The sequence below is a fragment of the Cebidichthys violaceus genome, unplaced genomic scaffold (genome assembly GCF_023349555.1).
Source record: "Cebidichthys violaceus isolate CVI_PGR_0920_01 unplaced genomic scaffold, fCebVio1.0.p SCAF_21, whole genome shotgun sequence".
Taxonomy (NCBI): Eukaryota; Metazoa; Chordata; class Actinopteri; order Perciformes; family Stichaeidae; genus Cebidichthys; species Cebidichthys violaceus.
In genome coordinates this window covers 39537-110744 of record NW_027176384.1, presented here as the reverse complement: position 1 = coordinate 110744, position 71208 = coordinate 39537, and the positions used below count along the sequence as shown (strand labels likewise).

Sequence of the window (71208 nt, the reverse complement as noted above, 5' to 3'; positions counted from 1 at the left end):
GAAATTTTTAAATTTTTAGGCAGCCTTCGAACATTTGGCCGGGGACAGCAGATGAAAACTAGCCTCTCTGGCTAACTCTGGCTCACCTACAGTTTCACTGTTGATTGGTGTGCATTGTCCCTGCAAAATAAATAAAAATAAATAAACAAATAAATAAATTCCTCTAACTGAATATTGAAACCGTGCAGAAGGTCTAAACAATTTGGTGTAAATAACATAATCCTATTTGAGTTTCCATCAAAACTCTCTCTCTCTCTCTCTCTCTCTCTCGCTCTCTCTCTCTCTCTCTCTCTCTCTCTCTCTCTCATACACAACCAGTGGAGGGATGCCATTAAAAATAATGAGCTTTCCTTCACCTCCCTGTGCTTTGCAGCCAGTCAACAGATTCTTCCACTCTGGCACAGAGTGCTCACTGTACCCAGGCAGAGGTTTAACAGTTTTTTTTCCCCCTTAACTTTTACAGTGTGAGAAATATTCCCAGTTGTAGCGAGTAACCCATTTATGGCTCATGTGCAAGTAGTTTACCACGATTGGTGTTGTGCTTGAGTATGTTAAAAGTTGGGTTGTTCGTTGGGTCACAAACAGGGTAGGAAATTAGGTTTTTCCACCAGCTGGACACAGTGAGTGGTCCGATCCAAAAGTCAGCAGCCTCTTTTTATATTTTAGCAGCCAGATGTTTTATAGCTTTTTATTTATTTCATTACAGAAAAGTGTTTTGGATCAGTGCTTCATTCAGGGCCAGACATAGAATTTGCCAGCATTTGGTTTCCAGCTATAACATACATTTTTCACCCAGGTTGCAACATCCATTGTGCCACAGTTGCTTGTAAGTCCAAAAAAATTAAGATTCAAAATTTGAGGTATCCTTGAAACGTTAATTGTGCTAAAGTGCATGTTATGTTTCCTTGATCATGACCTTTGCAGGGAATGCTGACTGAGCATGCAATAACCAATTTATATAACTATGTGTCAACATGACATCATGGGAATGTCTCATCCAACATTCCAAATGTATTTTTTTCCAATGGATCCAACTGCTCTACATATACAGGACCCAGTGATGCTCCAAAAGCACTGCAGTATTACTTTTCCCATTAATCAATCTCATTTGACACAGTCATGTTTTTTTTTTCTCCTTTCCGCTTGTCAATAGCTCAGCTGCAGCTATCAGGTCAGTGTATTTTCCACATGCAGGCCTCTCACATGTGGGACACTGACTGGAGTACACTAAATGGTTGACAGAGCAGCCGCTGGGCAGCACAGAGGTCTAGTGGTTATACTATTCAATAACACTGCCCCATGATGAAAAGAGCATGAGCTTTACTTGTGTTCTATTACATACATTCTTCCATGAAAGTAAGGTACGGTATGAGTTACAATTTGGTGCACTGCAACAGCTGGTTTTGACTTTTCCCCTCCTAAAATTGCACCCTTGTTGGCTTCAACAAGCAGCAGAATACAATTCAAGAGCCTTTGTGCACACACACAGAGAACGTCACTTAAGGGCATCAGTTAAATAAATCCTTTAAATAAATGTCTGTAATGTAACTTTGGGAGCTCTAAAGAAAACACTGGAAATCCTAAAGACTAAACAGAGGGTAGAAAGGTAAAGAGGCAGATACTGTAAAAGATAAATTCAAAACAGCGGGGGGGGATTTGTTTTCTTTTACTGAGATTAGTCAAAATGTATTTTGACATTGTAACAGCAGCGTTGTTTATGCCTCCATCCAACCACTCTTGACAGTGCTCAGCCACCTTGTGTACTCAGGCTGTCACGTCTGGATAATACTTCTGCAGGTTGACAGTGGCCCAAAAAAAAACACACACTCGCTTTCTGCTATCTTTCTCTTTCGCAGGCACAGACAAGCTCTAAAACATGCACACAGACAAATACATTTTGAAAATTCCCACACACACGGTCACGTATCAGCGACTGCTCTAGTGAAAACAAGGCAAACCACTTGCTAAAGAACTTGCTGGAGAACAGACAGCTCAGGCAGGTCAAAGGTGGCTGGAATGTTGATATGTCTAATCATCAATAAGGAACTGTGTGTGTGTGTGTGCGTGTGCGTGCATGCGTGTGTGTGTATGAACCTCTTACATTACCATGGGCTCTGAACAATCTGATCAAATCAGAAGATATGGCAGAATTGATGGTCACTCCTGCCTTCATCTTCTTCCTCTTCAAGTGTTTTCAAGACCAACAGCAGTTAGCTATTCCTTACACCGAGATAGCTTTCACACTAAAAGCCCTCGCAAACTTTCAAATCAAACTTTCAAATCTTTCTTTGTAACTTTCAATAATCATGACTACATAAGCATCAATTACGGTTCAAGTTTTGGAAATAACCTTTGACGAAAGGAAAATAGATAAATGTTGTCATCCGGTTAGCTGTGGTTTCATCAGTGATGGCAAAAAAAGCAACTGACTTCAGCTTTTGATGCAGATATTGCTCATCACTTATTCTTATTGGTGCACAGAAGTATGTGACATCAGCTTTTTACTACTAAGCCTCATCTAAACCAGTGAGAAGAGCGCATAGAAAAACGATCTCTCAAATGAAATAACTAAAGAAATGTTCAAACCTTGGCAGAAAGCTTAGTATTCACGTAGGACCTCATGTCTCCTAGTATGAAGCTGATTCAGAAAATATGTTTGAAGGCCTTTGAAAGGGCTGCAAAAAAAAAAATAACTTGGCTAGAGAGAGCTATACTGCTCTGTGTCTTTCATAACCCCCGGCTTCCTCCTCCTCCTCCTCCGTCTCTCTTTGCGAGGAGAAATACATCACTGTACGTCCATGGTAAATGTCTTTCATAACCCTTGACTTTCTTCTCATTCTCAAGCCTTTGCTCTGCCTTTCAACTAAACAAGATGAGTAGTGAAGTTGTCATCTTTGCCTCTGAAGTGGGTCAACATTTATCTACAGCCGGCTGGAACGGGATTCAGCCCGAGGATGGGGAAAAGTCACTCGTACATTTCCTGCTGCGTAGAGGAATCGTAGCAGAGCAAGATAAAGTCCTGTTCTCACTACCTGTAATCAGACCAATTCTGCTTTCAAACTGTAACTGCACTGGGCCTTAGCCAAACAAGCACAGTACAATATATTTTATTCTATGTGCAGAGCACAGAATCACAAAAGTGTGCCAATAATTTGGTGATGGAACATTCGCATTAGGGAGGAGATTAATTTAATAATTAGTTCCTCTACTATTCAAAGAGAGGGATGCTGTCCATGTGTTTTCTGTCTTAATGTTTTATTTGATCTAAAACAGTCATTGATTTTTAGTTCATATTATAGTTTCGAATGTAGCTGCACTTGTTTTAGATGACTATCATCAAAGAAAACTCCTCACATGAAAATGATGTAAGCAGTTGGCCAAATGTTTCACTTGTTAAATGACATATCTTGACTTGACTGACATGGGGAACCACGCAGCACACAACTCCTATGAAGTCTCCTTTAATGTCAACGTGCAAGAACTTTTTTAAAACGGTAAAATCACTATGGCTGTATGAGTGTAAGAAACATGAAGATCTATCAAGATTAAGTGTGACTCCCATGGAAAAAAAACGCTTAATATTCCGTCACGAAGTATTTCAATTATCCACTCTCCTTTCTGGTAGATTGTGTGTCATTTTGTAACAAAACTCCCCAAACAGTGAAGAAACTCATTACTGCTAATGTGTCTCCTTGGCAGACAGTTTAGCTTACAGGCAGGCACTTTATCAAACAGCGCTACGGGTTGATGACAGGCTGCATGTCAGAACCCACCTCCAAATAAAACATCCACATAGTCGCTTTCCACGTTGCTTACAGTAACGATTATTAAAAAAATAGCCCGGAGGTGTATCCAATGTGGGTTAATCATGAGGATTTATATGCTGCTGTCTTTCAACATTCTCATCAAAATTGCATAAATTAGTCACAGGAGGCCAAGCTGGCTCGATTTGCAATACAGATCGGATGTTGCCCCTCAGCACCATAATTACACCAGACTTTTATGCTTCATTATTTTTTTTATTGGTTCTGAAATGCCTCTCCTGCTGGTTCACAGCTTTTTTTTGTATTTTCGTGAGAGTGGATCATATATGGCAGAATGGATTTAGTCCCAGATTTGCAGTGTGATATATTCATTAACATCATTATCCTTTTAGTCATGTGGTGCAGGTGCTGTTTTCTCTCATCTTAGGAAGTCAATATCATGACAACAATTTTTTGGAAAACATTCACACGTTTACAAATGAAAGGGCATAACTTTGAAGACTAAGAGCGCCTATGTTATGTGAGAAACTATGATTGTATGTTGTCTCCATCTAGCGGTGGTTAGTGGAAAGTACAATAACCAAAAATGAGCGCAAATGTGAAGTGTCACAATTCTGTAATAAAAACTACTTCTACTTGTTGGTATGCATCGAGTTAAGTATACTGAAAGCACACACTATGTGCACTACAACTACTACATTATAGCCTTCATAAGGTAGGACTTCATTGCTGCAGGATTGTTGCATCAGACCGACTGCATTCGCTTTCGGTGTATCTCATAAACTGGCAACTGAGTGTAATTCAACTGAATCCTTGAGTGCTGATGGATGGACACTGTTGTCCCACAATGCAATGCATAAAGGAAATGGTCACAGCTGGAGACAAATAAAACTAATAGTGGATTGTAGTCAACCACTTTCAGAAAGTTACAATGCCAAAAGGACTGCATTTAATATATTTTTTTTTTTTTTTAAATTCTCTCAATAACAGAAGGATATAGGATTGTAATTATGTTTACTTATTTAGCACATAAATATATTGTGTTATCCTGGAAGACATGACCAATTATCAAAAATAACCGTGAAAAATAAAGTTTTAGCTGTGAGGAATTGCAGATTAATCCAAATGTGAAGGGGATGCAAGGAAAGATTATTTTGAGATGGAAAGCTTGACATTTGAAAATAAAAGTGCAGAATTTGTAATTATTTCTAAAAGTTTTATTCATGGCACAAAACATTAACACTGTTTACACGGGTTAACATTTAGATTTGTTCATTTCTTTTATCAATTGCACATCATGCATTTTTCCAATTTATAAACACAGTCGTATGCTCAATACATCAACAACAAATGAAAAGGCTACTAATAATGTATCACAATGATGGGTTACAAAACTGAAAACAAGAAAAATCATTCTTTCCTGCCAGACATGTAGAAATACAACAGGAACAATGTCCCTTGACCTAGGGGTCACACTTCATGATCTCTCTGAGGCAGATGGTAGCATAGCAGGAGGAGTCCAGGTCGAAATTTAAGGTGAGAGTGAGCGAGTCCTGCTTCCCTTCTGCTGTACTGCCATTCAGCTGCCTGTCACTATTTCTGCTGCTGTTTCCTGTCACCTCTCCTCCTCCCTCCCCACAGCCTGCTCTCTGCAGCTGGTAACTGAGATTGCTTGGCAAGGCCAGCAGGGGGCGGTAGCAGCCAGGCAGATTTAGTTTGAGGCTGCCGACTCTGAAGCGACAGTCTTCCAGTCCATCTCTGGCCAGTCTCTCCTGGAACCAAGTCCCCATGGCGTTCTCTGGATACTTCACAGTGTTTCCCGGCATCGGTAGTAACACCTGACAGGATAGTCAAAACACAGTAGCAACAGTGGTGAGAAAAGTAGGAAGAAATAGTAGCATTTAAAGTGGAAGCAGTTCCCCTAAACTACATACATGTCCCATTGTGTAGACTCCTTCGTGTTCCTCTTGGTCCGTCACCACATGGATCTGGAAAATCAAAGAAGGACCGATCAGTAACCTCGATGTGGTTTTTGCACAATGTGACAAGATGTCCTAACATTTAGACGGTGTCCTACGTTCAAGAGGCCACAGTCACAATCCTCAAAAAAATAATGTGTCCTTTAATAACCCTGTTTACTGCTGGAATAACTTTTTAGCTATTCCACTGGGCGACAAGTTCGAAAGTTAGAGTTCACCAGAACGGTCAAAACTCAACCTATTTATCCCTCTGGAGGGTGCGGGTCAGGGTGAGGAGACTAAACTATATTAGCACCTAGTTTGCATCAGGGCGTGTCGTCGCATACTATCCCAAAAATACAAATCCCCCTCTCTTACCTGAGCCGAGCTGGTTTCTCCAGTGTCTTCCTGAATCCACACCAGGTCTCCTCGTCTGGCACTGTGGCCCAGAGTAGTCAGCCTGTGGGCCACTGCCTCGTTCCACACTCTGACAACCACAAACACATCAGCATGATTATAAAAAGAAGGCAGAATCAGTGAATGAACTAAAGAGATTAAAGCAGGCGAGAGCGGGTTTCTGAAAATTAGATGCTAGCTTTTGACTCAATTGTAACAACACCACATGAGAGGCACAGGTTAGGTTGTCGCTGTCAAAGTGCAAATGTCTTCATCTCCCAATTTCTGCAATGGAGCTGCTCAATAGTCTGCAGTGAATGTGTGTTTGAAGAAAAAAAGCTGACCTGCTACAGTAGGCGTGTGGGTAGAAGACTCTCATGCTGTGGGGCAGGCTGAGCCAGGCCTGGGTACAACCATCCGGACCTGTACCGTAGCGGTTCAGGGCCCGAAGCATCAGCCGCTCTCTGGCTTTCGACAACGGCATCAGCGCCAAAGACTCCTTAGCGTTATCTGGTTATGGAGAAGAAGAAGAGGAGGAAGCATGTTGAATTCCCAGGTGCCAAAAAGGATTCACAGTAAGGTAAACTACAATGTGTTAATAAAGCAAAACTCAATTCATGGTACCTGCCAGAATTTTGCTTCATTAGTTACTCTCAACACAAATATGACAATTGGTTTTCAACAAAATATGATGGAAATACATTTAAATAGAGGAACTGCGTAGCTGCTGTAATACAACCAAAAATTTAACCAAAGTGGTCAGTGTTGTCCCAGCTGTCACCTGTTTGGATGAAGTGTCTCTTAGCGTGGTTTTGAGGATCATTGCCATCTTCTGGGGTGAAGAAGAGACGCACAGCACTCACCTGACACACACACACACACACACACACACACACACACACACACACACACACACACAGGGCATAATTGTGAATTATTTGACACCTCTTTCTAGCAATGTTTCAGGCTTTTAATGCAGTCAGTGAGGAACCAGTGAGTGTCTGCTCTGTCTCATTTCATGGCATTACATACCTAATAACTGTGTGCAACACCTACCATGTCCTCTTTGAGTAAAGCCAGGCCTACACGGTCAGATTGAATGCTCTGCATGCTCCCAAACCTCTGCGGTCCATAGTAGTTGACAAATCCTCTGGCCTGTGAAGAGCAACAAATCAGGTGAACGTTGCGGTGGCTACTAAAACAGCAGGAGTTATATCGAAACAACAAGCGTCCACTATTTAAGCATCAGGCTGTGTAATGTTCTATATTACTTACTATTAACAACATCCCATAAAAGACTGCCTGTCTTTCCTGCCCTGTCTGTGGCTCCATGGGTTCCTACTAATGACTAAAATCTTTAAAAATATGTCACAAATATAATCTAATTTCTTTAAAAAAAAGCTGCAATCATTTCCTCAAACTGTTGGGTACTGTAGTTTTACAAATAGTGCATTTATTGGGGACTATTTTCCACCACGGATGAATACAGATTTGGTGCTCTAGTAAGGATTCAGCAGCAGGATGTGGGTGTAACACTGGCTGATTGATGTGTTGTTAATATATATATATATATAATAATCACCAGACCTATGCTTTAAAAGGAATGTATTGGATTTTGGTAAATGCAGGTTTACATTTGACATGGATAGCACGTGGAATTTTTGATAATCAAATATTACAAGACATTACTTTAAAACGGATAATTTGTGGTGCTTCACATGTAACAAATTATACTTTGTGTGTATCCAGATTAGGACTAGATTTATTTATTATTATTTATTTAACAGCAACAGCAAGCCTGTGACATTATACACTGTTGTAAGCACACATTGTGCTGATGTTGCGACACTAGATGATGCCAATGTTTGATGTCAGAACAGAAACATGAAATGAATTGGAGAGAATCTGAATATACCTTGACATTCTCCAGTGCTTCATTTACGAGCGCTGCCAGGCGAGTGTGTGTGTCTGCACCAGAGGAGTGTGCGTCACCGGCACCGTGCGGTCTCAGGTCGCGGACCACCAGGTCAAAGTGGTTCCCCTGTAGTCGCCCTAGCCTGAGAGGTTCGCTGACGGAGCGGATCTGGGACAGACGCATCCCTCTCTTCTCGAACTCGGCTGTCTTCTCTTTCAACCTGGTAATCAGTACCATCAAATGAATAAATAAGTTGTTGATTTTTAGCATACATTTTGAGGCTTCATCGGGAACTCTAACAATAGTATAAACCCTTAACATCTTAGGACTGTTGCAGCTTTTTGTCTCGCCAATTTATGAACAGGGAAAAATGTATTCCCAAACCAAAATCCATGAAAGACTCGCAGAACTACCGTTGAGTTGAGACCTTCTTGACCACCATGGACTGGTAGGTGATGGCTCTCTTGTCCTTGATCCCGGCGTAGGTGAAATCTGATGGCAGGACCCCGAGAGCGGCTGCCATGTAGCTGATGGCCTCCAGAGTCTCCAGGTTCTCCTTACGCAGAGTGAAAGCTGAAAGAGAGGACGAACACACACACACACACACACACACACACACACACACACACACACACACACACACACACACACGGTGTTTTCATGATCATTTTAGGTGTTTTTTTCTTTAATCATGCCTCATTTTTATTCATCACATAATCACATATTTTCCATGCTTTTTGGACTATTGAGCTGCTGTAACAATTGAATTTCCCTCCTGTTGGATCAGTAAATGTATTGGTATGATTATCATGTTCCTAGAGTCAAGCCATTTTTTAACAAGCCTAAATTTCAGCTTCTTATATGTGAATATTTGCTGGTTTTCTTAGTGTTATGTGTTAGTATTTTGAATATCTTTGTGTTCTGATGTGACAAAAAAGGCAATTTGAAGATGTCACCTTGGGCTATTTTCTGACTTTTTAAGTGTCAATTGAGAAAATAATTAATATTTAATTTTTTTTAATTCTACACCATACCAGTGTAAACTTCTTCTTCTTTACGTTCCTCTGCCGTTCTTTTCTTAGGCCTCCCTTGCTCTCTCAGCCTGACCGAGATTGCCGTCGTCCCCTGGTCGGTGAAGCTCTTAGTCTCCACAAGTTTGCCAAACCTCCGGCTGAGGAAGTGGTGGACTGTGGTCCTGTGCTCCTTGTCGTCATCGGGCCCAAACGTATAGGATGAGCCTCGCACTTTGGCGTCTATGAACCTGAAGAAGTCCTCTGCTTCGTCCTCTGTAACCAGGTGGGACAGCTCTCTGTAGTCCGGGTCTTCCCTCACCCTGATCTCAGGCTGAATAGTGACAGTCATGAGGAAAGGGAAGCGGTGTCTGACGGCCCGGTGGACGTTAGCTCTGTGGTGTTTGTCAGCGAAGGATCCGAGAGATAGCTCCTGCTTGGTTGGCTTTTCTTTGAGAGTCAACACAAACTGCTCCAGCTCTTCGCTGACCGATTGGCCTAAAATCACACTTAAATCAAAACTGCCTGGACTAGGTATGGTGACATCTAACCCACAATCGGCTGCCACGTCAGTGTCCTGTGAGACCGAGGAATGGTTTTTCCACTTACACTCTGCACTGGTTTCCTCGTATTTATCTGGGGAGGCACAGTCTGGTGTCTGCGTGGCCGCTGCCGTGTTAACACGCTGTCCGCTGACGTCTATCTCAGTCACCACAAAGTCTTTGATAAAGTTTTTGATGCTTCCATGAAAACCTTCATGGTTGGATATGTAGCACACAGGGATGGTCACAGCATCACTGTCCTGCTTCATGGTCACTTCATCCAAACACTGCACAGTTTGCACTTACTCCCGTTTCTGAAAGGGAAAAAAAAGATACAATTTTAACAAAATGTGTAAGCTGATATTGCAGACAAAAACAAGGCATGCGTATTTATTTGGCACAATTCATACACTTGTGTTACATTGTTTTACTTGAGTCTACGAGAAAAAAAAAATACGACACAGAAGATAGATAGAGCTCATGCGATCAATACATTAGACGGCACAGAAAATAATAAGGTTCAAAGCCTGCCTTTTTTCGAGCAGTCAGAGTTGGGGCACACCTTCAAAAATAATGTCAGGAGGTTTAGAAAGACGATAGGCGCTTTATTACTGTTTATCGCCCGGGTTATTCATGCGAAATGGCCCGTCTATTTACAGTAAGATGCGTATCCGACATAAATCCTACCCCCACTTTGCTGACAGAGAGCTGTACGTGCTACAACAAAGGAACTAAAACGCATGCCTGTATTTAGAACGGGAACACACATTCATTGTGAAGGAATAACAAGAAGTTAACCGTTTGTTTACTCAACGAACCTGCACGCGGTATGTAGACGAGGAGCTGTTGATGTAAACACAACAACGCTGAAACGATTCAGTACACTTCCGCGTCACGTGACTTTCATGTGACCCTTCTTAAAGGGACAGTCATGGTCCATTTGTGAAGCGCTGCTATTTTAATAATGCTGTGTGTGCTAATAGAAATATATTTTTGGAGCAATAATAGTTACAATAATAAGAAGAACCCAACTAAAATAATAAAATTGAGTTAGTATTATTGTTAGTATATATTCATATAAATAGCTACATGCAAATGAATGATATCAAATAAATAAAACAATTTCCCTATGAGGAAAATAAAAAAAATTATATATGTGCAATCAATTGTAAAATAGAACCAAATGAATCAGGTGTTTTAAAACGTATCAACAACAAACAAAATCCCATTCTTTATCACTGTAATATGACAACGTTTTACAAAGACTTGGAGTGTGCCATGAGAACAGAAAAGTGGAGGAACTTGATGCAAGAGCTGTCACCCGGTGGGTGGTACTGGCACTGGGTTGTACATATTTTATACACTTTTACCTACTTTTTGGTCCCACACCACTTGTAATAAGAAGTTGTTTTTGTTTCAGAGCACTCATTCTCTGGGAATAACTTGAGCAAAAAGAATTCCAGGAAATGACTCATGTTGTACTTCCAGATATCTGATCATCTTATTTTTGCCACATATCAGATCTTGGCTGCTTGAAAGCACACTTACTGAATAGTACAGAAATTGATGCCAGGAACCAGAACAGAACAAAGACATAGATCGTGCAGCGGAAGTGTGTTTTTACATAAACTTATACTTTAACATTTGCCTATTGTAAGTTAGACTTTGGTGATCACAGACTCTCCAAACATACTGATTTCTTCGAAGTTTTGAACATATGAGTAATGTACTGAAACTTTCTCCAAGGCAAAAAACACACTGAGAATCAGTGGATTAGACTCCGCCTTATGCCCAGCTGTGAGGACTACCTAAGGCAATAGGTCATCTGCAACTCATACAAAAAAATATGGCAGCCAGAGTTGTGACTGTCACAAAAAGAAAGAATATTTCTCCAAAGTGAGGGTCCCTTTCCTGACTATTGTTCAAGGTTATAGATGCAGATAAGTTACATAATTTCCTGCAAACCTTGGGACCGGTGACTTCAAACTGCACAATGATTGTATTTAGACTGGTATGTTGCTAATACTGGTGTTTGATTGCTTTTGACTGTTGAAGAATCCCTCACAGAGATTCAACCTTAACACACCTGGAGTATCAGCAGTGCTCCACAAGAACCAAAGTATTCAAAAAGTCAGTAACGAAACAAAATGCTTATCCCCTTGTTCAGAATATGAAACTTCGTACAGACACACACCCCATAAAATATGAACATGTCAAGGTACTACATCTTGTGCTCATTCTGCTTATAGCTAATAAATAGCCTCTGTTAAAGGTAACTAAATCCACCTACAGGCATATTTAAAGCTCAGTAGTAGTTCTATATTATCTGTTTAATTTGAATCATGGGTGTGAATTAAAAAAAAAGACAAACAAAGTGTGGAAAGTTAAACAATTACAGATTGCATCTCCAATAAATTTACAACTTGTTGACCCTGTGGGTCCTTTCGCCCTCCACATCCTCTGAGACACAGAACATCTCTCTGCATTCATGCCCTACAGATGTTGGAGTGTGCTCCAACACACACACACACACACACACACACACACACACACACACACACACACACACACACACACACGTGTGGATGTGCGCTGGTGAAGTTGACCGGAACATTTGGAAGCTCCAAGAAAGCTTTGAGCATGTGCAGATATGGATGTCTGTTTAAATGTGTGTGTGTTCATCATGCTCTCCAGATGTTGCTATGCTCCATCAGGAAATGCTGCACTCTGGATCTGCTTTAACAATTGAAATTCTTCTTGAGAAACTCCAGGGAACAATAATGTTGCCGCAATAGTGCAGATAGATGGGTGGATGGATGGTGTGTGTGTTCGTATGTGTGTGTGTCTGGGTCTCTGATGGGAGGTCATGTGATGCAGCCTTTCACTATAGTTCCTTTGTTTGTATCCAAGACATCAGCGGACAAAAAGTACTTTATGGGGGACTTAGCTGAAGGCAAGTTCCCTCACAGAAACACACAAATAGAAAAATAAGAATGTGATGCCTCTCCTTCAGATTTTGACTTTCTCTCAGTACTGTTTTCTTCATGCTCTGTCTTCAGATCAGTCTCTTTCTCTCTTTCACTGGTACCATTATCAGGTTTGGTAAACCTGTGATTACTGTTGGGATTCTACCTCTCTCGCTATGGAAGGCCGCAGCTCACACTCTCTACTGTACTTTTCGTCAACAGAGTCGTATCAAATAACCAGCTGGTTCCGATATACAATCAAATCAAAAGATATTTAATAACAAACAGAAGCTATACAATTACAAACTGAATTACACTATTAATAACAAAACAAACATATACATTTCATGAAAGTGAGGCCCCGTCCGGGCCACGAGGCATGTCTGCATCATGGTCAGGAGGAGGTCTGATTCTGAGGCCCTGTCCGGGCCACGAGACAGATACGTATATCTGCATCATGGTCAGGTGAAGGTCTGACTCTCTCCTGGGATTTACAGTTCTTTGTCTCCCAAGAGTCACATTCCTCAGCCCATCGATCTGCTCCACGATTGGCTGAAATCTGATAAGATCCCCCTTGGATCCTGACCCATTGTCCTGGGCAGACACCTCCATCAACTACCTTCTTCCCCCGCAGATTTACACCTTCTGACATTCCTCAAACCCCCCTCACAGACTCAATATACATTCAATGACCACACTCCTTGGTTTAACACTTCCTAAACACACTGTGACACATAATATCCAGCACTAGGAATGCTTTAAAACTTAGAATTCCTCACATTACTCATCTTTTTACTGTACCACCATACGCTGCCAATATTTCTCTTTTCTCTCTCTTTGCCCCCACTCGGAAACACACAATGAAGTCAGCACAGTAAGCTGAGGGGAAAAAACAACACTTGTGTCATTAATAAATTATATAAATGAATCACTCCACGTCTCCAACGCCACACACGCCACACACGCACACACACACACACACACACACACACACACACACACACACACACACACACACACAGCTCCTCCAGATGGGGAGGACCTTTTACCAGCAAATCATGGGGTGCTGCTTCCACCTCTACGCCCATGCAAAAAAAGAGTGCATTGCGCAACAAGAAGGGAACTTTCTTAAAAAAAAAAAAATCAGCGTTGCCCCTCTCTATAGCATTTTTATTTCTACTATTGGAATTTTTTTTAAACCGTGTACATATTTTGACCGGGCGTTTAAGCGCATCAACATGGGGAAAGTGAACGTCTGCTTGAAACGGAGTTACATTATCGTGACAAGTTTGATCGCGGTAAGTGTCCCAGTCAAATAAAACCAGAGACGTGTTTAGCTCTTGAAATTATCCATAAACCAGCTGTTGGATCAGATGCTTGAATCTGCAATTCGATGATGTCAATTGTTTTCAGTGCAATTTGTTAAAGAAATGTGATTTCTTATTTCGCCTTAATTGTTACTTAGGTAATGTTGGAAAGATATTCAAAGATTCGGACTTCCCGGTTTATTGATCCGGGAAGTCCGAATCTTTGAAAATCTTTCCAACTTTACCTAACTTTAATTGTTGGCATTAGCACTACAGCTAAACTCTATTGGAAATGAGAGGGACTGTTTATGAACATGTTTATTTTGAAAAATCTAAACTCTCAGGATTAATCATTTAGGGGAGAAAGGGAACCCCCAGTGGATGAAAGGAAAATGGACACGATGATACTGTAAATAAAGGACATATCTCCAGGACATGATAAGCAATATTGTTATTATTACTAATGCTTCAGCATTTTTGTAATACCTAAACTCCCTTTTGATAACATTGGATCATATGGCGGAACAGGGACTTGGCATATGCGCAGTTAAACAATTACACTGAATTGTAATGTGTGTTCACAGCAAACATGCAACAACATTTTTGTATTATTGATTCATTGTTTGGTCTTCTTTGGTATATTAGTTTTGTTGTATTTGTAGTACAAATCTTAAAGATATTCTTGGGTTATATATCAACAAAAGTAAAAACTAAACTATAGTAAGAAACGCAAACAATCTAAATGGGCACATGGATTTATTAATAACCTATAAGTGTACATGTGTGAGCAACATGCTCTTCTTCATGATTTTGACTGTTTGATGAGTTGTCTGAAGACATCACTTTGGGCTATGGAAGCTTAATTGTAGACATGTTTGGACTGCACCATGAAGTGCACCTGCCCAGTCCAGCTGAAGATGAACGTATTTGATGGCCATCATAACCACAGTAATGGGGTTTCATGCATTCCAACCTGTTCATTTGCCTTTGAGGGGTGGCTTTGTTAACTAACTTTACACTGAAAGTATAAAGAATAATGAAGTGTGTTGTTGCTGCTGTTGCAGATACTGAGTGCCCTGCTGTTGGCAGTCACTCTGTTTCACCATGGACGCCTCCACGACAATGAGGAGGTAACTCATAATCAAAATAGTTCTCCTACAACTAAAGGGGTAATATCAGTGGTTTTTCATAGCCTTCCAGAATGTATTCTCTACATCATAGTAAACCAGTATCAGTCATTTTGCAAACAATGTTACTGTATTTGTACTGTATTTTAATGTGACAAGATGTTCTACTGTACAGAAATGAATGGGAACGAATGGCTCCCTTTTGAAATACATCCAAATCTAAAGCTGTACAGCCTGCATTTTAAAAATGGTAAAAGTAGCTCTTTCTTGTTTTCCTACTGATTTGTATTGCTGCTTTTTCGCGCTGTTTACATGCACGTAACACCAGACTCAGTCACACTTTTTTGTTCCTATTGAAAAAAGAACACCATAAATCGAAATACACACATAAAGCAAAGGGTATAAGTCCAACTTTGGTTTGTATACTATTCCAGCCCATAGAAGAAGTTCTAAAGCCATCTATCTTCCTAGAATATACATACTTTGTGGGTGCCTTTTTAAGCTCCAAGCTGTCTGACTGATATGATTCCATGTTATAGATTAAATCTTTTGCAAAATTTCCTTACCGAATGTGACTTGTATACACATAGAAAACCTGAAAGTGGCGATTGTGCTCGATTCCTAATGTCTTCAAGTAAATAATGTTTGAACTTCATGTAAATACTGAACTCATTGTGTACAGCAATAGTGCTGGGATAATCCTGCTCTGTGTAGATGTTAACTTAAACTCACCTTGACATCTCATCTCTGGAATCTCATGTTCCATTGTTCCCTCACTTGCGAACAAGACCCCAAGGTACTTGAACTCCTTCACTTGGGGTAAGGACTCATTCCCTTCCCAGAGTGGGCAATCCACCGGTTTCCTGCTGAGAACCATGGCCTCAGATTTAGAGGTGCTGGTCCTCATCCCAACCGCTTCACACTCGGCTGCGAACCAATCCAGTGAGTGCTGGAGGTCACAGTCTGATGAAGACATCAGGACCACATCATCTGCAAACAGCAGCGATGCAATCCTTAGCCCACCGAACTGTAAACACTCCTCCCCACGACTACGCCTCGATATCCTGTCCATAAATACCACAAACAGGATTGGTGACAAAGCGCAGCCCTGGCGGAGGCCAACCCTCACCGGAAACGAGTCCGACTTACTGCCGAGGACCCGGACACAGCTCTCGCTTTGGGCGTACAGGGATTGGATGGCCCCCAGAAGTGGCCCCCGCAGCACCTCCCACAGTATCTCCCGGGGGACCTGGTCATACGCCTTCTCCAGGTCCACAAAACACATGTAGACCAGATGGGCGTATTCCCAAGCCCCCTCCAGAATCCTTGCGAGAGTGAAGAGCTGGTCCGTTGTTCCATGGCCAGGACGGAATCCGCATTGTTCCTTTTCAATCAGAGGTTCGACTATCGGCTGAACCCTCCTTTCCAGCACCTTGGAGTAGACTTTACCAGGGAGGCTGAGTAGTGTGATACCGCGGTAATTGGCACACACCCTCTGGTCCCCCTTTTTGAACAGGGGAACCACCACCCTGGTCTGCCACTCCCTAGGCACCGTCCCAGACCGCCACACAATGTTGAAGAGACGTGTCATCCAAGACAGCCCCTCCACACCCAGTGGCTTCAGCATTTCTGGACGGATCTCATCAATCCCTGGGGCTTTGCCACTGTGGAGTTGTTTGACTACCTCAGTGACTTCCACTAGGGAAATTGATGATACTCACCTTGACATCCAGAATATTTTACGTAGTTGCAATTTGTGTAGAAACTGCCAAGATTGACCTCAGGAGTTAAGGGCAACAATTCGGATTCTTCAGCAGCAAGCTTGCATGCAGTCTCAGTTTTTTTTTTCCTGCTCACCGATTCTGCTGTTCTCTCCACAGATCGAGACGATGCTCCCAGGCCTTTATTCAACGTATGGTATTGCCATCATAACTCTGATTCTGACCATCATTGGTGTGTATGGTGCTTGCAAAGAGATGAAGTGGGCACTTATACTGGTGGGTAAAGAAAAAAAAAAAAACATACATTACAATGTTAATAGATGTAGAAGTAATAAACAAGTATAAATCTCAATCTTTTCCCAGAATCTGATTGCTCATGTCTGTATATGTGTGTGTCTTAGTTTGTAGTTGGAATGATCCTTGGCAGTCTGTTTTTGATTACAAGTGATATTCTTGGACTGGCTCGGCGACCACAGGTATTACAAAGTTGATTCTGAAATGTGTTGTCCTTTCGGGACATTTCTTTTAGACCCATAACTATATACGGACTATAAGTAGCAGGCTGCATCTAAACTGCATTCTTGATCCCCGTAAATGCTACACACTGTTCCTTTTAAGTCTCTTGAAGTACTTCAAGGTGCTACCAGACAAGGATCAGTTTACAGTTAGCCCAACGCTACCTCACTTAGTTTGTGTTGCTACGCATGTCAAGCTTTCCATTCTCGCATGGCACATATGCACTTTACAATTGTAATGGTGGCCAATTGACCCCTCTAAATTCATGTGGATTTTGTCGGTTAAAAGGGGGGGAAGAGAACCTTTTATGTTTAGGTTAGAGCCGATAAACACACTGTTTAATCCATTCCTTTCACTTTTGCTTTTGTGTTTTTGGAAAAGCAACAGTATCGCTCTATCGATAGATACCGTTTCGGCAAGTGAGGGAATCTAGAGCTTGACAGGGCAGCCATGCCTAGTTATAGTTGCTTAGCTTTCTGACACAAAATTAGATCTGAAGTAAAACTACTTTTAAGTATTTCTTTTGAAGCTTTTAATGTCATTCACAACAAAAACATGACTGTTTTTTGGTTTAAACAAAATACATTTTGTAAATCACACATTTTGTATGACTTTGTTTTGTTATGCAGGAGGCTGAACAACTGAAGAGGCATTACCTACAATTGCTGCCGCTGAATAATGCTAGTGAGATTACTATTGACAGCTTGAAGAATATACAGATTGAAGTAGGTAACCTTGTTCGGGTGTGTTAGTTAAATTCAAGCATATTTTTGACTCACCTTTTATTTTTTTATCTCATACAGAAGCAGTTCCAAGTGCTTTAGAAGGTTACACAGATTGATATAAAGATTAAGGATTATGTTTTTGTAATACGGAAAGCATGAGATGTCCACCGATAGAATGGATGTGGAGGATCAAACACAAGCATATGCTCACCTGATAAAATGACTCAGAGCAACTTCTACTTGAAAAATGTTTAGCAGTTGAACAGAGAGGCTGAGAAAGGCTGAAAATCTAGTGCATCGCAGTAATCCGCCATCCTTCCGTCTTCTCAGTTGCAGTGCTGTGGACTGGATCAGGGCTACCAGGATTGGGGCTACAACATCCCACAATCCTGTCTGTGCTCACAGGAGGCCACTAATCCATGTGTGAGTGTGAAAGACACTTCATTTCTGCACCAAACTCGTGCGTATCAAGACCCATTGATATACTATTGTAATTACTATTGTAATAGGTAAAACTCAAATAATACTGTATGTGATTGTCGCTCGAATAAAGTTTCACATGGCAAGAACATCAAAAAAGGCCCGTGGACCGCCTGGTTTTCATCCAAGGCCACTATGACGTTGACATTTATGGGTCAGACTGGTATGATTCAAAAACCTTTTAGATGAATTACCATGTCATCTAGTACACACATCAAGCTTTTGATGTTCTTTGTGAAGCGATTTTGAATTGCCTTGTTGCTGAAATATGCGATACAATTAAACGTGTCTTGCCTCAGGATTCATGTCTGTGTCTTCTAGGTGGAAGCTCCCAGGAACAACAGCCTGTCTGAGTACATGATGAATGACCAGTACGTCAAGATTTATAAAGAGGTAATAAAACCAATGACATTTTTCATCTCTACATTTACTGGTTAATGTGCAAACTGTTACCATATTAATAATTAAGACAGTTATAAAAAAAAAAAGAACACTGATTCCTCATAAAGATGTGGATTTTTTTTTGTGTTTGGAGAGAAAGTTTTGAAACAGAGCCAGCCCTCGTATCGCAGCCTGTTTCACCACCAGTCAATGTGTTCATACACTCACACAGAAACTGGATAGTTTTATGACTTTTGGATTTTTTTTATTTTTATATTTGAGGAACAAAACACAAAAACATGTTATCGCTAAAGTATGCTAGCACTCTGATTCAACTGTAACAACTATGCAATAGATACACTTTTTGAATCATCACATTACTATGTCATTATAGTAATGTGATGTCCCTTTATGTGACCTAAAGGGACCTAAAACAGATCAATCTCATGAATTGCAACATTGTTTTTTCTGTATAAGTCAAATAAGAAGGCTTTCTATCAGCTCTAGTGAAGTGCTGTATTGTTGGAGTTTGTTGTATTTGTTAAACCTCCTACTATGATAGTAGGGTAATACTTCTAAAATCCTAATAAATTCTAAGAATTGTGCAAAATATCCGTTTCTCTTGTCTGAAACTGGTTTCCAGCCCTTTTTTTGGCTTATGACCCCTTTTTTAAATGATGCAATGCACTCTTGTAAAGTCACATTGTTTGATGTGCTCTCCTGTTTCAGCCATGCCTTCCATATTTGATTTCTTATGTGATGATGGTCATAGATACTGCAATGGGCATACTCCTGGGAGTCGCATTATTGTGGGTATGTATTGTGGGTCTATGTGCATTTGTCATGATTGTGCCCGTCTACCTGCCTCCATATGTATCTGCTCTCAACTTGACTATCTTCAGCTGTCTCCACATGGTGTGCAGTAATGGTCATCAAAAAAGCAACACCCTGCCCACTAGTATCTCAGAATAATACCATTGTTTAATTGATATAAGTCACTCAATCATACATTGGTGGTACAGAGGTTGCCCTATCTTATTGGTGAAGGTTTTATATCAAAACTTAAAGGAATACCTGCACAAATAAACAAAATTAAATATAGATCTGGGGTAGATCTGCTCATCCGAAAATGTCCGACTGTCCTTCCTTTAGCAAAAACAAAGAACATGTAACCCTCCCACATAAGTAAGAAAAGCACAGGTGTTACCAATAACGTTAATGAGGACTCTGTAGTTAAAAGGAATTCAGCCATCGTTAATTTTATCATCGACACATGTGCATTTCTTACTCATCAGCGTGTCTTAAGGGAAAGAAGGCTGTCTGTCCGTGTGTCTGCTTTGTCTTTTCTGCCCCCCTCAGTCTCTTTCTAAAGCTGCAGCTCTATTCAAAACAATGTATCGTCATAGGACGAAACAACAAAAAAAGATGAATACTGTAGGAATTAAAGGACCATCTCTGTTTCTCTGTCCTTCAGATATTGTCAGTGGTGTTGTGTATTTTCATCTTGTGTCGGCTGAGCAAGAAGGAAGAACTCCCGGTGGTGGTCTACAGTACAGAGGCCAAAGCAGGCAACTATGCGCCTCTGGCAGACACTGCAGAGCTCACCTGATTGGGATTGATACAACGATACAAAGTGCTTTATGCTGTTTCAATATTTACCACGTTGCATGAAAACCATGTAACCTTTATTCACCTTTGTTATCCCTTAAGATGCAGTACATGTTTTCACAATGGGGAAAACTGTGGGCTGTGAAAATGGTCAGAAACAGCACACACTGCGAGAGTATTTTCTTTGTTATATGCACACATATACATAAGCCTGATATTAAGTCTGAGAGTCTACACCCTTCTGCTATACAAGAGAGGTGTGGAATAATCATTGAGCACATTTGTTTGCAAGCACTTCCAAGCGGCATAATGAGTCGTATTGTAAGATATGTAAATAGAGAAAACAATTCAAATGAGATGGAGAAAAAAAAATGTTGTTTTAACAAAAGCACTGATGAAGAAGTTACTGCAGACATATTTACATTATGGATGTCTTAAAGCTTTAACTTTAATAAGTGTCTGTATTTTATGGTTGTGTAGCTTTCTGTACTCTTCTGTATTCTGCCAAAATTTATCTAATCTAATTTGTTTTTGTCAATCACATTTAATAATAATCAAAGAAGCTACTGGAGCACTTTCAAAGTTCAATTGCACAGTTTTATACAATATAATGTAATTGGTACATGTCGGTTTGAAATAAACAAAGACCGATACACATGAGATGTTTTTTTGCCCACAATAAACAAGAGGACTCTTTATCTGTAAGTGACAGTGCTTCGTTTCTTTGGTCCTTGCCGCTACAGTGCACCCGTTATACTGTTCAAGATCTGGAGCAGTGCACGCTGCCACTTTCCATTCCATCTACGTATGGGTATTGCGTGACAGAGCATTTCTAGGATGAGATGCTTTCAGTTCATGGCAGGAGGAGATAGGAAAACAGATGACAGGGAAGGTGCAACTAATAAACTGTATTTGACATATTTTGGGTGCCAAAGAAGCAAATCCAAAGTTTTTAAAAACCTCTTCTTCTTTAGCAAAGCTGTGTCTCCTCTTACTCCCTTATTATCTGCATAAAAAAGAAAGGAGTGTACAGGAGCAGGAGCTAGCAGTGTTCAGGAGCTTATTCTTGTCCCCCTAGTTCCCAATAAGATGTCAACTGTGTAACCTCACATCATTGATGATATCCTGTGATCAATCGTATGGACTACATGGAAATCAACTGTAACTGCAAGCTTGCATCCCTGCTGTCAAGTTATTTTTCTTTTGCATAAACTGAACAATGGTGGAAGAATTAGCATAGTTCAATGTCAAAATACGTCAACATGAAAAATGTGGTGGAGTAAAAAGCACAACATTTCACTCAAAAATGGATTGGAGGTCTAATGTAGCAAAAAATGGAAAAGCTCAAGTACAAGTACCACAACATTTTACAGTACTTAGTTAAATGTAAGTTTTCCAAGTACAAACAAAAAAGGAAGAAGAATCACATTTTATTCCTGCTATTTACAAAATATTACATACGTTCATTCCATAAATAACAAAAAAACTGTAAGACAGAAATAAAAATACCATATTTAGCATGATACTGTATATTAGGCATTAATGGTTAAAGTGCACAGGTAGACATTGGATCTGCTGTTTCAGATGAAATTCATTTTGACAATATATTGGTCAAGGAGACATTTCAACCGCAGGCAGCTCATGCAGCAAGTCATATTAGGAGTGATGTGGCGTAAAGGCTTCTTCGGTGAGAGTGGCTTCAGGTGGGACATTACAGTCTCTGCAAGAATATAGGTGACGTGCTTTCCTACTAGAGTCTCTCACAACCTGTCTGCAGTGGCATTGCCAAAACCGTCTCCAAACCTTGAAATCAAATTTTGGAAGCAAAACGTTTGAGGATTTACTGCATGTCTACTGAATGTGCAACCAAACAGAATCCCTTCTCTTCATAGTGGGTATCATTTACCTACTAAATGTGCTTTAAGAACAACTGAATGGAGTGATGGAGTTTCAAATATACATTGTGCATAACAAGGCATCAAGACATTCTGTTGTCCTAATGAGAGCTGTGGCTCATTCCGTTGTCCAACCTGATTATTTACCCAAGAAAATACATTGCTCAATAATAAATAAATGATTATATTTCAATCAAAGCACTTTGTAAACACTGTTTAAGAAAAGTGCTACATAATGGTTATTAATATTATTATTTGTTCAAAGATTATTGGTTGCTCTAATGCTGAAAATTCAATGAGTGAGCTTAAGACAAGTATGAATATTAAATATATGTGTTTAAAAGAAGTTGGTCCAGTCGACAAATGTTAAATTAAACCCATTAATTGAGTAATTGAGGTACAGTATATGCAATTTGATTAATATCTGTCTTTTTAAAGACAGTCAAGTCAGTGATGTATGCGGGTAGGAAGGAAATGGAGATAAATAATATCTGAATATAATCCAGATAAGACAACACTTACTGTAAATAACAAAATGCCGGGATTGGCTCCAGCTACTCAATGAAAACAGATGGCTGATTAATGCTTGTTAAGATATTCATTTCAAACAAAAGCATCTGAAAATGTGCCGATTATATTGATATTCAGCACATTTTACAAGACAGTCAATTTCATTAAATTGCAATGTTTTTACAGCAGTAAGGCAAAAAAAAAAAAAGTCATTTGAAATTGATCTTTGCATGTAGATTACTTTTCAATATCAGTTACATGCATTAACAGGAAAACAAAAGATACGTTGCTATAGCACAAAATAGCCAGGATTTGGTATACATCATAATGTGTTTACATGTGCAAATACAAATATGGTATGCTTGATATTAATTTGAAGCGTGTATCAAAACATAATAGGTGACTAGAAGGCACCAGGTACATATCTGTTTGATTGGAGAAGAGCGATGAACTCCTGTTTTCTTTTTATCTGGCCCATCAGCTTGATGCTCATAACGAGTAGAACCACCTGGCAAGGGAAGCAAAGGAGTTATGACCATGCTGTGGTGCTCAGTAACGGCTACCGCATGATTTTCTGCTGGCCTGACCACCAGAACTCTTGTGTAATATGTCTACTTCATAGCATAGCAGGAAGTACTTATTTGTATGTATTTGTATAATGAAAATGATTTAGCCTACAATACATCAAGGCAACAATTCAACACTTTTCATTAGTAGCTGTGTGAAGTCCTATAAAACACACGACAAAAGACTCACCCAAAATACTCCACTTCCAAATTGCACAGCCATCGCCAATGAGAATGCAAGCTTCAGTTCAGAAACATAAATTGGTAGGCACGGCTGTGGAAGAAAGTGCAGGTTTATTGTTAAGGCGTGGCAATTGTATGTAAACAAATGACTGATCTGGGTATACTGCTGCTCATTTGGCCATTTAGTCACAAGCTGAACATGTCGGGAACGAGTACTGTAATTTAAAATATATCATGAGAGGAAATAAGATAATTAGTTTTTTACCTCTTGATAAACGTACTGGTTCTTTGGAGCTCCCAGTGTGGCGCTGCCTCGTAGTCGTATCTGGAGTACAAAATCCCATTACATGATATGACAAAAATGAGCTTCACTGGAGAAAGGTGGGTGCAACATCAATAATATATGAGGACAAATTCAAATTTAAAGAAAAATTCAGTTCCTTTTGCGTTTCTATATGTATACGGTTTTGTCCATCAGTGGTGATAACATGTTACTTACCTAATGTTGTTGCTGTTGTTATTTCTTAGATATTGTAGAGGTACTTTCAGGTTCAGCTTTAATCCACTGAACAGTACCAGTATCATTGATATGCATAACAGACTGTCAGTTGAAGTCAGATTTCATTCCAGTCTACTTCTAGATACTGTATGTCACAATATGGCTCGGCTCTATTGCAGTTCTCTGGTCAAACTCATACACAAGACTTAAAATACATTTTACCTCAAGCGTCTTATTTGACTGAAATACAATGTGTAGCTACAGGACCAGAAATCCCAATGAGACATCATCACCGATGATATTTTGCTTAAATAAAGGAAGATACTCACGCATTTTCCTGGATAGTGACAGTTACAGGAGGCAGGGATGGAAGAGCCCCAGTCTTTGTAGCCTTCAATTAGACCACAGCACTCAAACTGGAGGTGACCACACACACACACACACACACACACACACACACACACACACACACACACACACACACACACACACACACACACACACACACACACACACACACAGGCCAAGTAAGAAGAAATTCCACAACAGATAAACCAGAATACTTGTCTGCAGACTAAATATACTGCTGGTGGGATCTCATTCACCTTTGATCGCCACCCAGAGTGCTATGTGTGACTTGTGTGTCCGTGTTGCGGGTTACAGTTTATAGTAAAATCAAACAAATATGTTGCCTGTCCTCTTTAAGCAGCCTCCATAAGTACCCCTATGCTCATGGTAGTCCGCAGACTCGTAGTCATTAACTCAAATCTTGACACACAGACATTATCGCATATTTTTACAAAAAGTGTGACTTGCACTTTAAGAGGACATCATTATTGCCTTTGTCCTTGTGAATACACGTCCATTAATCCACTTTTAAAAAAAGAGGGGAAGGACGCAACAGAACTTGACCGAAAATAATCAAGATTTCAGGTTTTCGTCAGTATCCGAGTAACCCAGGGATGGTTTTCTGTAAATCTATTGGTTCACTGCAAACAGGGGCTGGAAATAGCTAATTCGGCATACTTTTAATGGTGACAATTTCTAAAAATGTGAACAAATTGGCTTAAAAATGGGGCTCAAGTTGTAGGCCACAGCAGGCTAACTAACTCTATGGCAACATTGTACTTCCTGTTTACATGCTCCACGGCATTATGGAAACTCTAATTACAAAACTGGGCGCATACAAATTGAGGACAGACAACATAATAATAAAATACTAATAGTATAAATTATGAGATTTACTGTATAAGCTTTCAATGATTAAAAAATGGGACACACTTTTTAATTGTGTGGTGAACAAAAATACCTTTGGAAGTGGTTTTATTTATTTATTTTCAATCTCCACAATGTATTATCTGGGTTGTACATCTGAAAACTCTGCCCAATAAACATCAAGCTAAACAAAATATTATAATAATAGTTCCTTACTTCTTGTTGAATACTATACAGCAGGGTCCTGTTGGCTTTGCTGGTTCCACTAAGTGGCATCATGGACAACAACTTTGACTCCTCACGGAGCACACGTTTCTGAGGAGGGAGAAATCGAGACATACTGTAGCCTAAAGTTGCTTTTCAATACAATAGGATTACATCAAATGTTGTAAAAATCTGAATTTGTTCATAAAAGCAGGGTATTAAAGTACTATACCTCATAAACATCTTGGTAACTTAGTGCTGTTCTAACAATTATTGTTTGACTGGCTGCTGCCATCCCTGTTGCATACTGCACAAACAGATAAACCAACATTAGTAAGTGAAAAAGAAACATCACTTGCAGAAAACACTCTTGAACATATGCACTCTGTCCTACACAGGTAAAAAGAAAATCTTACAAAAACACACACAGTGGTAGTGCGAACACATGCGTTTACCAGAATCAAACACCATCTCTTTCCTGTACAGGCTCCAACCACACCGAGCACTGAAAGCAGCAGGCAGCCGATCTCTACAACGTACATTATCACGACAGAAACATTGGACACCAGCTGAGGAGAAAAAAAGCATTGGCTTTAAAGGGATACATTGACTGGCATGGCCATGTTGATATTAATATTATTTTTGTCACAGATGTATTTCCAAGCTAGCAAGGCTACAAAAGAGGTCAGAGGTCAGGGCCAGCTACAACATCTGAAGGTAATTCACTGTCTTGCCCAAGGACACTTCAACTGCATGATGCTTGCCAACATGACAGCTTGAACTGAGGTCTTCCAGAGTAATGTATAAAAAAAGCAGCTGTGGTGTGTTCAGGCAATATTGATGGAAGACCATGTAAACCCATGCATTAATAATCCCCAAATAGTCCTTGGATGTCCCAGCAACTCTTGTTTTCCTTGTAAAGCCTGACGAGAGTTATTTCTGCCTCAGATAAATAATATTATCTGCTTAGGAAATTATTTCCATCTGCTCAGAAGAACATCTGAAGTTATTCTTACTTTGCCAGTTTGTATCAGGTCTCTATGCCAAGCGACTGTCATCGTCAACATGAAGAAGCACAGTGCCTTTGGAGAAATGAGCATAAACACGAGTTAAGTTTGCAAGTGAAGAAGACATGGAAAGTGTAGAAGGCTGTACAGAAAAAAGAAGGAAATACATATTGTAGTTCTTTAATGCCAGAGGTGTATTCAACTATATTTTGTCAGCCATTGTTTTAATGTTTTCAAATGTTTTATAGTTCAGTAGGCACGAATGGTAGGAAGTGGCACAGCTATCTAGGATTAGTCTAAGATAATACCTTTACAGGACTGTAATGTCACAGCTAAATCCAGACCCATACTGCACGTGACTGAAAACTCACAGCTGAGAAATCATTGTAAACAGAAGCATTATAAGGACATTACATATATTATTTCTGGGGCTAGGTGGATGTGGGGTTATCCTTTGTCAAAGCAAATTCCAACCACCACTATGGCTTCTTTTTGATAAAGGCTGCCAGTGATATTTATTCTCTTTATCTTCTTTGAATATAACCATAAAACATTTTACATAAAACATAAAACGCACCGCAGGAATTGCCAACATAATAATTGTGACAGAGAGGATTCGCTGCAGCATGTTTAAATGAGAGAGACATACAGCACTAGCCTGGTCTTATTTGGGTTAATTATAGGGCGAATGAGGATTTTGCGTCAAAATAACAGCAAGCAAATCAAATATTTATACACAGGAAAAAAAACTATAAACTGCGATCAAATAGGCCTCTGGGCTTCAATTGCATTCAAGAGCGATGTATTGTAGGCTACCTACCATATGCACAGCGTTTGCAAAAATAAACGGCCTTTTCAGACTCGTTTTATCCGCCACCACGACCACTGCGCTCCGCTGCATGCTGCTGCTTCTCTCCCAGGCTTTAAACGCCCTTCCACATAAAGAAAATATTAAGGCTGTAGACCTATGATTAGAACTGTAAGGGCATCTATCTATCTATCCGCACAGGACGTCACTGTTATGTACTGGGTGAGGGGTCTGTGCCGCCTTCACGTGCAGTCGGAAATATTGGAATCAAGATTATTAGCGCACAGGGATGGTGTTCAGTCATGATTAAAGGAATTAATTCAGGAATGTTAGGTGCAATGGGTGTGAATACTGTGAGCAGTGCCTTAGAAATTACTGAGCTAGTGAAATCAAATTCAAATCTCGACCACAATCCAGAGATATTGTCTCTACAGTCTTCTTTTTCTAATCATTTTGTCACGAAGGGAGCTCTTGAGGAGGACTCGGACGCAGAGTAGAGGTTCAGCTGACAATCCTTTATTTCCAACAGAAATACACAGGGAAACCCCTGGAAACAAAAAACTCCTCCGAAGAGGGAAGAACGGGGAAGTGCTCTGGCTAAACTAATAGAGCTGGGCAATATTAAATATGGAAGCCAACAAAAACCTCTCTTAGCGAGGAAAGAAGAAAACAACAAAGTAGAACTAAAAAATGCTCTGATTTAACTCAAGAGCTGCAAAGTCAAAACGGCAAAAGCCAAACCAAAAATCTCTTCTCGAGGAAGGTATTAAACTACAAGTAAAATGCTCTGATTTAACTCGAAGAGCTGAATAGTCAAAAAGGCAAAATGCAAAAACCAAAATCTCTCTTACCGAGGAAACAAGAAAATAATCAGTCACTAACAAAAGGGCTCTGAAATAATTCTATGGGCTGGGAAGCAATAAACGGCACAAGGCCAACCAAGGACTCTATAACGAGGTTCAGGACAGACAGAACTATGACTTGGACTTGATACTAGCATAGGGTGGGTGTGTAGCTGACGCTGACCGGCGTATACACGTTGCCATGACAACACCGTAAGTTGAGTTACGCGATTTGTATTATTATTTAGTTTATTTCTGCAATTGTAATACATTACGTTTACTGTAATTTCGGGTACCTTGTGTTAAACTCGTAACCGTTTTGTCCTTGTTTTACTCATGATGATAGATGAGCTTTTGTTGTTGTAACGTGACCATTAACCCGGAAGTTAAGCGGAGCTCAGAAAGACAAGAAATGGCAGGTGAGAACAGCGAACTTTTTCTTTCCCGTAATGTTATTCTACTACTGGTCTACCAGGCGAACACGGTAAAGTTTATTAAGTTAACTCATTAAAGTACTGTTATACTTGTTGTAGGTGATGAGAGACAGAGCATTTGTTTCTTTGTTGTTTGTACATGAAGCTGTTTTGTGTCTTCTAGTTTTTACGGTGTTCCATGAGAGGACAATAATAAACGTGAACATCAGTAAGAAGCGTGGACTCTTTTATGACCAGTGTGGATACAGTGAAAACGTGGCCTAATTCCATCCTACCGAGGTGCTTCCATTCCCTGCAGTAAACCAGCGTGCAGTTCTGCTTCATCCCCTGCAGAGGACTACAGCGGACTACAGGTCTCAGTGTGCAGTTCTGCTTCATCTCCTGCAGCGGACTACAGGTCTCAGTGTGCAGTTCTACATCTCCTGTAGCGGACTACAGGTTTCAGAGTGCATCTTCAGGTCAGACTGTGCAATACATAAATTCCGCCTCTGGTAATTGATGGACAGTTCCACTACAAAGTTATTAAGAGATTGATCATTGTAATAAGAATGTACAGGTGCTCAGGACTGTAGAGACAAGAGTGATACAAAACATAACTGTCCTTATATTAACTGTCATTCTTACTCAGGCAATGCTGTTAAGTTGATGATTGTTGCTCCTGTAAAGTTACAAAATGTCAGTTAATAGTAATTTGTTATCTCAATATGGTGAGTTAGTTGAGCAGGTTGATTTCCTGTCAGAAGCGCAAGGAGTCTTAAATTATGAAACTGATGCAGCAGAGAAAGAAAAAAACAAGAGAAACATGCAAAAGTCATTTAACACCCAAAATGCTGGAGCTGAAAGAGCAAGAATCAGCTCAAGGAGATAGAAAGTTCAAGTCAGCATATGAGAAATGGAAAACCCATGTTAGGGAAATCCGTAACAAATTAAAACACAAGTGCTCTGAGAGTGACTTGTATGACATGATGGATGTGGTCGAGAAGCTTGAGTCTGAATTGAAGCATTTATACGACAACACATGACTCCAAACAGTACCAAGCCAAGAAATTCGGAGAAAAATTGATGCATGCTCAGCTGTGTCAGCAGATTTATTGGGACTAATGAAAGTTCGCCTGATTGAAGAAGGAGAAGAATTTGATCCTGAGGTGGAAAAATCAAGGTTACGGATGCTGCTCGACAGTGAACACGCTAGGTCCATATATGGGTCCACAGCTTCCAGAGTCACTGTACTCAGCCACCGTTCCAACCATCTCTCAGAGTCACCAAGTATATCGGCTAAGAGAGCAGATACAGCTGCACAGTTGGCTGCAAAAAGAGCTGAAATTGAAATGGAAGCTGTCATTGAAGCACAACGTCAGCAACTGAAAAGGCTTGAAAATCAAAGAGACATTGAGGTCATTGAAGCAAAGCTTAGAGTGTATACTGAGGAGGAGTCAAAGGAAAAAAGTGAGAAATACAGTCTCGTGGGCAGCCCTGTGTACAATCAAATGAACGATACAAATCCACATGCTCCCTATGCAGGATGTCAGGGAGGGCAACTTACAAAAAATGAAGCATCCTTAGTGCAGACATTACAGGAGTCAATGGCTCTCTCTCGACTTCCAGTTCCAGAACCTTCTGTATTCTCTGGAGATCCACTGAACTTCATAGAATGGAGCACAAGCTTCAAGGCTCTTATAGAGAGACGATGCTCAAATCCTGCCGATAGGTTGTTCTACTTACAAAAGTACATCGGTGGGGAGGCAAGGACAGCTCTTGAAGGCAGTTTCTACAGAAAGGACGATGAGGCCTATCAACAAGCATGGGATAAGCTGAATGCTAGATACGGTCATTCCTTTGTGGTGCAACGGGCCTTCAGAGATAAACTTAACAGGTGGCCAAAGATAAGTGGGAAAGAGTACGTGAAGCTAAGAGAATTCAGTGATTTCCTGCAAACATGTAGCAATGCTATGCCCCATATCAACGGTCTGCAGGTACTGAACGACTGTGAAGAGAATCAGAAGATGTTGCTCAAACTCCCTGATTGGGTAACGTCCAGGTGGAATTGTTATGTCATGGAACAGCTGGATCAAGCCAAGGACTATCCAACCTTTAGAGAGTTTGCTTTGTTCATCTCAAGGGAAGCACACATAGCGTGCAATCCGGTGTCATCGTTGCATGCATTAAAGCCCTCTGAAGAAAAGCCATTTAGAGAAACAAACCGCTCAAAGGCAAACGCCTTTGCCACAAATGTGAAGGACTCGGATGGATCAAGTATCATAATCGAATCCAATAATGTAGAAGAGCTCAAGCTGGAAGATTCCAATAAACCAAATAAATGAAACTCACCGGCTCACAACTCAAACCCAGGCAAGTGTATGTGTTGTGGAGAAAATCACTCCATACACAGATGTCAAATGCTGATGGAAATGTCTGGGGAAGAAAAGAGAAGGTTCATTCAGGATACTAAGCTGTGTTTTGCATGCCTGAGGAAAGGACACCACTCCAAAGACTGTAAGAACAAAGCCATGTATGGAATATGCAAAAGGAACCATCCTACTCCATTGCATGAAGATCATCCTGCAGCAAACAAATCCTTCCCTCAAGGTGTCCTGCAAGCCAAAGAAAATACATCCTCACTATCATGCTGCGTGGATGGAGGTGGAGGTGGGAGCACGTCAATGATCGTTCCAGTATGGATCTCAGCACCTAACACCCCCGATTCAGAAACCCTGGTGTATGCCCTATTGGACACTCAGAGCACTCACACATTTGTTGACCAGGAGGTATGTGAAAGGCTGCAGGCAGTGATGGAACCAGTAAAACTAAAGCTTTCCACTATGATGGGAAAAGATTCAATTGTGAAGAGTCAGAGAGTTAGTGGACTTAAAGTCCGAGGGTTTTCCTCAGATAGCTTGATTGATTTACCTCCTGCCTATACAAGGGATTTCATTCCGCTAGAACGTACGCACATTCCGACCTGCAAAACCGCCAATAAGTGGAAACACCTTGAAGTCATAGCTCAAGAAATGCCCCCGCTAATGGATTGTGGAGTAGGACTTTTGATTGGATATGACTGCTCCAGAGCACTGGCGCCACGAAGGGTTATCACTGGAGGTGACTATGACCCTTACGCCATTAAGACTGATCTAGGTTGGAGCATCGTAGGAAGCGCACCACAACGTCTGAACTCCATGGATGTGACTGGTTTGTGTCATCGTATATCTGTCCGGGAGCTTCCATCTGTGACGCCATCTGCTGTTATTAGAGCGCTCGAGTCCGATTTTGCGGACACCAGACCAGGAGAAAAAAGCATATCTCAAGAAGATATTCAGTTTCTGCAAGTTTTAAAGGGAAGAATCCAGCAGAACGAGTGCGGCCACTTTGAGATGCCCCTTCCCTTCAGAGCACGTCCTCACCTCCCCGACAACAAGAAGCTTGCCCTAGTCCGGCTGAAGCACCTTAAAAAGAAACTTGACAGAGATCCTAAATTCAGGAATGACTATTTGAGATTCATGGAAGGTGTCTTCAAGGATGGTGATGCAGAGAGAGCAGACACGCCAGCAAGGTTAGGAAATGCATGGTACATCCCACACCAAGGGGTTTATCACCCTAAGAAACCTGAGAAGATTAGGGTAGTTTTTGACTGCTCTGCAAAGTATGAAGGCACTGCCTTGAATGACCATCTGCTAACAGGACCGGATCTTACAAATGGAATGACTGGAGTGCTCTGCCGGTTCCGTAAACATCCCATTGCAGTCATTTGTGATGTGGAAAAAATGTTCCACAGGTTCCATGTTAGCAAGGAAGACCGAGATTATCTGCGGTTCCTGTGGTGGAAAAATGGAGATACCAACTCGGAACCTAGAGAGTATCGTATGAAAGTTCACCTCTTCGGAGCATCATCATCGCCAGGCTGCGCCAATTATGGCATGAAGCATCTGGCCAGCCAAAACGAGCAAGAGTTCCCATCAGCAGCTAGCTTCATCAGAAAGCATTTCTATGTAGACGATGGCCTCATAAGCTTGGAAACCGTTGACATGGCAGTCAAACTGGTGAAGGAAACCCAAGTGGTCTGTGCTAAAGGGAAGTTACACCTTCACAAGTTCATTTCCAACAGCCGAGAGGTAATGGAGTCTATCTGTGTCACTGAACGTGCTGTTGAGGTGAAGAATGTGGATCTCAACTACGACGATCTTCCAGTGCAAAGAGTGTTGGGAGTAAGGTGGGACGTAGAAGGTGACGCCTTCTCTTTCAAGGTCTCACTAGATGAGAAATCCGCCACACGTCGTGGTATACTCTCAGTTGTGGCTTCTCTTTATGATCCTTTAGGATTTCTGGCTCCATTCATCCTTCAAGGAAAGAGGATACTACAAGAGATGTGTCAGAAGGGCATCAGTTGGGATGAACCACTGCCCAGTGAATTGAAGCCAAGGTGGGAGAGTTGGGTGAAGGATTTGGGAAACCTTGAAAAGATTCAGATCCCAAGATGCTTTACTCCTGAAAACTTTGGAAAGGTCCTAGGAGTTGAACTGCATCACTTTTCAGATGCTAGCAGTCAAGGCTATGGTCAGTGTTCATATATCAGATTGGTAAGTGAAGATAAGGTGCACTGCGCCTTGATCATGGGCAAAGCAAGAGTCGCACCCACAAAAATAGTCACCATACCAAGACTAGAACTAACTGCAGCAGTGATCTCTGCAGCTGTAAGCAATATGCTAAAGGAAGAGCTAGAGCTCAGTGTTGACAGAGAGTACTTTTGGACAGATTCACAAGTAGTCCTAGGGTATATCAACAATGAAGCTCGAAGGTTCCATGTCTTCGTCGCAAACCGTGTCCAGAGAATTCGGGAAACCACCAACCCAGGACATTGGTACTATGTTGACACAGGGGAGAACCCTGCTGATCATGCCTCAAGAGGCCTCAAGGTAGCAGAGCTGATCAATTCAAACTGGCTAACAGGACCAAAGTTTCTATGGCAAAGGGAAGTAGTTACAAACCACGGAACTACAGAGCTTCTGGTGGGAGACCCTGAAGTCAAGGCAATTCAAGTGCTGAAAACGGAGGCTGCATGGCAAGTTGATTTTCAAGAGCGACTGTCACGGTTCTCAAAATGGACCACAGCGGTAAACGTCATTGCTCGGATTCAACGATTAGCCAAGAGAATTAGGAAGACGGAACCCCTAAGTGTTGAGGAAAGAAGGAGGGTTGCCCTCACTCTCACCAAGCTTGCACAGCAAGATGCCTTCAAAGATGAGTTGCACATACTCAGCCAGAAATCTGGAAAGCTGCCTTGTAACCACCAACTCTACTAGCTTGACCCACTCCTGCAAGATAATATACTGAGAGTGGGAGGACGACTGAGGAGAGCATCTGCACCTCTTGATCTGAGACACCCAATAATCCTTCCCAGAGATGGTGTTGTTACACGCCTCATTCTTGCACACCATCATAGAAAAACACAACACCAAGGCAGAGGACAAACCCTGAATGAACTAAGGACCAATGGCTACTGGATTATTGGTGGTAGCAAGGCAGTAGCCGAGTACATAAGGCAGTGTGTCCACTGTAGGAGAGCCCGCAGGCCACCAGAGGAGCAACGGATGGCAGATCTACCTAGCGACCGTGTTGATCCCTCACCAACGTTCACCTACTGCGGTATGGACTATTTTGGTTCATTCCATACTAAGCAAGGTCGCAAGGAACATAAACGGTATGGTCTCCTTTTCACGTGTCTATGCTCCAGAGCAGTCCACATAGAGATGCTAGAAGACATGACTACTGACGCATTCATAAATGCCCTACGGTGTTTCATGGCCATCCGTGGAGCTGTCAGACACATTCGATCTGATCAAGGATCCAACTTTGTTGGAGCAAAACATGAAATGGAAAGAGCCCTAAAGGAAGTGAACAATGAAAGAGTGGCTGCATATCTGGCAGATAAGCAGTGTGACTTTCGCATGAATGTACCAGATTCAAGTCACGTTGGAGGCATATGGGAGCGACAGATTAGGACAGTGAGAAATGTACTAGGCTCCGTCCTTGCACACAGTGCTGGAAGACTTAACGATGCTTCCTTAAGGACATTTTGCTACGAAGCCATGTCCATCGTGAATAACCGCCCACTTACTGTTGACAGTATCAGTGATCCCACAAGTCTGGAGCCACTAACACCCAACCATCTCCTCACCATGAAATCCTCTGTCCCATTGCCCCCACCGGGTAAATTTGTGAAGGAAGACTTGTATGCTAAAAAGCGGTGGAGACGAGTGCAATATCTGTCCGAACAATTTTGGAACAGATGGAGAAGGGAATATCTTGCCAACATCACTCTAAGGCAACGATGGCATTTTCCAAGACGAAACATGCAGGTTGGCGATATTGTGATTGTCAAGGAAGAGGAGATCTCTCGCAATGAATGGAAACTTGCCAGGGTTCTCGACGTACATAAGGATGATGACGGACTTGTGCGAAAAGCTAAAATACAGATAGGAGAGCGAAAGTTAGGAAAAGGGGGTGAACGCCTTAGCAAACCTTCCATTGTTGAACGACCCATCCAGAAGTTAGTTATTCTTGTGGAAAGCAGCTAAAGGTTAAAAAGAGAAAAATAAATAAAATAAAAATCTGGTTTAGTCAGACAGTGATCAGTTATCTACTCTCAAGCTTAGGAAAGTAAGTTACTATTTACCCTATGTCTGTGGATAACAGTGTTTTTTATTAATAACATTCTACTGTGTTGAGGTATAGAGTTTATAAATTGCTATTCAAGTAAGTTGCTCAATTTCAGATGTTCTTTGAGTGACCTTAACAATGTGTTTGGAAATTACCATTGATTTAATTGATAAAAAGTGTACAATGTCACTGACATATATTTGGATGTTAATTAATCAAAGGTAATTTGGTGGGAGTGTAGCTGACGCTGACCGGCGTATACACGTTGCCATGACAACACCGTAAGTTGAGTTACGCGATTTGTATTATTATTTAGTTTATTTCTGCAATTGTAATACATTACGTTTACTGTAATTTCGGGTACCTTGTGTTAAACTCGTAACCGTTTTGTCCTTGTTTTACTCATGATGATAGATGAGCTTTTGTTGTTGTAACGTGACCATTAACCCGGAAGTTAAGCGGAGCTCAGAAAGACAACAAATGGCAGGTGAAAACAGCGAACTTTTTCTTTCCCGTAATGTTATTCTACTACTGGTCTACCAGGCGAACACGGTAAAGTTTATTAAGTTAACTCATTAAAGTACTGTTATACTTGTTGTAGGTGATGAAAGACAGAGCATTTGTTTCTTTGTTGTTTGTACATGAAGCTGTTTTGTGTCTTCTAGTTTTCACGGTGTTCCATGAGAGGACAATAATAAACGTGAACATCAGTAAGAAGCGTGGACTCTTTTATGACCAGTGTGGATACAGGGTGTGCAAGACGAAAGGACATGACACACTGGCACAGGACAAGGGGAGACGTAGACTATAAGTACACATGAGGGAAGTGGGGGAGCAGGTGGACACAATCAGGAATCAGGGAAGACAATCAGACTGGTGACACATGAGAAAGGGCAAGGAACCTGAAACGAGAGGAGAGTTAATTTCCAAAATAAAACAGGAAGTCACAAAACAAACGTGGAGACAGGACAAAAACCCAGCTTGACATACAGGTGTGACACATTTGGCTTTTTCTATGTATTTATTCAGTTCATTCAAGGGTTGTACTGTTTAAAATGCTGTCCTACAGTATTGTGAGTTATAAAACTTAAATTTAAATTAGTAAAATACTTGGCTTAACTGTAAAATGTAAGTTCCCCTCAGGATTGCAAAACACATTTATACAACATTCATTAAAAAAAACTCTTACTCTGAAGCTATTATTTATGCAGTCTTTTATTTTCTTTTTTTATGTTGCATTTTAAGCAGCTCCTAACACATTTGGAGGCCCATACATTCATCTATTGATCATCATTTTGAAAATAAGTTATGAAGGGGCCATTCAGCATAAAATCTTTCACAATCTCTCTGCAGTATTGTTTTCATATTCAAACCAAACATTTTGCTTATACTGTATGACACAAGTCACAATTCACCCAGTATGTGTCTCCATGAGTCCACAACAGCAGAGAGAGAGAGAGAGAGAGAGAGAGAGGCAAAGTAACTCCTAAATTTGGCTAAGAATTGTTGAAATTGGCAGAGCTTAATTTTTAATTATTGTGAGAGATCTCAAGGTGTTAAAACATCCCACAATATGCTTGCCCTCTTTAGTGTGACTGATGATTTTTTTTACTGGAAAAATGACTACATTTCCCAGGATCCCACAGCCATAATGGGGCTGGGTTACTTCCCTAGAACAGGTAGGGCGGGTTTCTATTGTTTCCACAGGTGCTATGAAGAGGAAGAGAGAGAGAGAGTGAGACGCAGGAGGCTATAAGACAGTAAGAACAGGAATAACCGATGACAGAAAGAGGCAAATTTAAAGGAAGGCAAAGAAGCCGGTGGAGGAAAAAAACTGACATGTGTGTGAAAGAACAGCAGGTGGATTGGACAGGAACCTGGATTAAAGACAAGGATCTTTTTAAAATATATTTTTACTAAGGAAGTTCCTTTTTCCTTTGAAGGACGGCTAACCAGAACCTGTACAGGTGGACAAAAAGGATGGGATGTTTACTCATGCTTTCTTTTGCCAGGGCCAAAAAGTGGGTCAACACCTGAGAAGAAGCTGAAAGGAGCAGCAAAGACTGAGGCGGTTTTGTCCAACTAAAAGGGAGCACCAAAGGGGACAGAAAGGTTGAACTGGCTGGAGACACAAGACAGAGAGAATGCAGAATTATTAAGAAAACAGGCACAGTTGATTTTTCCACATTGCTGCTTAGTCCTACGCAATGTGTAGGCCTACAATCTAAATTGTTCAACATTTAGACTATTTTAAATGTTATTTTGATAATATTGGCAAGGTAAATGGATGTCAGGCACTTTCTAACCTTTTGAATTGCACCATTTTACATCTTGACAAACAAACTTTCTAGACACCAAACTGGTTTTACAGGCTAAATTTAACCTGCTGCTGGAAATCTAGCCTGGTGACCAACTGTAGCTTTGACTGAAAGGAGAAACAGTTGAGTGTGCCTTTATTCAAGCTTAAAGATAACCCGGCATTGATTGGCCTCAAAGTCCAAACATTCCAAGTGATCTACAGGACAAGAGGAGAGCATGTCCCTCCATTTGTGAGACATTCACATCCACAGAAGACACTGCTGTACCTCCATCATGCAGACCCCAGGAGCTGAGCACGATGACTCTTTTGATTTCCTGTTTAAGATCATTCTGATCGGAGAATCTAATGTAGGGAAGACCTGCCTGGTTCAGAATTTCAAGTCAGGGATTTTCTCAGAAAGACAGCAGAACACCATTGGAGTGGATTTCACTGTACGGACCGTGGATATCGATGGGAGGAGAGTTAAGGTACGCACTCTGTGTCTTTTGGAGGGTGTGTGTGTTGAGGTGGTGATCAGAATATGAGGTATAGAGCATCAAATCACCCATATGCAGATCTTTCTGAGCAACCAGCCATAGATTCAGCACACAGTAAATGTTGTCGTTACTGAAGCTTTTAACTGCTGTCAAAGTTGGGCCTGCCAGCATGTGACTGTAAATCAAAGTCAAGGTTTGGCATTAGAAAGGGATAAAGAATGTGAGATGTGCATTTGATCAGCCTAGCTTCAGGCTTTATAAGGTATCAACAAGTTGTAAATGATAAAGGCAGTAATGGTAGAAAAACACTGGTCCAGGTCCCAATTACATCATTAAGAATATTGTTGTACTTCTAGCATTAACAGTAATGTGCAATAGTAATAAATAATTCTTGGCCATATCATCCCTACTGTTTTCTATCATATTTGTATCCTTACATCCTGTATGACTTTGAAGCTAGTATCAAATTACATTCTATGGGGTATTGGAAATTCTTAAATTTAACAAGGCCAACCCTGCAGAAACCCTCATTATGCCCCTGTAATGCCTGCTAAATGCCTCGATCCTTATCATGGGTGTTGTGGAGCCAGCTGGCTCTGACAATGACATGCTGCTTAGCACTGAAACATGCCTTTTGGTAAAATGACAACTGAAAAGTATGGTTTAAATTCTTGTCACAATCTTGTTTGGGGATAAATGACACCACACACAGTGACCGGTGTCCTTTGGTTACAGTTTCAGTTCAATTCAGTCCAAAAACCAGTCAGACCAGCTGCTCACCTGAAGGACCTGTCCTTCAGGTGAGCATGAATGCTTTTGCACGGACAAAAATAAACCTGGAGTGACTTTTCCGTGCCGTCATTAAGATAGAAAGGGAACTAAATGTTGACAGTGATTGTTTCCGCATACTGTTATCTGACTACATCTGGCCTGAAAACCCATCAGTTCATAGTGTTGATCATTGGGTCGACACAGGCGTTACATTCTCTCTTACTATACTACTATGGGTATTGATGCCTGGAATGATCAAATATAGTCAGTGATATATCAAAATTGACCACCATTTTATTATGTTTCTGTTCATGTCACTTGTTTATCTGTAGATTTGTACTAGCCAGGTGGAAGGAACACTCTGTCACGTAATACATACAAACACACCTACACCAATTCTTTTGTTCTGTTGACAAGCCAGTTAGATGACTGCAGAATCAAAAATCATCATCCCTACTCAACAGGTTGGGGCAGTGGTGGCCTAAAGGTTAGAGAAGCAAGCTTGAAGGTGATCGGTTCAATCCCCCTGTACCTGCAGGGTAAATCTGGGTTCATTACCACCACTGAGGTGCCCTTGAGCAAGGCCCTTAACTGCTGCAGTGGAGCAACTTTGTGGCCACCAGATTAGACTGTGGTTGTAGTTGACATCTTCCAGGTGTGTATAAATAACTGTATGAATATGTTCAGGGCATTCCTGAAAATAGAGAAAACTCCCCCACTTTTTCGAATAAAGGTGAAAAACAAAACGAACAAGTCATCAACTGAACTTTAATTCGGGAGGAAAAGACAGCCGAAATGTCTACGTCACAGTTTAAGTGACACGCTATGTTTTTATGAATCAGTTGATTAGAATATAAGGTCACCACAAGGTTGTAAAAATAACAGAATAAAGTCCAACGAATGGCGGTTCCTGTTTATCCGTTTAGTTCTATCAATAAAACTTAAAAAAAGGATGCTTTGATTTTGTTGTTAAGCTTGTCCAGATGCACACGAGTCCCAGCAATACTGGCATTGAAAACAAATTGAGTTGGTGAGTTTAGATTGGTTGCCATGTCAGCCGTTACCACGTTACTCAGATGCTCAGGGAATATTGTGCAGAGGGACACAAGGAATCTGACACACTAGTGTGTGTGTGTGTGTGTGTGTGTGTGTGTGTGTGTGTGTGTGTGTGTGTGTGTGTGTGTGTGTGTGTGTGTGTGTGTGTGTGTGCGCGCATCCGTTCATGTGTATTAAACCCATACAGCTGTTCCAGCTAATTACTTGTTCTTGACTGTGTCTGTGTAACAGATGCAGGTGTGGGACACGGCAGGTCAGGAGCGGTTCCGTACAATCACCCAGAGCTACTACCGTAGCGCTCACGGCGCTATCATCGCCTATGACATCACACGACGCCCGACCTTTGACTCCGTGGCTCACTGGATCAAAGAGGTGGAGCTCTATGGAGCGAGCAATGTGGTGCTGGTTCTCATAGGTGAGTGAGGATCTGGCATGTTAATAACATGTGGAGGTGCCTGGATAAAGTGTCTGTGTTTTGGAAGTGATTTGTGGACAAAAATAAAAGAAACATTTGAAAACATAATGCTATCTGGTGCAATAGCCCTTCAATGGGAGCATGTCAGAGAGGTATGGGTTTAATATGCAATACTTTGTTTGAAGAAAAAGCAATCACAGCTCTTTTTACCTTTGGTATGTATGGTAATAATACTAAGCTACGGTACTTTCTAATTTGTGCACACAACACAAATTTGGTGATGCAGACAACTTTGTTGTTAAGATAGTCTTGAGGTGTTTGCATCTCTCAGCTCCCTGATTGTCTCCATCTAGGTAACAAATGTGACCTGAAGCAGGAACGTCAGGTTCCGTTTGAGGAAGCCTGCAATCTGGCAGAGGACAAAGACATACTAGCTGCGCTAGAAACATCAGCAAAGGTAATGAGAGTGCTTTCGCATGTAAAACACTAAGGAGTTGGCTAAAATCTAAAGTGCTCTATCTTCTTCTCTGTATCAAGGAGAGTCAAAATGTGGAAGAAGCCTTCATCATGATGGCTAGAGAGCTGCTGTCTCGTAACGGCCTTAATGTCCAGCAGGAGGACTCTATAAGCAGCAACACACCTCGACTTCTCCGGTCCAACTCTCGGCCGATCGATGGCTTAGGAGCTGCCTACACACCACCAGAGAAGAAGACATGTTGCTGATTCAAATGTGGACAGAAGAGAGGAGGAGGATGAGGGTGAAGGACACTTTTGATCATGAATGTTGAAGAAGAAAGGACCCTTGAATAACGCTGGCAAGGCCCTCAAGATTCTTTGCATTGAGGACGTTTCTGATTTTTGGAAAGCATTGAAAAATCAATTCAGTATAATTCAGTAAGCTTTTGTAGCTTAACTGACCCCAGAGAATTGTTAGCTGGTGCTACAAGGACGCGGACCGGGCATGTGTTGTAAAGGGGGAGTAAGAGACAGTGTGTGATCAACGCTGGGTGAAGTTACAGTAAACTAATCTCATTTATTTCAACTATACCTGGACATTATTTTCTCTTGCTGTTTGACTGTTACTATTCCTTTTTTTAAGTTTGCACTACCAAAATGAATTGATATCTGAATGTAACATCTGAGGCATCTTGTTATGGTGGTTAGGTACCACAAAACACTCAAGCATTCTCTACACCTGCTGGCCTCAGCCACGTTCTGCAAGTTGTATTTTGTCAAAAAAAAACTAAACCGTCTTAATGCTTCACTCTGCTGGGAGAATCTGAGAAAGACTATTCAATGTTATAATGGCGCATAAGTCTTTTTCACCCAAGTGACCTCTTGCCTGTATGACGAGCTGTGATCCTCTGCTGCTGTGCTCTGGGTGACAACGTCTTGGAGAACCTGCATGCACGCCAGAAGACTGTGAATTATAAATATTTGTTTGACTACAAAATAATGTCTTACGTTGTCATAAATGTATATATTGGGCTTTGAATGTCTTCCTGAAATCCTGCTGTTGACCACCAACTTGTGAACACTAGAGGGCACTCTGCTGTTAAACATGACCTAGAGCTGCAGGTTGGGCGCTCATTGCCTTCGACAATAAATAGAAAGGTGATTTAAAACATCCGTGACTGCACTGCAAAACGATTAATTGAGTGCAACCCAACATACAACCCAGGAAATCACTTTTCAAATCACCATTCAGGCTGAACTTTGCCAAAATCACTTCCTGCCAACTCAACACTCAAGCTAAAGTAACTGACAAGGCTTGCATCCAGGATGTAATCTGCCTTTGTGTCAAATGCCAAATTGGCAGGCTTTATTCAAACACCAATCTGAAGGTCATGTTGCAGGACTTGCACTGATTGCTATTTTCGTACACTGACACAGTTGATCTGCCTGATTGATTTAGTCATGTGAAACAATTGTGGGAACAAAGCGTAGCCTTGTAATTTGCCCCAAATCTGACAAGCAATAAATGGTCAATATATGACTATAAAATCATTTTATTCATCTTCAGTTCATATTACTCAATGGAGATAAATTGTGGTGTGTGTATTATCCCGGTTTTAAATGGCCTTGGGGGCCAAAAGCATGAGATACCCATAACCAGGAATGAGGATCTGCATGATGACAGTTTCAAAAAGAAGGAAGTTGGCTTTTGTTGGTCTACAGCGCACTGAAGACTTGTTTCCTGCCATGCATCCAAATTCCCTTCTTGGGTGCATGTTAAACCTTCTGAATGCTGAAATATAACCTGTGGGGAGTTTCAGGGAATATTGGATTTGGATGCTAAAGGCAGACTGTTTTCATCATCATTATTGTTAAAGTCAGATATCAGGCCACCAGGCACACCTGAGGAAACATATGACCTCCATTAAAAGAGGTTACTGTATGGCGTCATACATCTGCATCTTGTCTTATTTGGTGGCAGTGCGGGACAACAAGTTTGGTACGTCTACCTACACGTTTACCTTCCATCATGTCTGTCTAAACAGATTTCAGAAAAAATAAACACAATTTTATTTCCAGAAAACAGGTAGACAACGTCGTACATCAATAAAAAAGACCAAAAAACTGCTCTTTATGAATAATAAAAAAAAAGAGAATATCTGACCTCAATAATAAAATGACTGTAACAGAAAAAAAGCAACTGCAGGTCATTGTGAATTCAAAGAGACATGTTTGTGGAGGTTATTAGATCTGATACAGACTGGGTTGGGAATGCTCTGCAAAAAGATATAACAAAAGTTCCTAAACCTTTGTTTAAAGGTAAATTTAGCAATATGGCATTGCAATGAATAATCTTTATTAATTAATCAATGACCCAAAATCTGTTTTTCTCTTATCCACACAAGATGGAAAATAATTATTATTAAAATGACAACGTATTTCATCGCAGATTGTACTTTTACTGGTCACATTGTTCATCTAAACATCAAACTGAGTCTACTTGTATTAATCCATTTGTCAGCCTCTCCACAGACCTGCATTTTAATCCAACACTCCTTTGACCTCCATACTAAACCACACCAGTCTGATCCACCACCATTCTAACTCAGCCTGATGATCTCAAACCTTTTGGGCTTCTTCTCTTTCAGAGGCTGAGGCAAAAGTTCAACCTGCACCTCATCCGTCTCCCCCGCCCCCTCCTGTGCATCGTTCTCCGTCCCCCCTTGTCCTCCCTGTCCCGTACCTATCCCTCCAGTTTGTTTATCCATGGGACATTCCCCGTTGTAGGTCTTGACGTAATCCTCGACCCGCCAGCCCCTGAACTCCTGCGGCTCGGAGCAGATCAGGCCAGTGTAGAAAACGCCGGGGTGGTGCTTGAGCCAGTAGATCAGGTAGTGGATGTTGTAGTCACAAATCCAGGGATTGTTCTCCAGCGAGAGCTTCCGTAGGAAGTAGAGGTCCTCCAGTATGCCATACTCAAAGTAATGGAGGCTGTTATTGGACAGGTCGAGCTCTCGGAGGTACAGCAGGCCTGCAAATGCAGCTGGGAGAGGAAAAAAAGTTGAGCAAAATAAGGTGAAATATCTGACTCTTATGCTGCTAAATGCTAAATAAGAGTTCAGCGTAGTGTCCCCCCTCTGCTTCCACCTCAGGAAAACACTGTTAGCTCTGCCCGCACTTTTGTTGTTTCTTGCACTGTTAGCACTGCTAGCCCTGTTAGCTGCGAGCCACCGGCTCAGCCATAGCCATTTTGAGAGCCGTTGAGAGGCAACAGAAATGCTCTCAATCTCGTACATAGCACCATAAATTGTATTTACTGATGAGTGCAGCTTTAAGAATTTGCCATCTGTTATTGTAAGGATAATGCACTTTATTTTACATTTCAACGCAACATGTAACTCCAGAAGTCATACACAACACTGTTGCTGTCCAATGAAAAATGTGGAAAATGTAGGATTCAAACTTTTCAGAAATAAAAAGTAGCTGGGCATAACTTGAGTTAAAAAGGTGACTGTTGACGTCCGCAGAAGATTCCAGACATTGTTATCAGTCTGTGTAAAAATCGGACAGTGGAGACTGTTTCATGCTGTCCACTAGCCTTGGGCCTATAGCTTTGATCTTAACTGAGCGGAAGAGAGGAGGGGAGGAAAATGAGAGGAGGAGGAGGAAAAAAGAGGAGAATGTGTGGAACATATAAAATATAGAGAGTATAAAGTCATCCCTGAGACAGAGAGATGAAAAAAAAATAAAAACAGACGCTGGGGACGATAATCTTCATGAAATCCATTTTCAATCATTGTAAGTTACTGTTACTGCATTCTCGTCATTCAACCATAAAGATGACACAGATAGATGGAACTATAGGAGAGTAAAGAGGAGGGATGAAGCCCTTGTTGAGCCTTACCTGTCTTATCTCTCGACTCATGAGACTCACGACTCTCCCAAATGGGCTACTGTTAATTGCTTTTTAAACCACTATGGCCACAGGAAGCTCAGTGTGGTATACTTTCCTGGTATTTTCCCATGCACTAAAATGTAGAAGCAACATTCTCTGTAAAATATATTCAGTTGCAGTTTGCAGGTATTTTTTCCTCCCTTTCAGTAAGACACCCTTGAGCATCAATAGTAGTGTAAATCCACCATCCATGAGAAAAACTATTCCTTTAATGACCACACTTCCCTTTGCTAGTTGGTATGACATGTCAGTTCCCTCATGATTGTTCTCTCCATCTGTACTTCATTTCAAAGCATCCTTATCTCACCATCCTTTAAAACCAACAGCTCTACATAACACACTAATCTCCAAGTATTTTAATCAGCTCTCCCACACAGATCGCAGAACCATACATCATAACACCCACTGAGGATAAAGCTTTAAAGCCTGTCATCTGTTTTTCCAGCTTCAATGCACAAGCATTAACATTCTTTGCACAAAAACAGGGCCCTCTTCCAGCTTTAGCAGAAGTGATAAATTAGAGATTTACCCCCCAGGTTGGCCCCACTCTGGGCTGACGTGGACAACAACGTTCCATAACAAATAAACACAATTTCAAAGTCTCTGGTCACCATAACTACAGATATCACTGTTGCATAAGTCCCATAATTACATAATTGTCTGCTGCTATGTTGTTGCTTCAATTACAGTAACACAAAGGAGAGGCAAGCAAGCAGGATCTTCTACAAGGGCTTGAAGAGTGTTAAGATTTTTTTTTTTTTTGCAGAGTTTGGAGTTACAGATGGGTGGGGCCCCCACATTACAACAATTTCTAAAATGTCACGTTATTAGTCATAGGAAAGTGCACTAAATTGACCTTCAAATATACGGTACTCTCCTGTGACTGTCTAAATAGTTGTTGTTGTTTTTTTTTTTCGGGGTTAGTCCTACAAGGAAAAACCACAGCAATCTGGCACAAACATCGTCCAAAAACAACAAGGAAAGACGAATGCAAATAATTGTGCATTTCTTTGTAATAACCCCAGTGTAGCAGAGTGTGACCAGAGTGAGAGAGAAACATGAATGAAAAGGCATGGCAAACAACCTCTTAAAATGAATTCAAAATATTTTATTTTACTCCAAATGTGAAAATTATTAGAAGGAGCAACCATGATTGTAACCATATGTCACAACACATAATTTATCTTTCAGTTTCCAATGCAGTCTTGGACACACTGGAGCGAGCTGCAGTAGATTGTTTACATGTGTTGCAGTCTAATGAAGAAAACTACAAGGTTTTGGAAAGGATTTGCCTCCCGGGGAGGAAGACATAAACCCAGACATCATTAGCCTGGAGAGAGTAATGAGTCTGCACTTTTATAAGTTCACTTGTACTGAGGCAGAATTGCTATTCAGAGCATATATTTTACTTCAGAAAAATTGATCTTTTGGACACTAAATTATCTTGTGTTTCCCCGTTGAATTGTCCTCAACCTTTCCTTGATTTCTATTTGATATTGAGAGTCATATATTTGGTTATTCAGTGGTTTTAAATGGGCCATTTTTGTTGTTTGTGCCAGTATTTTCATCATTGTCTTCATCCATGTTTAACAGAGTGGCTCCTAACCTCTTTGTCTATTGAGAAAGAAGAGTCTATCTTGTGAGTCCTCATCACTAGTTGCATATGTCAAAATGTTGGGAGTGGTTCAAGCAAAGAGAGATTTTATACTTTGTTCTATTTTAATCATTTTTAAAAGCATGAAGATGTAAAATTGTCCAGTAATTCTAACAAAATATATGAGAGTAAAAGATTACCAAAATTCTGTGTGTTCTTCTACGTTTTCTGCGTGTCAGATTTATCTTGTGACCCCTTGTTGTGGTGTCGATCACCACGTTGAAGTGCCCAGATGTATGTGCTCAAGTGTGTGTGTGTGTGTGTGTGTGTGTGTGTGTGTGTGTGTGTGTGGCAGTTGTTTTACCTGTGTCTAAATGGTGCAGGCTGTTGCTACTAAGGTTGAGTAGCTTGAGGTCTTTGGACAGCAGGAACTGTTTGGGCCTGAGATGTTTGATGGTGTTTTTAGACAGATCCATCTTCACTATGTCAGATGGCAGTTCAGACGGGATGTTGTTCAAATCTGCAAAGAAAGAAAGACAGAGAAATGTAATTTCTGTAACTGTGAAAGGGGCTGGAACGACAGAGTGCATACTTGCAACAATAAAGATTCCTGTATTCCTGTATTCCTGCTGCTAGGTTTACAGGATTGAGGCCAATGAACTCAGCATACAAAGAATCAGCAGGAGAGCTGGAAATCTGTCTGCATCATTATACATTTTCAAGATGTTGTGTGGGTTGTATGCAACATTTAACCGTTTCAAGATGGATGGAGTCGAGTGTGACAGCATGTATAACAATATTTCACTTCTGTGCCAGGAGGGAGAGTGTTTCCACTCTCTTCCAGTGTTTCCAGCCTCACACGCACATCCCCCCACCATCCCAGCAAAAGTGTTGTTGAGGACTCTAATGTATGAAACAGTGATTCCCACATATTCCCATTTTGATAACAGATCTGTTCTGGAGTTGTAAATCAGACTCTGGAACACATTTCCCTACAATGTTGGGATGGTTAGAGTACATGTTTATCACTATCAACACATTTCGTCCCAAAGCTAGAAACAACAGAGCTGAAGTTGAATCTATAGATTCTTTCTTATCTGCAGACGATGAATAGATCCAGGTTTGTGTCAAGACTCCAATTGCACAAGTTCTGGCAGTTGGGAGAAGCCTATTCAAGTAAAAGAAAACTTTTCACAAACATTTCAATGGATTTTGAATTGCTTCTGATGGTCATTACACTTTTTTCACCTGTAAAAATATGCAAATCATCTTAATTGGAGGTCACGTCTGCTGTGCCAATCATGATGCAATTCTGTTTTAAACTGAATAGGAGGCCCTGGCAAGCTGTATCATCAAAGTGAACATGACTGATTGTTGTTTAAGCAGTTTGCAAACAAAGAGGTTGCAGATGAGAGGAAAAATTATGATGTTTCGGCAGCGAATACTGACTAAGATACAATCAGACAATGTTGATTTTTATGTAAAATCACTGCTCTAAAAAGATTGTGTACGATATGTGTGTGGCTGAGCATTCACGCATACACATGCATTTGGACTAGTTTCCGGCATATATTTATTTACACAGACTGTATGATTGGCTCAGAAGAATGCTCAGTGGCCCTTTTATGCACACGCTTTACCGCCACAGATGTTGTTGTTGTTTATCAATGGAGGCATTGTGCCATAAATCATAACTGACTAAGAAAATATAATCACACGCGCACAAAGGACACACTTCTACAGCATGCACACAGATGTAGCCAATGCACTAAGGAAATGTAATTATTATTGTTCAGTGATGTGATGCAGTGATGGCTGATGAGTGTGCAGAAGGCAGAGACATTTACAAAGGCAAGAACAGACTTTCCACAAGTTATCAGTCCTTGAAGTCTAAAGGGAATCCCACCCTGCCTTAGGTGTGCATGCCTGCAACTCCGTCCAAGCAGCATTTTCAGATTATAAAGTGTTGAGAAAACTCTGGCATTCAGACTCAAATTCCCAGGCTCCCTTGTGAGAAATCAGACTTCAACCTTTGGAGCCAAAACAGATCCTCTCTGTCCCAGAGGGATACGTCTGTGGTCTTCTGTGTTTTACAGAGAATAAGGATAATCTCTCACACGGTGTATTAAGTAGAAACAGTATAGGTTTAGACTAGATACAGTAAGTGGTGTCTGTGACCAGTAGGGCCCATTTTCCTGATGCTGAACCAAAGACGGAAAGATTATCTTTCACCTTATCTTGATTAGCCATGTTGCATGTCTCTTTTTGCATTACTTCCTGGAGCTAAATGTTTTCAGGAAGTTAGATGTTTTATCAGGAGCGTATATGGGTATCTTGTGATTTGTAATGGAGAAACTGTTTCCTACTATAACATCTGTCCCTCTATAGACTGCTGAATGAATAAACATACAAGAGAGGGGGAGAAAGAGAGAGAACACGTCAGGAAACGTGAAAGTCATTCATTCATAAATGGGTTTGGACTGGATTTTTTTTTTTTTTTTTTTGCTGAATCTGCTCAAGTCATTGTTTCAGGGCACATGTGAACATCTGTCCCTCTAGGCTTCGTGCTTTCCTACGACCTGAGAAACTCTCTGCTTGTCTCGTCTGATTGGACAATTGCCTATTATATTATATTTAATTTACATTATGGAGTCTCAAATATAGCGCCTGCTTTATGTTAAAGTGACAGCTTTGAATGACTTTCTGCAGCAATTTAGTCGGTCATTTGCCAAAACATCCTATGGAGGTTCAATTATTAGTTATGTGGGCCGTGCATTAGCAAAACACAGGGATTAAGTATTGCAGTAGATGTACAGCAATATTTACATAGTTTGAACCGATAGAGCTAAACTATTTCCATCATTTAATAAAAGTGCAGAATATTCATCTGGACGTATATCTACATATCCTGCTCTAGAGGGTGTGGGTTGAATGTCTTTTCTTTACCATACATTCTATAAAACTAAATCAAAGTTTTACCAAAGGTTACATTTATAGCTATGTAAAGAATGCAGGACACATTTCCTTTCTGCATTAATAGTGATTCCGTTTGGAGCAGGTGTTACGATATGTTTTCTATTGTTTAGACAGTAGAAAAGGAAGCAGTTAATTTTGTGCTGCGCTGACATAATCATACTCTGGGGTCAACTGTGCATTGTGCTGTAACTTTTTGTGGTTTGGATACACACCTCATGTGTTTTCTTAACAATTTTAGGCCCTAGATTTGTTGCTTTAAGTAGCAGTGAATAAGTTCACATTCAATATTTCACCTGTGAGACATATTAAGAAGTGAGAATGATCTGTTACATAGATTTTGCATGCTGTTATGTTTGCACCCGCTGCATGCTGACATCTCTGTTTATAAGATATCACGATTACAACAACCAGATTAGTGCCTATGTCCTCCCTGAGCGTCATGCTACAATTTTAAAAGATGTGTATTGCCTTAATGCTTCAACTCACAGGGACAAAAGAAAAGAACAGAATAGGCTTCCATATTAGACTTTAAACAATCATGTATTACAGCCACTTTTACTTTTCTTCAGTGTTATATGTGAGGAAACGTAACAGACTCGTTTGGCTGCACAATAAGTTACATACTGTATTTGTTAAAAGAGTTACAAACAAGCAAAACATGTAAGGGCCTACCCTCCTTTCTGCAAATCCGGATAAATAAATCCAAGACCTGTTCTTGCCCAGGACTGATTACATTTAATTGCCTCTTTTTGTCCCATGTCACCATGACAATAGTTACTCAGGAATAACAAAAAAAATCTAAATAAAATCAATCTTTTTTCATCCAACATACATCCATCCCGGAGTTAATTGCCAACTTGCCTTCAGTAATATCATAGCAATTGGTTCCAGTGGGATTTCCATGTTCAGTTTTCACAATATGTCAGTCACCTTTTTACCGCAGGGTGAAACATTTCTCTAGGAAACTCTGAACCCCATATTCAGTTTCATAACGGCTGTGCAGTCCTGAGTGTCGACAGGACATTCAAATTATTGTAGGAAAGTGTCTTGGCGCCTGGCAGAGTCTGCAGCTAAATCCTGCTGTTAGTAGAGAGTGTTGTCTGATACTGTCCTCTTTCTCATTCATGCTTTCTGCCTAATGACAGTCCAATGACACCATGGTAGATTCATTTTTTTCTTCTTCTGCTGACTAACTGTCCACTGTCTGTGATCCAGGTGGTCCAGGGAGAGCCTGACATAATATTGTGCGCCTGGGCGTTTGTGTGACTGGGAAGCAGCCAACTCACCATATATATGAGTCACTTTACTGCTGCCTACTCAAATGGCCTGAAGTTTATATGGAGGATTTATGTTTGTTCTGAAACCAATGATGTTGTGACCTCATGAGGACAGTCTTAAAGACAAAGTCTAGAATTTGGCCAAAACAATCAATACCACCGTGTAGGTTTCTGAGCAACATCATGAGATGTATTCAGAATAAACAACCTGGAATGACTAAAAGCTCTATGAGGATATAAATAACAAAATATGGTTTTGCACTAATGAAACTCATCTGGCACATATCTACTTCCTTACTATTAAAATACCCAAAAAGGTACTTTGTCCAGTAATTTAATACATGGTGTGACTTTTTTCTGCTACTTTTTTCTGCTAATGTTACTTTTTCTGCGGACATTACCTGCACTGTAAGTTCGCTTCAAGCTAGCCAGAGTATGTAGATGGAGTCTGTAGTCAAAGTATCTTTAAGCTTACTCTGGCACAATACATCAAATGAGTACATTTGTGTTTAATATTGTAGACCTAAGCGATCTCTTACAAATAAAAATGTGGTGTATAATAAAAAATACGATATAAAAATGAACTATAATGGCTTCACTTCTACAATTAAGATACTGGGAGTACTCAATGCATCCACTGTATATAAGGGGCTTAAACAGAAGTAATTTGAAGGCATATTTTGATACTACCACAGAGTACTCTGAAGTCCACATTCCACCTATCAACTCTAACCGCTTTGTGGAGCATTGACCTCCAGTGAGAATAATATGGAGCCTGAAATCTGCTGTGGTTCACCTCAGAGAGAAAGCCTTCAAACCAGCGTGGAAACAGGGAGAAAGAGATGGACAAGGGAACATATAGGGTTTGGAGAAAGAGAGCAGAATAAGTTTCCACTCCGCTCTGGGTTTTCTAAATCTTGCTCCCCACTTGCTTTCCAGTCTCATATGAAAGAAAATGATGTTGGTTCCACCTCCACACCACCATGTATATGCTCTTATTTTTTTTTTGACCATTCTGATGATATTTGTCTAATTTCTCATGAAGGTTATAATCTAACACCAGCTAAGTTACTTTAAGAGCAATACAATGAAAAGCTGCAAGGCTGGACAAAACAGGTCAAACTTATCAGCAGATTTTGTGGCCATATCTTGTAGCAAAACGTGGGTACAAAATATATTGTACCCACGTAATGTATATTCTTAATAATAAAGCTGTAATGAAAATACCACAATCTTAACACAAATTAAAGGTACCCTGTGAAACTTTGACCAATAGTAGTATTATGGAACAATGTTTTCAGAAATGAATACCTGTTTGTTTGGGTTGTGCACGCGCACAAGATCATCCATGTCCATGCACGAGCTCGTGGGTGATAAATAATGCTATTCCAGTATTCAACAGTTGATGGCAGTAACACACGTAGAAGTGTAATGCAGCAGCAAATGTAGAGAATCGGAACGCAAGCTAGTATATGTGATATTAGGAAGGTAATATAGTCAGCAAGTTTACTGGACCTGAAGGACAAACACAGTGCATTTTGGTAGAATGCACTGACTGTAGACATGACTTTTTGTTTCTTTGCAAAACTACTCCAGAGGGCACATTTTATTCTAGGAGAGGAGAACTAGATAAATGGGAACTTGGAGGCAAAATGCATAAAAATGTCACAGTCATGCAACTAATCTGAGAGAGACAGGGGGTCTAAAGAAATGATAAATAAGGAAAGTTTACTGAAAGAATGCAATTCAATATGCATTTGTATATCAGTAGTGAAGCCAACGTTTGCTATATTATTCCACAGCATACCAAACTCTGCCAGCGTCTGTTATTAAGTATAGTAGACGGGAGAAAGGGGAAGGAGAAAACACAATGTGTATATGTAATGTATACCTGTTATTAGATTTAGAAAACATTGGTTCTGGATGGCAGCGCAGTGAAAACAACAAAATGAAGAGATTCCAAACCTCAACTGGCATCAGCTCACAGTATAACTATACTTTATGTGCGTCCTTGCGAATCAAAAGCACAGAGACCACGTATTGAATGTCATGCACAACAGCTGTAGCATATTAGGCAACATTCACACATCACATATCTCTTTCATGGTGGGGCATGGTTTAGGAGGCAGGATGTAGAGAGTTATTATGAAGCACACGAAAATAAGAAAAGATCTGGAGAGATGGATGAGAGAATCAGCCTGTGAGAAAAACAGAGAAACCTTATCTGTGCTTCAGATAAAGAATTGATTCAAAAGTTTTACTGTAGAAAAAGAAAAAAAGGGAAATATGTAAAAACCCTTCCTCAAGCATTTATACAACACAGACGTTGCTTTGTGTGGTTTTGGCTTCTCCGTGCCCTGTGAAAGATTTCTTTCTGTGAAAGACATAAGCTCTCCATTTATACATGCGTTCAATTACAAATTTCAATCTGGGAGCTCACTTGGCCTGCCATTTGGGTGGAAGGAAGAAGACGACACAGAGAAAACAGATAAAAGGGAGAAGATGAGGGAGCAACCAAGAATAAAGAGCCCACACAAAAGTAACAAAAAGTGATCTGCACAAAAATTCAGAAATTGTCATCCGTGCCTCCCGTCTGTGTTTGAAAAGCAACACTGACACAGTTTTTATGGAGCACTGGAGAAGTTACAACGTCTATGATTGCAGCCTCATGGTGTCGTTTTTACACACAGAGAGAACCAGATGTGAAAACTGCAAGAGCTGAAAGAAGCCTTCGCTTTCCCTTTGCTCCATCTCTCCTCCCTGTATTTGCACTGATGCCTGCCTGTTTCCATATTTCTGCAGCTTTCTAGACATGCTGACTCAGTGTTAAAACTGGAAACACAAACAGGGTATGATGCTGGTGGTAATTACTGTCTTCTAAAATGTCTTGGAGAACACAAAATCTGCAGAAAGTTAATGAATGCATGATTCAAATTAGAATACAAAAGAGATGGTGTTGAACACCGCAACAGACCGACCGCACAAGAACACAAACACTCCGCAATGCGACTCATCGGAAGGCTAAACAATGCAACGCAATCACAGCAGGTAGGCTGATGTCAACCAAGTTAGCCTAAAATGGAAAATGATGGTCCATGCTTGAAAATGCAAGCTTTTAGTTTGATATAAACAAACACATCTCTGCTCGCTCAGCCTCATTGTAACTGAAACATTAGACAGCTAAATAATTCTTGAGCCAAATTTCACTGAATAAGCAAGAAGGACTCTACACGGGAGAGTGCTGAGCAAACTTAACAAATGTACCTTTTATACAAGGTGCTCTTCTGCCAAGACTCTGCCAAGTCTATTTATTAGTGATATAAATGCCTGAAAAATTATTTCTTCAGCTAAACACACAATGACACACAATGAATGATTTGGGTTTGGTGGCAAATGAACGGTTCTGATTCTTTGCGTGAGTTTACGCCGCTCCTCACAGTCAGTTTGTTTCAAGTTAACCCTTTTCTGTGGACGCAGTGCACACATTTTCTCTTTTACGATCAACCAACATAATGATTGCTTTGGCCAAATTCAGTTTCAAACAATTATAGACAGGACATGACACAGTTAAGTTGCAGGAATACAGAAATTGACAGTCTCACCTTTGTTGCTGCAGTCCAGCAGAGGTTTGGGGAACATGTAGGTGTGGCACATGGACGTGGCCTCCGTCTTCACTTTGATTGGCGGAGGCTTTGGTTGCCCCCCCTCTCCGCTCCCCGGCCTCCTGTCCACCTGGTTGTCGTTCGCGCACAACAAGTCCACGTTCAGCTTCCTCAGCTTCTGGCCACTCAGCGACTCGGGCTCCGCACACTTGCCGTAGTTGCCGAGGTTGCGGTTGCTGGGCACCTGCAGGGTCCTGACCAGGCTGTCCAATGAGCAGCGGCAGCTCCAGGGGTTGTCATAGAGACGGAGGTAGGTGAGGCGGGTGAGAGGGAGCAGGACCTCCTCGGTGGCTGTTTTCAGTCTGTTGTGCTGGAGGAGCAGGGTTCTGAGCTTGGAGAGGCCGCTGAATGCTCCATCCTCCACCATGGAGATGTGGTTCTGCTGGAGGTCCAGGCTCTTCAGCTGAGTGAACTGGGAGAACATGTTGTCCCTCAAAACCTAAAGGGAGAGACGTAAACTGTTGGTGTTTGTATGTCTGCTCTTTTAAAACCACGTCTGTCTCAAGCAGAGTTTTGTCAGACGGACGAGATATTTACTATTCAGCTCTTTAGCTGCTAGATGTTCCACTATGTTCACCAGCTATTCGCTCACTTCATCTGCGCTGGGCAGCTGCCCACTGAGCCTGAAAATATGGCTCTCGAGAGCGGTGAGGTTGAACCAAAACAGTAAAGATGTGAGCCGTAAAAGAGAAAACATTGAGCTGAAGTCTGCTAAAATGCTTCATAAAACTGAACTGCAGAGTCGGGTATTATTTTTCTCTGCATTCGGCACTATAAGCAAAACCTTCAAGTAATTTCATCCATGTAAATCTGAAGTTTTCAGTACAAATTGCAAAGATTGGGTTTAGATAATCAAATTGCAGTTTTAAAGAAAGCATTTAAATGTTTGAATCCAACTGGGCTAAACATCCAGCTAAAAATTAACTAAAATCCACTTTGTTCATTCTTTCCCTCACTACTCATTCATTCAACAAGCCAACTCTTTAAATTTGAAAATGAGGCGTAAATATACAAATTTTCACTGTTTTTGTAAGTTATTCGTCTTTATTTATGACTTTGCTGGTAAAGCTTTTTGTTTTATTCCTCTCAACACCTCTGACACACATCCTGTGTGCTCACTCAGGCATGCAAACATCTACACACAAATACGTAGCAGAAAAGTCCGTCTTTGATCCCGGAGCCAAATAAATGGTGCACAGATGCTCACGGTATCAACAAGCTGGCAGGGTTTAGGGTCAGAGTAAGAGGCTTGAGACGCTAACGCACAGAATAGTAATGCATTTGTTGCACAAAACTGTGCTAGACACTTTATTATTGTTAGTTGGGTCTTAGATCACCTGCTGCAGTCCATTTATGTCAGGACTCTTTCATAGTCTGCACAAACCTGAATCTTATTTCTTGCCAAAAGCAGGTGGTGAATATCTTTGGGCCAGTCCTGCATCACGGTGGTCAGCTGCCTGTCCTGACAGTCCAGGTACTTCTCCCCTGCCTCCATGTATTCCTTACACTCCTGAGTTTGACGTCTCATCACTCCGGCCCTGCCTCTGCCCCGTACGCGGCCCCCAGCGCCCCTCTCCACAGCCCCTGACCGAGGGCCTCTCCGGGGCTCAGCTGACCTGAGGAGCAGCAAAAGGACGAGGGTGGCGAGGAGACGCATGATGGGAGAGGGGAGGAGAAACAGAGAGGCCTCTCAGTAATCAGATCAACCTTGGACGACTTGGACTTGTTGGTAGATCGGCGTGACGGGACACGGGAGGCCGGTCACAGCTGTGTGCATGAAGACAAAAACAGAAGGGAATTTTCAAAGGTCTTCAATGGCCACAAACTCATTCATAGTCTAGCTGACACTTAGCAGGCACTGACTATCAGTGAATGAAATCACCTGGACAAAAAATGTCCAGGTGATGCAGTCTTAACCATGTTTTGATAAATGTCTGTCTGGTTCTAGTTTCTGGAATTCCTCTTTTGAATGTCCCTTGCCTCTAAGATTACATACAAACAAGATTAGATACAAACAAAAGAGAAGTGCTGCTTGGCACAAAGTCACGTAAATTCTTTGAGATACTTGCTTATTTACACAATGTTCTCTCGCAGTGGAGCTACTAGCAAGCCCCCAAGTGTTGATACAGAGGAAAAGTTACAAAACGAATAACATCAGCTACTACAGTATCAGTTTGTTGCACAAGGGTTAAAGCAACAGTGTACATGTAACAAAATGGTACAATTTCCTTCATTTTACGGTCCACTTTGAATACACAAAGTACCATACAATTGTATGCAATTACAAATGTGGGACAGAAAACATGTACACGTGAAATAGTAATATAAAGGTAAAGGTTAATAATATCCTTTTGGACCCTAGACCGATTTTTAGGCCCTCAGCTCGAAAATAGCATACCCATACGATAATGAGTGTAGCGTTGCAACTGTAAGGGCTATTTTAATACTTTTGGTAGTAAAATAACCCTAACACTTGTGAGATGTGTTGATATGTGTAAATATCAGTATATATGTTACTGGTTAAGAGTAGATTAAGATGGCACACAGCACAAATTGAAAATTCTAATTTTTGAATGGAAAAAAAAGCAATTTCAGGATATTTCTTTATTAGAAATCATGTAGCTACAAGCTTTCCAGCTCTCCCAGATCATAGAACTATATGTTGAGGGTCTCTAAACAAATTTTTACTTTGATAAAGTGAAGCTTTATCTTGTACATCTTGATCTAGTACGGAGAGGTCAAACGAGGTCAACCAAAATGTAATTTTGTTCGAGCTGTTTCATTGTAATTTTCTATATTATATAATTATATATTTCACTTCTTTTATCACTAATAGTGTTCAATCTATCCATATGCAGCAGTTTGGCATCATTTTGAGAGCCTGGATCCTCTCTGAGACTGTTAATGTTTGTCATCCATGGGATTTTATCGTCTGAATTCCAGTTTTTTTTTCTTCCAGGGCCTTTCAGCCTGTGTGAAGGGCCGATTTGACCCAATGAACATTCCATAGACGCGTTACAGCCTGCTCTGTTGAAACAACCTAACGTGACTTTGAATGACAGAATCCGTTAGCCAATCAGAAAATAAAAACTACCCGAGTGTCAAATTTCTCAAATCCGATTTGCTGAGACGTATAACCCTGCCCCTTCCGCTAGCAGGCAGACGAGGCACACGAGGCACACGACGGCAGCGCCAGCTATGAATTCACACAGAGGGGTGTCCGCTGCACAGATAGATAGTAAACATGAACGGATTAATTTTTTTTTTTGCTGCAGAACATCTCAAAGTAAGGAGCTGGTTTATGATGTGATTGATTATGCGGATTATGATGATGGCTTTGTTTTGTAAGTAAAACTGCGAGGCTGTGTCGTAGCGGAATATGACAAAATGGCTGCGATCATCTGGTCGCTAGCGATCTCCGGAGCTAACAGGTGTTAGCATTGAATTAATTTTTCAAAACGTTATTGGCATAAATGTGGCGAGTGGGACTGCCTAGGGGGCGCTATATCGATTGTGTTACTTGGTATTCTACGTAGCTTTGTCATATGTTGTGTTTGGAGTTTGTACAAACAGCTGAGATGACTTTGTAGCGCAGGAGCTGCAGTTTGAGCAGGTATGCGGCATCATTATATTCGTTACTGATGAGTGCACGTTATGAGTGGATTCATTTTTGGATGCATGCTCCGCCCTCGCCGGTGGGGGCGCTCGGGCCAGATTGGTTTAAGCAATTAATCGGATTGGTGAAATGGAAGAAAACAAAAAGCTGGATGGTTATATATTCTGAGGTGGAGATTTTAAAAAAAGGTAAAGAAAAGCGAAATCATTTCATTCACAAATACAATAAAATGTCCAGGGATTTGTCTTAGTGGCATGTTGAGACATGCTGACAACTAAAATGGTAAAACGGCACATGTTGAAAGAATTAGTGGAGAGGTAGAGCGAAAAGAAACAGGGGTTTGAAGCAAAAGAGAGACATTTGTTAAGTGTTAACATGTTGCTGGTTAAAATGTGGTCGTAGTAAAGTGTACTTTTCTTTCAGGGATATCCATTGAATGTTTTCTACTTCAGCTAAACCGACCCGGATGCCCTTTCTCTCTACCTTTAATGTCTCTTGTCCAGGCTCTGAGTCCATCTCTTTCTCTGTTTAATTTTGCTGTCTTGGCATTGATGAATCATCCAATTGCAGGATGTGTATCCCTTGCAAAAAAAAACATGTCTATTGCATTTAACATAATGTGTCAGATTCATATGTGCTTTATCCTGAATTGCAATACAATATGACAGTTCTTAAAACAATTCAACTAACAAAACTTGCTTTGTTAAAGGAATAGTTTGACATTTGACAGAAGGTTGTTTGTTGGTGAATTTATTTTTTAAAAGGAAGAGTTTGAAATCTTGGGAAATACACTTATTTGCTTTCTGACTGAGCGCTAGATTGCATTAAAGCTAAAGCCAACCGCCAGTTAGCTCAGCTTAGCATAATGACTGCAAACAGTGAGTGAAACCCAGAGCCTCCGCTTGCCACATGGCAACTTGTCCCAGCCAGGGAGTAGTCTGGCACAAACCCCCCAGATTAAACATAATAGATATAATGTGTTAATTAGAGAACCAGGCCAGCTGTTTCCCAGTTTCCAGTTTTTATGCCCAGATATATGAACTGCCTGCCTGCATTTGTTTTATATTTAACAGACAGATATGAGAGTGCTTTCAATCTACCAAACTGTTCATATAAAACCACTTTCTGACTATTTGAATAACTACCCTTGTTTTTGTATCTCTCTTTCTTGCAGCCTTGCTGTCTTTGTACTGACAAACTACCATCAGCCACAAATATGAAAACTCCAAGACTGGAGGTATCAATATTTACGGCTCAATAATTAGTAAAAAGTATTTTTTTGTAGCCACATAGCCACTTGTTTGGACTCCCTGCCTGCTGACTATGTGAATGTGTGTGAGTTTTTTCCTTTTGTGTGTTTGTGTGAGTGTGTGCATTGTCTGGTTAAAAAAAAGAAAGAAAAAAGAAGTGGGTCATGGGTCCCTTATGTGATCAGAGGCATAAAGGCAAATACCACAGGTCTGCCAAGACACCCTACACACACACACACACACACACACACACACACACACACACACACACACAGACTCATGTGCATGCTGATTCAGTCAAACTGTACCAAACCACAACCCCCCCTCCAGTCTTCCAGTCTGTCTCACTGTGGAACAAGCCCGTCAATGCAGATGGTGTCGTTCCATTGTGATTAACAGACTGGGCATGTTAGCTAGCTACAGACAGAAACAGCTGAGAATGTACCAAGGGAGACACTTTCCAGTCCACTGAGTGCTCGTCAACTGTCCAACTGTCAATCGTCTTAAATGAAGCGAACAAGAAAGTTCGATTTCCTTCACTGCAGCTGTCGCATGCGATAACACTCTTCTAGTGAGCTGTTACTCCAAACCCAAAAGGAATTGAATAGGTTCATCTCAGCCACCATCTGTCAGTGTCTGTATGATTGGGTCTCTCTTTCTTCTTTCTATATATTCATATACAAGCATGCCCTCATAGATTTATGTGTGTGGGTCTGTTTGTGTGCACAGGTACAACTACGAGTACACGTTCTTGTGCATGTGTTGCATGATTGTGCAGCTGATGAGATACATGTTTCAACACAAGGCAAGACTTGTGCCAGTCAAAACACCAAACTAGACTGGACTGAGGTGGAGAGAGGGTTCTTGAGTGGACCCAGACACATCTCTGCATGTAGTCCTGAACAGCTCGTTTGCAAGATCTATCAGTTAAGCTCAGCAAACATACACACTCCACTACAGTGAAGTGTCCACTGGTGTCAAAAAAAAATATGAAAGAATTGAATTTCACTTTTAAAAGAAGCTGATGAAACGGTTCACTTTAACATTTTCTCTCTCCTTTCCACTGTAATTGATGCACCATCTCCAAATCACTTGGACTAGTGCTGGTACTTCTCAGATCTTTTCCACAGCACAGCTGTTCACCAGGAAAGGTTCAGCCCTTCTTAAAAAAACGACGGCCTTGGTCAGCCTGTAATATCCATGACACATTCCAGCTGGGACTATAACAAGCCCACTCAGGCCAAACCCATCCCTGTGGTTCACCTCTAGCCCATACTAGCTCAAATTAGCCCTCCCAGTCTAGTATTATTTCCATAACCAGCTCCTTCTGGTAAGTCTGTGCCAACCCCCCAAAAAATAACTGTCTCCCTGTGCCTGTAAACATCGAGCAGAAAGACCTCAGGGTTTCAGGCACTTCCGCAGGGATGTTGCTCTAAATACTATGCAATTTGCTGCCATTGCCATCTGTGCTGAACCAGAATAAAGTTTCGTCTGGACATGGAATGTGGCAACAATATGTTTCTCATTTTGGACAATGGAAAAAAATGAGCCGGCGGGAAGAATCCGTGGCATTTTTTTATGAAAAGATGGCAGGTGATTTATTTGCCCTGTATGTGTAAGCGTGAACGATAGCAGTAGGCAATTTGTTCATTTGTAACAGGGGGGAAGATATTTTTTTTTTGGTTTGGCCGCAATTAGCGAAGTGAACCGCTCCATGAGCAACTCTTTTGGTTGGAATATTACAGATCCAAGACGAAACTAAAAGAAGGGCGGGACTCAGAGAGAAATTCGCAAATTACAAATCGGTCTGCTGCTTCAGCACCAAGGACAGTGGCGTACTGATATTTCAGAGCCATCGTAGGGGGCCATGTAGATTCTAACTTGCACAAATCTCCGTAAGATAAAATATTTGTGAAACTGAAACAATGACTTACCTCTGAATGTGAAATATTGTCTCATCATTCATATTCTAGCCTTCAGAGCTTTATGTAGTGTCGTATTTGACTGACAGTTTTATCAGTCTGCTTACAGTTTAGTGAGTGCTAAGAGTGTATTAAAGGACTCGGGTCACGCTTGGTTAACAGCATGTTGCTTTGGTTTTTATATTGGGTGCTAATTATGAGACATTTCATGTTTCCTGGTTTAATTTCGATACTTTCACATTCCAATCACATTAGGTGTATTTCACAGGGAGACCACAATCACACAGTGTTCCCAGTAAACCTATCAGATAAATGTACTTTTACCAGTGAGAGTATGATTATGTCATCAGTTATGATAGAGATTAAGTTTCCAACGTGTACTGAACAAACACTGCATCATTGTGTCTGAAATGGAATAATCGTTATCCGGGGATTTGTGTTAAATCTTTCTAATGGCTTTCAAAATCAAAACAGTTTATGCACCAGTCTTTCAGACAAGTAAGGGACAGCAAGTACCCAGCACAAGAGTGCTCTCAATCAAAACAAACCACTGAATAAATACTCACGTCTGTAGTGTTTCTATGTGTGGAATTTGTTTTGGGGGACTGTGTGCAGGGAGTGTAGACTTAGAACTAAACCCCAGCTGAACATCAAGTGTCTCCCTGCTACACCAGCTTTAGTGCACCTTTATCTAAAACTTTCATTCTTTAGATTCCTGTACTCTTTATACAATGTTGTGATTTGATGAGATAATTTCCTCTAAAGGCTCAAAGTTTCAGATATAACTGTTACAGACATATATATATATATATATATATATATATATATATATATATATATATATATATATATATATATATATATATATATATAATGAAGTGTAAAGCTTAATTTAACCAGGTGGTTTGGCATGACTTCACTGGTGACATTAGCCAGACAGAAAGGAACCAAAGGTAAAAGTGCAAATTAGTGTGAATGAAGCAGGGAAAACCACCACACACACTAAACACATATAAAAGTGTATATTATCACAGTATATTCATGCAAATGTACACAAAGAGAGACAATAACATATGAAATAGACATATGTTGACACATGCTGTGTCTCTGTATGTTTTATGAACGGTCTCTGGGCTCCATCGGGTCATTTGGCCTCAGCAGACCGGAGGGGAAACAGACATGTTGGCCTTTTAATACCATCACAACCCACGTACCATCAGGAAGAAGCGGTGGGAGAAGAGTCACTCCCTGACCTTAAGAAAAACAGAACCCCCGAAGGAGAAAGTGAAGGACAGAAGGAAAGGATTAATGTCAGAAGCTGAATTTACATGGGACATAAAATATTATGTCAAAGGGAAAGGAAAGAGATTTGTTTGGTTTTCATTTTCACACTGCTGTGCTTCTGTTGAGAGAACACCCAAGGAGGTTTTTTTATCCTAACAAACTGAAGAAAGAGCCAACAGCATACAATACAGTAGTCCTGAGATTACATTTGTGGATCAAAAAAACATTTCATATTATACATATATATATATATATATATATATATATATATATATATATATATATATAATATGAAATGTTTTTTCATACTATACTATATATATACACGTATATATATATATATATATATATATAATATGAAATGTTTTTTCATACTATACTATATATATACACGTATATATATATATATATATATATATATATATATACACACGTGTATATATATATATATATATGTATAGACGTATATATACATATATATACATGTATATACGTATATATATATATATATATATATATACGTATATATACGTATATATACATATATACGTATATATACATATATACATATATGTATATATATATACACATGTGCATATACGTATATATACGTATATATGTATATATACATATGTATACACGTATATATACGTATATATATATATATTTCTTTTTTTTATCCTAACAAATGTCTATTCTTTACTTTTATTTTTACAGCTTTGTTGAACTTGTTCTTAGCTGCTATATTAATTCTGTAAAATGCTTTGATTCCGAAATGAATCCTTAACTGCTGGTGAACATCCTTATTTTTTCCCCCAACATTGGAGAAACGTTACACAATTACGCTAAAACATATGTGTCCCCGGCTTAAACTACACTTGTGAGTTCCCCTCCGCTTTACGGAGCATTTTAGCGTCTTTTAGCTCATTGTTTTGGTTTTATACGGCCCACAATCTTACTAGTGTTGTTCACTCTCACAGCTCTCATCATGACTGCCGTTTCCTGTTGTCCATGTAGTGACCAGACAGACACAATTAGCGACTAGCTGGTAAACATAGCTAAGCATTTAAGAGCAAGATGTTTTCTCAGGAGATGGTGGACATGAGACCAGAGCAAAAAGGAGAGTGAATGCTGGATTTACATTCACTTAAATCGTCAGAAACTCAACTCTAAACCAAGGCTGGATGTGTTAATAACAAATTGTTTGCTAACTCATTAGTTGTATTAACTTTATATGGTGATATAACAGGTCAAACTTCTTCTGTTGCCCCCAAGTGGCCAAAAATGTTGCTCCCTATTGATACATTTATAAAGGACAAACTCAACCAGACCTTTGAAAACACCCACAAAACCTTGAGGCAGCACAGTCGCTATACCTGCACTGGTGCTCTGTAGAGACTCTCCATGCTCCAATAACACTGGACTGGCAACTGGGGATGGAAAGAGTTCAGACCTCCAGAGGAAATTGTTCGGAAACACAAGGGGCCACTGTGTTAAAGAGAGAAAGCAAGAACAAGCAGGGGAGGCTGCAAAAACAAGAATGAGCCTTTTCTCCTGAGCTACTCGAATGTAAAGAATTCACACAGGAGCAGGCAGGAAGTAAGTGTGTTGGTCACTCAGGCAGTTAATTACAGAAAGAAACAGTGACAAAGCCACACGGAGCACGCTTAAGGTGAGCGTGTTTTCTTCTGCGAGCCAACCTCCCAGCAAGCTGACCTTACTTTCCTTTGGGCTGAATTCCCTTCATGTGTGGAGTGTAAGTGTGCCCAAAGGTCTGTGGCTTGTTAATATGCAACAGACCCAGCATCCAGCTCTAAACAAAGAAAAGAACACGAGGAAAGAATGACAGTATTGGGTAAAGAGAAGAGGGAGAAACACGTCTAACCGCAAGCCCTGAATCCAAAACCAGAGGACGAGACAGTGACAGACGTATACTGTGAATGGAGCGAGAGCAGGCGACAGAGAGAACCCTCACACATCCCTGAGAGCCTAATTGAAAACAGACATGTTCACTTCTGCAGAAAAGTAAGAGAGGCAAGAAGGGGGAAAAAAAAGAAAATTACAATTTGGTTTCTCACAGAGGGTCAGAGGTGGTAGACTCAGAAGGAGAACATTTGCGGTTGAAACAGGCCAAATGTATGCCTTTGTGTGTGTTCCTTACATGAGAAACTAGATTTCTGCTATTCTCTGGAGTCCAGACCATAAGAATACCAACTGCAACCCTCGAAAGAGGTCAACGTCTCATGCGCGCGCGTTTTTGAGTCCATGCAACTCCTGTGTGTGTGTTTGTGTGTGACAACCGGCCAGCTTTCTGCTGACGTTATGCAGGCATCAGAGTGGTCTCCCCCCTGTTTCTTGGCTGTTTTGACACTAACTACGAAACACTCGGCTCCATCATAAAAACGGTATGTGTGCCATAGAGCTGAAATGTTTCAGATTTATCAATTCTGAGCTAGATTTATTATATACATTTTTCTGTTATGTAATACTCTACTGTGTTTTCAGTTTTCTACTCTTTTTCTAATCAAAAAATGAGTCATGAGATGTTAAACAGAGCTCACATACACATACAAACACACACAATGTCTCCCCCAACCAACCGGCTGTGTCCATTGCTTTGTGTTGGTGCCAGACACATCTGCACCTTAAACACACACACACACACACATGCAACAGGCACAGCAAACACTCCCACTCTCTCTCTCTCCTCTCTCTACAAAGTGTCGCACTTAAACTTTACTGCGGTGGCAAGCTGAAACAATAGAAATTTTAGTTAAAGAGGCTCTCGCTCTTTGTAATCAGAGTGAACTTGCAAGTCAAGCTTTTTCTCTTTCCCCCGTTTTTATTTTTTTTTGGAGGAGGATTCCAGAGGGAAACCATACATTGCTCCGCTCTGCATGAATGTGGATTTTTTCTGAAACGTATACAGGGTACACATATAAAAAACCTACAACTATACATGCAAACTATGCAGGAAGCGCTGCAGCCCTCACATTTTAGAAATCTGTACAAAAGGAGCTGTCCGACAAAACTCCTAAATCCCGCCAAAGTCTCAAATTCATGCTTAACAGGATAAAGTGTTGTCTATGTATTCAATGAACATGAGTCACAAGCTGGCCATGACTGTCCAGAGTTACTTACAGTACAAGGAGGGTCCAAGTGGGTAAATTAACCCATCACTTTGCCAGAAGTGTAAGTAGCTCTGTATGTTGAGTTACAAAGGGAACTTAACGCCTAATCATTGCAGAGTGCTTATGAGTCCGGGTGTATGGGACATAACAAAAACAGCAAGGAAGCATCTAAAATTAGCCGTTGAAAGTTGTCTTTGTTCAAGATATTATCTGCAATTTATCAACGTCAGAGTGCAGTGACCCTATAAACTTGGCCCAACTTCTACAGTACAACTCCAAACTAGAATTTTGTAGTAGAAGAAGAGAGCTTACTTCAGCAGTTCCTCAAGCACTGAGCTGGCAAAAGATGACACTTCACGGTAATGAATACAAAAACTCGTGGCTTTTTTTGGATGGAATTTTGTCCGTTCTTATCTTCACATGTTCACAATTTTATCATTTGTGCGAAATACATCTAAGCTGTAGATATTTGAATTAATGTCTGACACTGAACACAGTGTTCTGATGTTGTGTTGCTGCAATTTATCTTTAAATGACTTAAAACAAGTAAGCTGTAAGTTGTATTCATTGTTTTTCTGTGCATACACTATCAGTGTATGCCTACAAAGGAATAAGAAAAAGAAGGGAAGTCACTCTTCTCATAAAACCTTCAGAAAAGAGTTTAAAAAGAGGCAGAAATATTACATGCTGTGCAACCTAATAACTATTTCACATCAAGATTAGTTTAATATGCTGTGGTCTTTTCCAAGACTTCAGGGAATTTGATTTTGTCACCGGAAACTTAACTGTGGTGCCAAGCAATACTTGCCAAAAAGAAGAAAAAAAAATCCTCTTGTGTATTGAATATTGTATCAGGAAGGATTGGGGATTTGCTGCTGCTTTCAGCTGAATAATCTTTTGTAGATAGACAGATCTAATGCACTTTGGTTCAATATGAAGGTTTCAGTCCTACCTGTACAGGGAGAGAATCTGGCTCAGGCTCGTCCACTAGGACCTGCAGATCTCCGGTTGGTCCCGCGTCCCCGGCTCCTAATCCTGTCATGAGCGCTGCGTCTAAGCCAAGAAAATCTGCATGTCTGCCTTTAAAGTTAGAGCCTGGAGTGAGGGACGGGCGACTGGCTGCTTTTCCAATCTCTCTCTCTCTCTCTCTCTCTCTCTCTCTCTCTCTCTCTCTCTCTCTCTCTCTCTCTCTCTCTCTCTCTCTCTCTCTCTCTGGCTGCCTGTGCTGAGTGATTGACTACTGCCTTATGCAAGCTGCCTCTCTTGCTTTTCACCCACTCAGCTGGATCACACTGAGAATGTGAGAAGAGAGAAGGAGAGAGAATGAGACTGTGAGTAAAGTGAAGCTGATTCTCAAAGGAGTCACAAGGCTGTGTCTGGTTTAGCATTACACACACAAACACACACTCATATACACGTGTAAGAGGGCTGTAACCCTGCACTGGTCCCCCTCTGTTAAACCGGTGGACTTCCTCCAGGATATGCATGCTAACTGACCTTATGAGCCGAGAGAGACAGACATTCAACACTGCTCTCCAAACACCAATCGGAGTAAATCAAATTATAACGTGTTGTAAAGAAACCTACTTGGAACATTAGAAAGAAGAAACTAAAAGCAAAAATAGATTAGATTGTTATTTGGTCCTGAAAAAGAGATGATGAATTGGCAGAATATTTCTCTACTGTCAGAGAAAGAAAGCGTATAAATGACATGAAAAACCTACAGTGTGTGCAAATGACGAACGTATAGGTCGGGAAATGTCTCGTTATTTGTACGCCTTCCCATGAGATTTGGCCGAGCAGATTTGGCCGACACCCAAAATGCAGATATCGGAACTGAAAAATCGGTTCAGTGCATCTCTAATATACATCAATCCTAATGTTGTGTTGATGTTCATATTGCTATTCATATTTTGTTCTTGTGTACTATCCAAATATTCGGACAATTTCTATTTTGATACTTTGGCAACATTGTTCTTGAAACTTTCATGCAAATAAAGCCTTTTTTGATTTGAGAGAGAGAGAGAGAGAGAGAGAGAGAGAGAGAGAGAGATTGGAAAAGCAGCCAGTCGCTCGTCCCTCACTCCAATTATGGATTTCCCATGTTCACACAGTATATGATCAAGATGTTTTACTGAAGACTGTATGAGATTTGGATGTGACCAGAGCCTGATATCTTACCTGATTTTAGTTTGATATAGTATTAACATTTATTTTGCCCGATAAGAGACAAGAAAATGTAGTTCAGAAATGTCAAAATTAGTTTGAGGTCAGTCAGTGTCACTTTTGAAGAGTTTGTCCATCAAAGAGCCCAGACAAGTATATTTTTCAACTGTAAAATGTCACGTCATCCTTAGAAAAAAAGGCAGAAATTTAAAAAGTTTATTATGTGTTTGAATATCTGCCAATATGTTATAAAATAAAGAAAAAAACTCAAATCAGCCTTTTTTTCTGTATACAGTATATGACTGAGCGGTTAGATTGAAAGTTAATGTATAATTCTGTCCATTTTTCCTAGACCTTTCACTCTAATTTTTGTCAATATATAATAGAGAGTTAAGTTGCATTTGCACATATAATCATGCAATTCCCGACAAGACCATGACAAGCTTTTTGGATTTGAACTGATCTCCTTTTGGTAACCCACATAGGTTTAGTTTACAGTTTATTTGTATAACAGGTATTATGTTGTTGTTGGACTGTCAGGGATTGAAGGCCCGACACGTGATTGGCAAAACCGCACAGGTCCCTGACCCTCGTTTCAGTTTTTTTTATGTCAGAGAAGTAACGCTCTGATCGTCCTTATTGGTTCATGAAGTTTGGTGACCTCACATAATTCCCAACTTCAACCTGGGCAGAGGTCCAATTAGCCTGAAAAAGAGAAAACTCCTGATGTGGTGTGGCCGTCCTATAGCCACAGTTAATGTGTTGTTAATCGCTTTATGACACACCACAATGATTCAGGGGGATATAAGACCAATATATTAATTAAAAAGCATTTTAGATTTTAGCTGTAAATGAGACAGTATTTCTGTTAAAAGCTTCAACATTAGTATTTATGAATTAAAAGGCAATTAACTTTAAAGGCAGACATGCAGATTTTCTTGGCTTAGACGCAGCGCTCATGACAAGATTAGGAGCCGGGGACGCGGGACCAACCGGAGATCTGCAGGTCCAAAAAACTCAACCACCTGTTTGTGTGTGGTGTCATGCTCCCAGCCTTGTGGATGTAAATTGAAGCAGCTTTGTTCCATAGCCTCAGTCCACTTCCAACATCTGCCGCTGAACGATGTTACCATGCGTGTTGCAGGCAACACTTGTGGTTTCACAAGGTTTTCTAAAAAGTTTGCCACCCATCATCTGGACTGCATCGCTTTACAGAAGCGCAAGAGGTGGAACCAGCCACGAATACACTGATGTATTCTGTCCTGCCACTTTTTTAGCCTTGTTAGTGGCGAGGTCCAGACTGAAATATGACAAAAACTATTGGATGGATTCCCCTGACATTTTGAAAAGACATTCATGGTCTCCGGAGGATGAATCTTAGAGACTTTGGTGAACCCCCTGATTTTTCCTCTAGCACCACAGAATGTCCTTTTTGTTTTATAGTGACTGTAGTGGTTATTTTAACATGTTCCAATTCTTCACTTTGGTTTATGACCAAACACTTGTGTTGATTTGTTTGACATGTCTGTGATAAATCATGATTGAGCTCCTGGTGTCTTGTTTGAGGTTAACTCTGTGTGATTGTTTTGCACTGCAGTACATCTGTATATTTACTTCTGAGGCAGTGAAGATTCCCACCACTCTTTACCACTTGTTGCTAACATGAACCAGTTGGCCTCTCTGACACAAAACAGCTCCCACACGAATAGTTTCATCTACTAGTAAGTGGCGATTCTGTGTAATTTTATGGAGCCACAAGACAGTGATCCCCGCTAATCAACTTACTGCTGCTTGCTCTGTCCTTCTCCCCTCCCCTCCTCTCTTCTCTTCAACAACACTGAGAGAAACAGCTCCATATTAGGGCCACCATTCTGCGCTGGCTTAAATGGATTGTTTACTGCCAAACACTTCAAACAGCTTGAGAGCACTTACACCAGAACAACTGTTTTAAGTAAGTAGCGAGAAGCTGCGATGGAAACCTGGGGGGGGTGCTTTTCTGCAAAGGCTGTAAACCAGTCAACCTGTCTGTTTAGCAGCGGGCGGCGGACGGTAATCCCCTCCTCAAACATGCAAGCACCTACTGTACACTCACATCTGCAAAAGCATGCATGCATACCAAGTCGAGACAGTAACAGAATACAGAATAACCTCCAAGCTGCAAAATGTATTTTCTCTGTCAAAGCTAACCTCATGCATGTGCATGAGTGTGTGTTTGTGCCCGGGGATGATGTTCGTGTGACAGGCCAGCTGTTGTGCCAGTGGGGAGATGAAGGTTGAGCGCCTTGTTAAAATGCTTCAAACACATTCTTTAAAGAGCCAGGTCGACTTTTGAACTCAATGCATCCCTTTAAGACATGTTTATAGCCTCTGTGTGCTATACAAATGTGTGATCATGGCTAATTTTGTAAGGCAAGGGACTTTTAAGGCCTTTGTTATGTCTTTAAAAATGCACAGTCAATGCCAGATATCGTCAAAAAAACAAAGCAAACAAAGCTCACAGAATCAAGGCAAGGTTCAAGTCTGAACAATTTGCTACATTTAAATGAATATATGAATATATTGCAGCTTCTTGGGAGGTAGGGAATCCATCTAAATGTCATTATAATTCAGATACAGATATTTCCCTCAGGAGTTGATGGACACCGAGCCAAAGCAACAAGAAGAGTGAATATTAGACTTACATTCATCAAGAGGCAAGAAACAGTAATGAAAGCTATTGTCTATAAGCAATCAAGCTGATCTGTGGGTAATGTAGGCGCCAGGTTTTGACATGGAAGAATGCAAGCCGATATCTCTGGTACTGCTGCATCGATTTTGATCTTCATTGTCTGTCCACTGTGAGTCCAACAATGTTAAAGGAGTGCAATGCTAAATCGAGGAAGGACTCCTTTCTTTTCTGGTTGGAGATGAGAGGTTTTCATTTAGTGTACCAGCTATAGGACCCTATTTCATCCAGGACATACATGTTTTATCAATTACCTCTGCTTCTCTCTGTCTTCTTTGCTTCCTTTTTGCCTTTCTTTGTTATTTTGTAGAGAGAAAGAGAGGCAGACAGATGAGGAGAACGGTTCCCAGTCTGTGTCCCATGCTTCTCTATCTGGCCACAATCCATGACTGACTGGAAACGCATTGGAAGAACACATGTACACACAAACGCAGCAGTACGGATGCAACTATTTAGACAAACCAGATGACTCCATATTTCTGTGGCTACAAACTTAAATCCTATTTAATCAAAGCACCGAACACTGAATCCCTCTCATTAAAGCGTGGAGGACTGATTGAGTCCACGCTGGGCAGGTATGCTCACTTCAAAGACAACGAGCGTTAATCAATCTTTAGATGAGGAAACAATGTCATCTTCTTCTTCCCCTGCTTTGTTTTCTCATCATTTTCTCACTGTTTATCTCTGTCCTTCTTGATCTGTGTGTCCTTTCCTCCCCCTCTTCCCACTCCTTCTGGTGATTTATTTGTTTTACATAATTTCTTTCTCGAACACTCACTCCCTTCCTCTCTTTCTTCGCTGAGCCAGAGGAACGGCTAGACGCTACGTACAGGAGGACTGGAAATAAAAAAGTTTATGTTGAGCGACATGTTACGCAGAATAATCACCGAGTGTTACTAATAAAAATAATCTTGACACATGTAGAA

The 71208-nt window shown here is 40.7% G+C and overlaps 5 protein-coding genes across 6 annotated transcripts; 2 read left to right on the top strand and 3 right to left on the bottom strand.

Annotated features, from left to right (window-relative positions):
- Window positions 1-4966: 4966 nt before the first annotated feature.
- pus7l (pseudouridine synthase 7 like) lies at window positions 4967-10475 on the bottom strand. Its single transcript, XM_068717077.1, has 10 exons — window positions 10404-10475; window positions 9068-9899; window positions 8447-8606; window positions 8034-8253; window positions 7175-7273; window positions 6900-6981; window positions 6463-6628; window positions 6101-6209; window positions 5699-5752; window positions 4967-5602 (listed from the first exon to the last, which is right to left on the bottom strand). Exons 2-10 carry the CDS (start codon window positions 9852-9854, stop codon window positions 5228-5230), a joined length of 2052 nt encoding a protein of 683 aa, XP_068573178.1. The 5' UTR covers window positions 9855-9899; window positions 10404-10475; the 3' UTR covers window positions 4967-5227.
- A 3052-nt stretch (window positions 10476-13527) lies between these two features.
- LOC137877127 (tetraspanin-8-like) lies at window positions 13528-21107 on the top strand. Its single transcript, XM_068716826.1, has 9 exons — window positions 13528-13849; window positions 14923-14988; window positions 16866-16982; window positions 17108-17182; window positions 17852-17947; window positions 18278-18370; window positions 18749-18820; window positions 19538-19621; window positions 20283-21107. Exons 1-9 carry the CDS (start codon window positions 13583-13585, stop codon window positions 20415-20417), a joined length of 1005 nt encoding a protein of 334 aa, XP_068572927.1. The 5' UTR covers window positions 13528-13582; the 3' UTR covers window positions 20418-21107.
- Window positions 21108-21829: 722 nt separating this feature from the next.
- LOC137877126 (tetraspanin-8-like) lies at window positions 21830-27524 on the bottom strand. Its single transcript, XM_068716825.1, has 9 exons — window positions 27316-27524; window positions 26505-26570; window positions 25944-26057; window positions 25721-25795; window positions 25501-25599; window positions 24399-24485; window positions 23836-23895; window positions 23578-23661; window positions 21830-23329 (listed from the first exon to the last, which is right to left on the bottom strand). Exons 1-9 carry the CDS (start codon window positions 27394-27396, stop codon window positions 23225-23227), a joined length of 771 nt encoding a protein of 256 aa, XP_068572926.1. The 5' UTR covers window positions 27397-27524; the 3' UTR covers window positions 21830-23224.
- A 1483-nt stretch (window positions 27525-29007) lies between these two features.
- LOC137877099 (ras-related protein Rab-19-like) lies at window positions 29008-42185 on the top strand. Of its 2 annotated transcripts, XM_068716783.1 has the most exons (5): window positions 29008-29037; window positions 37243-38017; window positions 40085-40268; window positions 40622-40725; window positions 40806-42185. In XM_068716783.1, exons 2-5 carry the CDS (start codon window positions 37823-37825, stop codon window positions 40989-40991), a joined length of 669 nt encoding a protein of 222 aa, XP_068572884.1. In that variant the 5' UTR covers window positions 29008-29037; window positions 37243-37822; the 3' UTR covers window positions 40992-42185. The 2 variants fall into 2 exon arrangements, with proteins under 2 accessions (XP_068572884.1, XP_068572883.1); XM_068716782.1 differs by lacking the exon at window positions 29008-29037 and having other exon boundaries at window positions 37205-38017.
- A 594-nt stretch (window positions 42186-42779) lies between these two features.
- Window positions 42780-66569, bottom strand: lrrc17 (leucine rich repeat containing 17). The gene is made up of 5 exons (XM_068716781.1): window positions 66344-66569; window positions 55573-55955; window positions 54129-54627; window positions 46638-46793; window positions 42780-43767 (listed from the first exon to the last, which is right to left on the bottom strand). The coding sequence occupies exons 2-5, from the start codon at window positions 55843-55845 to the stop codon at window positions 43325-43327; spliced, it is 1371 nt and encodes a 456-aa protein (XP_068572882.1). The 5' UTR covers window positions 55846-55955; window positions 66344-66569; the 3' UTR covers window positions 42780-43324.
- Window positions 66570-71208: the final 4639 nt, after the last annotated feature.

Bases quoted from the DNA above. Each gene is read 5' to 3' on its own strand.
- pus7l (XM_068717077.1), bottom strand. From the start codon at position 9,854: ATGAAGCAGGACAGTGATGCTGTGACCATCCCTGTGTGCTACATATCC. The intron at 5,753-6,100 runs GTAAGAGAGGGG...TTGATTTTCCAG, and splicing joins GAGAAACCAGCTCGGCTCAG to ATCCATGTGGTGACGGACCA. The intron at 5,603-5,698 runs GTATGTAGTTTA...CTATCCTGTCAG, and splicing joins GAGTCTACACAATGGGACAT to GTGTTACTACCGATGCCGGG.
- lrrc17 (XM_068716781.1), bottom strand. From the start codon at position 55,845: ATGCGTCTCCTCGCCACCCTCGTCCTTTTGCTGCTCCTCAGGTCAGCT. The intron at 46,794-54,128 runs GTGAGACTGTCA...CTTTCTTTGCAG, and splicing joins GCTGGACTGCAGCAACAAAG to ATTTGAACAACATCCCGTCT. The intron at 43,768-46,637 runs GTAAAACAACTG...TTCCTCTCCCAG, and splicing joins CCTGCACCATTTAGACACAG to CTGCATTTGCAGGCCTGCTG.
- LOC137877127 (XM_068716826.1), top strand. From the start codon at position 13,583: ATGGGGAGGACCTTTTACCAGCAAATCATGGGGTGCTGCTTCCACCTC. The intron at 16,983-17,107 runs GTGGGTAAAGAA...TGTGTGTCTTAG, and splicing joins TGAAGTGGGCACTTATACTG to TTTGTAGTTGGAATGATCCT. The intron at 18,821-19,537 runs GTAATAAAACCA...CTCCTGTTTCAG, and splicing joins ACGTCAAGATTTATAAAGAG to CCATGCCTTCCATATTTGAT.
- LOC137877126 (XM_068716825.1), bottom strand. From the start codon at position 27,396: ATGCAGCGGAGCGCAGTGGTCGTGGTGGCGGATAAAACGAGTCTGAAA. The intron at 25,796-25,943 runs GTAAACGCATGT...CTGTTTGTGCAG, and splicing joins AGAGATGGTGTTTGATTCTG to TATGCAACAGGGATGGCAGC. The intron at 23,330-23,577 runs GTGAGTCTTTTG...TTCCCTTGCCAG, and splicing joins TTGGAAGTGGAGTATTTTGG to GTGGTTCTACTCGTTATGAG.
- LOC137877099 (XM_068716783.1), top strand. From the start codon at position 37,823: ATGCAGACCCCAGGAGCTGAGCACGATGACTCTTTTGATTTCCTGTTT. The intron at 38,018-40,084 runs GTACGCACTCTG...TCTGTGTAACAG, and splicing joins TCGATGGGAGGAGAGTTAAG to ATGCAGGTGTGGGACACGGC. The intron at 40,726-40,805 runs GTAATGAGAGTG...CTCTGTATCAAG, and splicing joins CGCTAGAAACATCAGCAAAG to GAGAGTCAAAATGTGGAAGA.